This window comes from Carcharodon carcharias, chromosome 31 (assembly GCF_017639515.1).
Source record: "Carcharodon carcharias isolate sCarCar2 chromosome 31, sCarCar2.pri, whole genome shotgun sequence".
NCBI classification, from domain to species: Eukaryota; Metazoa; Chordata; class Chondrichthyes; order Lamniformes; family Lamnidae; genus Carcharodon; species Carcharodon carcharias.
In genome coordinates this window covers 3,189,213-3,261,301 of record NC_054497.1, presented here as the reverse complement: position 1 = coordinate 3,261,301, position 72,089 = coordinate 3,189,213, and the positions used below count along the sequence as shown (strand labels likewise).

The following is a 72,089-nucleotide window of genomic DNA, read 5'->3' as shown; positions in this document are numbered from 1 at the left end:
CATTGAACGGGGAGAAGACTCCTGCCCAAAGAAGTGAGCACGGAGACGAAGACGGCGGAAGAAGAATTCAGCATCGTGCCGAGCCCGAAATTCATTGAGATGAGAGCGTAAGGGTATGAAACTAAGTCCTTTGCTGAGCACTGAACGTTCAGCATCGGAGAGGGGAAGGTCAGGGGGTATAGTGAATACACGGCTGGGGTTGGGATTGGAAGAAAGGGTGGGGACGGAGGGACAGGCAGGGGTGGAGGGTCCTAGATGGGTGTTGGTGTCGATGAGTTGTTGCGTTCCTTAACACTTGAGAGAAAGAGAAAAAGTTTCTTATTGAGGCGTTGGATGAGACGAAGAATAAAATGAAACTGGGGGCATGCGCAGTTTTCAAAAAGGGTGCGGCGGTGCTGCTGGAGGGAGAGGTCGAGTGTGTTCATATGGCGGTGCATGGCACTGAGTGTGGATTTCAGAATGCGACGGGAACAGCAATCCGAGAAACGTTTTATGTCCCGGAGATACCAGTAATCCTGGGTGGATTCGTAACAAGAGGGGTGGAATTTCAGTTGAAATCCACGTGTGGTAAGTCGGAGATGGAGACAGTCACTGAGAAAGGAGATATGGCTGTGAAAGCATGTTTTAGTAAACACCTTGTCAAACACCAGGAGAGAAATGGAAAGCAATGAAGGTGAACAAGGCAAGAGAGAGATTCGAAAATCCTAACGGAGAGTAGCACAAAACTTCTTCAAGGTAGGCATTTCTGAGTTCTGTCGAAGGGTCATGAGGACTCGAAACGTCAACTCTTTTCTTCTCCGCCGATGCTGCCAGACCTGCTGAGTTTTTCCAGGTAATTCTGTTTTTGTTTTGGATTTCCAGCATCCGCAGTTTTTTTGTTTTTATTTCTTGAAGAGCAGTGGCAGTCAATTAAACACAGAGATAAAAACAAAAAACTGCGGATGCTGGAAATCCAAAACAAAAACAGAAATACCTGGAAAAACTCAGCAGGTCTGGCAGCATCTGCGGAGAAGAACAAAGTTGACCCTCCACCCCTGCCTGTCCCTCCGTCCCCACCCCATCTTCCAATCCCAGCCCCTGCCGTGTATTCACTATACCCCCAGACCTTCCCCTCTCCGATGCTGAACGTTCAGTGCTCAGCAAAGGACTTAGTTTCATACCCTTACGCTCTCATCTCAATGAATTTCGGGCTCGGCACGATGCTGAACTCTTCTTCTGCCATCTTCGTCTCCGGGCTCACTTCTTTGGGCAGGAGTCTTCTCCCCATTCAACGGATCCTTTTACCCACCTCCAATATTCTCCCTCCACCTGGACCCCTCCCTCTGGATTCTTACCTTCTCTTGATCTTTTCATTGAGAACTGTCGGCATGACATTACTCATCTCAATTTCTCTGCTCCTCTCACCCATTCTAACCTGTCTCTCTCTGAACTTACTGCACTCCGTTCTCTCAGGTCCAACCCTAACATTGTCATCAAACCTGCTGATAAGGGTGGTGCTTTTGTTGTCTAGGCGCACTGACCTCTACCTCGCGGAGGCTGAGCGTGAACTCGCAGACACTTTCTCCTACCTCTCCCTGGACCATGACCCCACCACTGAACATCAAGCCATTGTTTCCAGGACTGTCACTGACCTCATCTCCTCTGGAGATCTTCCTCCCACAGCTTCCAACCTGATAGTCACCCAACCTTGGACGGCCCGCTTCTACCTCCTACCCAAAATCCACAAACAGAACTGTCCCGGTAGACCGATCGTGTCAGCCTGTTCCTGCTCCACGGAACTCATTTCTCGTTATCTTGACTCCCTTCTCTCTCCCCTTGTCCAGTCCCTTCCCACCTACATCCGTGATTCCTCTGACACCTTATATCACATCAACAATTTCCAGTTCCCAGGCCCCAACCACCTCCTCTTCACCATGGACGTCCCATCCCTCTACACCTCCATCCCCCACCAGGATGGTCTGAGGGCCCTTAGCTTCTTCCTCGAACAGAGGCCCAAACAATCCCCATCCACCACTACTCTCCTCCGTCTGGCTGAACTTGTTCTCACGCTGAACAATTTGTCCTTCAACTCCTCTCACTTCCTCCAAATAAAAGGTGCGGCTATGGGTACCCGCATGGGCCCCAGCTATGCCTGTCTCTTTATGGGGTATGTGGAACATTCCTTGTTGCAGTCCTACACTGGCCCCCTCCCACAACTCTTTCTCTGGTACATCGATGATTACTTCGGTGCTGCTTCATGCTCTTGTCGGGACTTGGAAAAATGTATTAATTTTGCTTCCAATCTCCACCCCTCCCTCAGTTTCACATGGCCCATCTCTGACACTTCCCTTCCCTTCCTTGACCTCTCCGTCTCAATTTCTGTTGATAGACTGTCCACCAATATCCATTACAAGCCTACCGACTCCCACAGCTACCTCGACTACAGCTCCTCACACCCCGCTTCCTGTAAGGACTCCATCCCATTCTCTCAGTTCCTTCACCTCCATCACATCTGTTCTGATGATGCTACCTTCAAAAACAGTTCCTCTGACATGTCCTCCTTCTTCCTTAACCGAGGTTTTCCACCCACGGTAGTTGACAGGGCCCTCAACCATGTCTGGCCCATCTCCCGTGCATCCGCCCTCATGCCTTCTCCTCCCTCCCAGAAACATGATAGGGTCCCCCTTGTCCTCACTTATCACCCCACCAGCCTCCGCATTCAAAGGATCATCCTCCTCCATTTCCGCCAACTCCAGCATGATGCCACCACCAAACACATCTTCCCTTCACCCCCAATGTCGGCATTCCGTAGGGATCGTTCCCTCTGTGATACCCTGGTCCACTCCTCCATCACCCCCTACTCCTCAACCCCCACCTATGGCACCACCCCATGCCCACGCAAAAGATGCAACACCTGCCCCTTCACTTCTTCTCTCCTCACTGTCCAAGGGCCCAAACACTCATTTCAAGTGAAGCAGCATTTCACTTGCATTTCCCCCAACTTAGTCTACTGCATTTGTTGCTCCCAATGTGGTTTCCTCTACATTGGAGAGACCAAATGCAGACTGGGCGACCGCTTTGTAGAACACCTTCGGTCTGTCCGCAAGAATGACCCAGACCTCCCTGTCGCTTGCCATTTTAAAACTCCACCCTGCTCTCCTGTCCACATGTCTGTCCTTGGCCTGCTGCATTGTTCCAGTGATGCTCAACGCAAACTGGAGGAACAGCACCTCATCTTCCGACTAGGCACTTTACAGCCTTCCGGACTGAATATTGAATCCAACAACTTTAGATCTTGAACTCCCTCCCCCATCCCCACCCTCTTTCTGTTTCTTCCCTTCCCTTTTGTTTTTTCCAATAATTTATATAGATTTTTCTTTTCCCATCTATTTCCATTATTTTTAAATCTATACCTTTTATGCCTTTTAGTCTTATTCCACCCCAGCCCCACTAGAGCTGTACCTTGTGTGTCCTGCCATCCATTCTTAATTAGCACATTCGTTTAGATAATATCACCACCTTCAACACTTCTTTGTACTTCTGTCTGTGACATCTTTTGGTTATCTGCTCCTATCACTGCTTGCTGGTCCCAACACCCCCCACTTCTCCTCCCCCCTCCCCCCTTAAACCAGCTTATATTTCACTCCTCTCCAATTTTTACTTAGTTCTGTTGAAGGGTCATGAGGACTCGAAATGTCAACATTGTTCTTCTCCGCTGATGCTGCCAGACCTGCTGAGTTTTTCCAGGTATTTCTGTTTTTGGATTTCCAGCATCCACAGTTTTTTGTTTTTATCTCTGCAGCCACTGTGTGTTGGTGGTGCACGGAGTGAGTGTTGAAGTTGGTGGATGGGGTGCCACTCAACTGGACTGTTTTGCCTTGGATGATGTCAAGCTTATTGAGCGTTGTCAGAGCTGCACTCAAGTGGGGAGTATTCCATCACATTCCTGACTTATGCCTTGTAGATGGCAGACAGGCTTTGGGGAGTCAGGTGGTGAGTTACTCTCCACAGAATTTCCAAATTCTGACCTATTCTTGTAGCCACAGTATTTATATGATGGTCCAGTTCAGTTTCTGGTCCATGGTAACCCCCAGGATGTTGATAGCGATGACAATACTGTTGAATGTTAAGGGGAAATGGTCTGATTCTTTTTTCGTTGGAGATGGTCAGTTTCTGGAAATGGTCATTGCCTGTAATTTGTGTGACAAGAACGTTTCTTACCATTTATCAGCCCAAGCCCGAATATCGTCCAGGTCTTGCTGCATATGGACACAGATTGCTTCAGTATCTTGAGTCATCAATAGTACAAAACATTGTGCATCAGTGAACATCCCCACTTCTAACCATGTGATGAGGAGAAGGTCAGTGATGAAGCAACTGAAGATGTTTGGGTCTAGGACTCTATAGGATGCTGAACATCATTCCACACACTACTGTTCTGGGTTAACATTGTTCTTCAATTAGAACCTGCACTTGCATTGCATTGTTGTTGTTTCATGTTACCATAAGCCTGGAGGTTCCCACTTAAGTCCCATGTTGAGTCTGCAAGAGCTGGGTTGTGCCTAAGGTGGGGAGCAGGCAATCCAGGGAATGGGTTATGAGCCTCAAATAGACTATTTCGCATAACATTATGTTGCATAACGTCATGTTTTCCAGCAACCAATTAGTAACGTTAAGCAAAGACTTCCTGTACCCAGAGGAACTCCTGCAGCAATCGCCTGGGGCTGATATGATTGGTGTCCTCCAACAGCCACAACCATCTCCCTTTGTGCTAGCTCTGACTCCAAAATCAGGACTTAAATTAGGAGCAACAGTTATCTACACTTTCTTGCATTTATATAGCACCTTTAACATAGCAAAACATTCCAAGGCACCTCATGGGAGCATTATCAATCTAAATTATCAATCTAAATTTGACACTGAGCCACCTAAGGAGTTAGGAGGATGGGTGGTTAAAATCTTAAGACAAAGATGTAAGTTTTAAACAGTGTTGAGAGTGTTGGAGAGGCAGAGAGGTTTACGGAGGTAATTCCAAAGCTGAGTCAGAGGTTTTAGGGATTCAAGGCCCACTCCTGAATTTGGGCAATTAACACGATGCATACTTTGATACAGTATTGAGAAAGTGCTACTTTCTGGGAGGTACCACCTTTTTTACAAGGGCCCATATTCTGTGGTACTACTTGAAGGGGACAAGAGCGTTCTCCTTGGAAATCACTCCTCCCTTAACACTACCAAAATTAGATTAACTAGCCTTTTTTTGTTACTGTGGGATTATACTGTGTACAAAATGGGCACAACATTTGTCTACATAATAACAGTAACTACATTTAAGTAATTAATTGGCTGTGAAATGTCTTGGAACATCTTGAAGATTTAACAAGGTACTATAACATGGAAGGTCAAACTTCCTTCAATTTTCCCATTCAGCATCTAATTGTACCTTGGATTCCTTATGCCTTGTTTGGCAGATTAATATAGTAAGGAAATTCTTCCTTTGACTACTTTTTAAATATACAACAAAGTAATCACCCGTGCATCTGCCCTCATGCCTTCTCCTCCCTCCCAGAAACATGATAGGGTCCCCCTTGTCCTCACTTATCACCCCACCAGCCTCCGCATTCAAAGGATCATCCTCCGCCATTTCCAGCATGATGCCACCACCAAACACATCTTCCCTTCACCCCCCTTATCGGCATTCCGTAGGGATCGCTCCCTCCAGGACACCCTGGTCCACTCCTCCATCACCCCGTACTCCTCAACCCCCTCCTATGGCACCACCCCATGCCCACGCAAAAGATGCAACACCTGCCCCTTCACTTCTTCTCTCCTCACCGTCCAAGGACCCAAACACTCCTTTCAAGTGAAGCAGCATTTCACTTGCATTTCCCCCAACTTAGTCTACTGCATTTGTTGCTCCCAATGTGGTCTCCTCTACATTGGAGAGATCAAACGTAAACTGGGCGACCGCTTTGCAGAACACCTGCGGTCTGTCCGCAAGAATGACCCAAACCTCCCTGTCGCTTGCCATTTTAACACTCCACCCTGCTCTCTTGCCCACATGTCTGTCCTTGGCTTTCTGCATTGTTCCAGTGAAGCCCAACGCAAACTGGAGGAACAACACCTCATCTTCTGACTAGGCACTTTACAGCCTTCCGGACTGAATATTGAATTCAACAACTTTAGGTCGTGAGCTCCCTCCCCCATCCCCACCCCCTTTCTGTTTCCCCCTTCCTTTTTTTTCCAATAAATTATATAGATTTTCCTTTTCCCACCTATTTCCATTATTTTAAAAATTTTTAAAAAATCTTTTATGCTCTCCCCACCCCCACTAGAGCTATACCTTGAGTGCCCTATCATCCATTCTTAATTAGCACATTCGTTTAGATAATATCACCAACTTTAATTTTAACATTGTATTATTGTCGTTGACATCTTTTGATGATCTGCTTCTATCACTGCTTGTTTGTCCCTACAACCACACCCCCACTCCACTTCTCTCTCTCTCTCTCCGCCCCCCCCCCCACACACACACACCTTAAACCAGCTTATATTTCAACTCTTTCTTGGACTCGAACTCAAATTCTGTCGAAGGGTCACGAGGACTCGAAACATCAACTCTTTTCTTCTCCGCCGATGCTGCCAGACCTGCTGAGTTTTTCCAGGTAATTCTGTTTTTGTTTTTGTTTTGGATTTCCAGCATCCGCAGTTTTTTTATTTTTATCAACAAAGTAATTATTGGTTTACCACAACTCTGCCATTTAATATTTATAATCGAGTCTTTATTGAGATGTAATCACCTTTTTGGGTTTTTAACCCTTGTCAAAGACTTGGAGCAGCAGAACATGGAAATACATAACTAGGAATTCCCCCTCCCCTTAATGGGTTCATAATCTCTTCATACGGACTCGAAACGTTAACTGTGTTCCTCTCCGCAGATGCTGCCAGACCTGCTGAGTTTTTCCCGATATTTTTATTTTTGTTTTGGGTTTCCAGCATCTGCAGTTTTTTGCTTTTATCATCAGTATAATGCTGAACTGCAAACATTAAGACTACCACCAAGGAGGAGGAATAAAATCAACCAGAGTTCTTCCCTCTATTGCCATGAGACTGGAGAAAGTGGTGTGGTTGGGTCACAGGGTAAAGGCAGAAGCAGGTTCAGTTGTGATGCACCCCACAGGCACCCTGCTCACAATGTGACCACTCAAGTATAGTCAGATGAGATACCTAAAGGCATTTGATGTCTGTAGATTTGTACCCTAGCCTGTAAAGATTTAGAAATCGACGCTGTTTAAGTAGTTACTTTACCTCCGTGCTTTCCATATTGGAATGGCTAGGGTTAAACCTAAAGAACTATTGATGGATCAGGTGAAAAAATTTGGAACTAGCACGTCAGAAGTTAATCACATCAGGAGGTCGTCCGACAAGGAAGTGCTACTACAAAAGCAAAAAAACTGCGGATGTTGGAAATCCAAAACAAAAATAAAAATAAAAATGAAGAGTCATACGGACTCGGAACATTAACTGTGTTCCTCTCTGCAGATGCTGCCAGACCTGCTGAGTTTTTCCAGGTATTTTTATTTTTAAGGAAATACTAATATCTTGATTAGCCAAAACAATGGAAAAGACAAAATGGGTAAATTGATGGCTCCTGATCACATTAACTGTGGGCTGAGTGAGTAAGATGTCTCAGCTTGTTCTGAGAAAGGTTTTGATGATTCAGAGTTCAAGTCACTGAAAGAAAATAAAACAATTTACATTAATATCCTCCTCCTTCAGTGTACCATGTCCGAAGCGGGCATTAGCGATCATGGATAAAAGCAAAAAAAACTGCGGATGCTGGAAATCCAAAACAAAAACAAAAATACCTAGGAAAACTCAGCAGATCTGACAGCATCAGCGGAGACGAACACAGTTAACGTTTTGAGTCTGTATGACTCTTCAACAGAACTAAGGAAAAATAGAAAAGAGGTGAAATATAAGTTGGTTTAAGGAGGGTGAGACAGGTAGAGCTGGAGAGAGGGCCAGTGATAGGTGGAGATAACCAAAAGATGTCATTGACAAAAGGACAAAGAGGTGTTGAAGGTGGTGATATTATCTAAGGAATGTGATAATAGGTGACCTTAAGCGTAGAAAGCAGGATGAGCAAGATAGCCCTAGTTGGGGGTGGAGTGGGGGGAAAGAGATTTAAATAGGCTAAAAGGTAGAGATAAAACAATGGATGGAAATACACTTAAAAATAATGGAAGTGGGTGGGAAAAGAAAAATCTATATAAATTATTGGAAAAAACAAAAAGGAGGGGGAAAATCGGAAAGGGGGTGGGGATGGAGGAGGGAGTTCATGATCTAAAATGGTTGAACTCAATATTCATTCCGGAAGGCTGTAAAGTGCCTAGTTGGAAGATGAGGTGCTGTTCCTCCTGTTTGCGCTGAGCTTCACTGGAACAATGCAGCAGGCCAAGGACAGTCATGTGGGCATGAGAGCAGGGTGGAGTGTTAAAATGGCAAGCGACAGGGAGGTCTGGGTCATGCTTGCGGACAGACCGAAGGTGTTCCGCAAAGTAGCCACCCAGTCTGCGTTTGGTCTCCAGTGTAGAGGAAACCACATTGGGAACAGCGAATGCAATAGCCTAAATTGGGGGAAGTGCAAGTGAAATGCTGCTTCACTTGAAAGGAGTGTTTGGGCCCTTGGACGGTGAGGAGAGGGGAAGTAAAGGGGCAGGTGTTGCACCTTCTGCGGTTGAATGGGAAGGTGCCGTGGGAGGGGGTTGAGGTGTAGAGGGTGATGGAGGAGTGGACCAGGGTGTCCCGGAGGGAACGATCCCTGCGGAATGCCACCGGGGGGGGGGGGGGGGGGTGAAGGGAAGATTTGTTTGGTGGTGGCATCGTGCTGGAGTTGGCGGAAATGGCGGAGGATGATCCTTTGAATGCGGAGGCTGGTGGGGTGATAAGTGAGGACAAGGGGGACCCTATCATGGTTCTGGGAGGGAGAAGGCATGAGGGCAAATGCGCGGGAGATGGGCTGGACACGGTTGAGGGCCCTGTCAATGACCGTGGGTGGAAAACCTCGGTTAAGGAAGAAGGACACATCAGAGGCACTGTTTTTGAAAGTGGCATCATCAGAACAGATGTGATGGAGGCAAAGGAACTGAGAGAATGGGAGAGTCCTTACAGGAGGTGGGGTGTGAGGAGCTGTAGTCGAGGTAGCTGTGGGGGTCGGTAGGCTTGTAATGAATATTGGTGGACAGTCTATCACCAGAAATTGAGACAGAGAGGTCAAGGAAGGGAAGCGTCCGAGATGGACCATGTGAAAATGATGGAGGGGTGGAAATTGGAAGCAAAATTAATAAATTTTACCAGGTTCAGACGAGAGCATGAAGCAGCACCGAAGCAATCATCAATATACCGAAGAGTTGTGGGAGGGGGCCGGAGTAGAACTGCGTGAGTAGGACCCTATATCATATCAACAATTTCCCTGGCCCCAACCACCTTCTCTTCATCATGGACGTCCAATCCCTCTACACCTCCATCCCCCACCAGGATGTTCTGATGGCTCTCGCTTCTTCCTCGAACAGAGGCCAGAACAATCTCCATCCACCAGTACTCTCCATCTGGCTGAACTTGTTCTCTCACTGGACAATTTCTCCTTAAACTCCTCTCACTTCCTCCAAATAAAAGGTGTTGCTATGGGTACCCGCATGGGCCCCAGCTATGCCTGCCTCTTTACGGGGTATGTGAAACATTCCTTGTTCCAGTCCTACTCTAGATAAAAGGAAGAGATAGATAGAAAGGTTTAGGGAGGAAATTCTGGAGTCCAGGGCAGAGACAACTGTAGGCATGGCCGTCAATGGTGGAGCACAATATTTGGGATACGCAGGAAAGTACAGAATTAGAGGCTGGCAGAAATTTTGAAAGGATGGAGGAGATTACAGAGATAGGGCCAAGGACGGATTGAAAACAAGGATGCAAATTTTTATAATTTTAAAATGTTCCAAAAATGCAGACAAAGCAGTATCTAGTGGATGCACTCCAGCACGTGACATTGAGCTGAGAAGAGAGAAGTTATATCCTTGGCCCAAGGACTGAATGGGTTATATGATTCAGATCTCAAGACTCTGGGCCTAGATATTTAAGAGTGTAAAATTGGTCTATGCCAGCAGTACAAAATAGACTGGTGGCAGACTGGCAGCCTGTTATACACAGCATTAATTTTTATTTTCCATTGACTTGGAAAATATTGCCAAGATTTTTAATTTCAAGCCAAATAAAAGAGAGAGACCTGGAAACAGGGGAGGAGGAGGAAAAGACAGAAGGTGGTGGCATAGTGATAATGTCACTAAACTAATAATTCAGAAGCCTAGGCTAATGCTCTGGGGCCATAGGTTCAAATCCCACCAAGGCAGCTGGTGGATTTTAAATTTTACAGGGTCATAAAATTCCACCCTAAGTTATAGTTCCCATGAGAATAGAGGGGATGGCATTGGAAAGAGAAGAGAGAAATGCAAAAACTTGAATTAGAAAGAGAAATGAGAGAACTTGGATTAGAAACGAAGAAGTTAGAAAGAGACAGAATTGGAAAGAGGCTCAGACTATGCAAGACTTTTAGAACCTTAGGGAAGTGATTCTGATGGAAGAATTCAAAAACAATGACCCTTCAGGAATGACATCCCACCCGGAAAAACAAAGTGCTGTATTGCTGGAAAGAGACCAGCGACTCTTGTTGGATGTATTCCAGGTTGCAGGTGGAATGGGGGTTTTATCATAACCTTCCAACTGCCCCTACCCCCACACTCATCATGAATTATCAATTAGAGTAAGAATTAATTTTTTACCTTCCATTGAGACATCGTTCACTCTGAAGTTAATGTGTAAATAAACAAACAAATCAGAGCCCTGTAATACACACAGCACGATTAACTAAAAAGTAAACACAAATCCTTAAAATGAGAAGGTTTAGAGTTCACCCGGCTGACTCCTGGGATGAACAGATTGTCTCATAATGAAAGGTTGAACAGATTGGCTCTATACTCATTGGGGTTTAAGATGTTCTTAAGATGAAACATAGGATTCTAAGGGAGCTTGACAGGCTAGATGGGGAAAGGTTTCCCCTCATAGGGGAATCTAGAAATAGAGGCAGTGTCAAAATAAGAGTTTCCCATTTAAGACAGAGATAAGTAGGAATTTTCTTCTCAGAGGATATTTGGGGCCACACTCAAATCATGCATGATCTTACTGAATAGTGGGTTTGATGGGCCAAATGGCCTACTCCTGCTTATGATAATCAAACAATTCAAGTTCCATTCTCCCCCCCCCCACCCCCCCCCCAATGTACAATACCTCACACAAGGTTGTATGCTGAAAATGTCACATTATCTTCAAGAGACACAGGCTCAGTGAGGCACATTGCTTACTAGTTTTACGTGTGATGTGTTCCTGGGAGGTGTACCAGGAGTAGTAGCGCATTACCTGAAAGTGAATGAATGCAACTTACTCTGCTGAGCTCCATGTGTAGGGCCAGTGACTCTGGTTGGATGTATTCTAGGAAGTTTCAGCACATAACCTTTAACTGCTCCTATACCCACACACACAATTGGTTGGCCAGCATGTCGTGATCAAACTTCCTATCTCTCCAATTTCGCTAGAAGGCTTCAAATTGGGGCCTGTGACGAATGTTCTTGCAAGTCAATTCATCTATCACTACTGCTGCTTTTCTTACTTTACAACTCTTATAATAGTTTGGTAGTACAGAACTTGAGTATTGCTGAAAAAAATGAGGACAGAATGAACATGCCCATATATTGCACATTTTTCAACAATAACTTGAAGGGGGTGGGGGGGGAAGAACAAGTATTCCCTGGTTCATTCTCCATGTCAATGCCTTGACCAGAGTCAACCTGCCTGGTTTGACTTTGAACAAAAACTTGGCAGTTAATTATTCTCTGGTGCATTTTCTGTGACACGTATCAGAGCCCACTTGCCAAACAATCAGCACTCTCCTCTCATGCAGTATAAATTGTTGTTTCCTCTCCTATTGTTATTCTTGCAAACTGACCTGATGAGTGCAAGATGGAAAGCTTTCACACCTTATCTCTTTTTAGCAATACAGAATTTTATGTTCTTCCAGGTGGGACCTTATTCCTGAAAGGACACTATTTTTGAATTCTTCCTTCAGAATCACTTCCCAAGGCCCTTGGTCTTGTTCAACCTTCATTGATCTATGCCACCTTTCAAACAGAATTTCCTTCTCTCTAGCAAAGTCCACATAAGATTGGCCCTGTTCCTTTGTCTGTAGGCCAATTCTCATGCATTGAAAAGAGCAGTCTTTGAGATAGTCATGAGTGCTCTTCTGAAAGAACTGAGTACACCTCCAAAACTTTCCCCATGTAAATACTATAGGAGCATAGCTCAATATTGTTTAGGCCAATTCAGATTCATAACAATTTTTGTGAATGACAAAATACATATCTACTCCCTTCTCACTAAATTTAGGTGACAAGTGAATATTATTTTGTCACAAAAAACTACAAGGAGCTTGCTCTAGGTCAGCCACTCCTTCAAGCTCTTGTACTCTTGAGTCTTTTTCCAACTTCTCCCTTTCTAATCTAAACTCTCATTTCCTCTTCTGATTCAAGTTTATGCATTTCTTTTTTTTTTAAATTTCATCGCCTCTATTTCAAAGCTTGTTTCCATTCATTTTTTTAATTGGCTACTTCTACTTGAGCACTAACATTTCTCCTTTTCCTTAAGCTTCATGTGACAAGCCAACTCTTCATTGATCTCTGCCTTCCTACCTCCCGATTTTTAGCTGACTGCTCCCTGCGCCACCCCCCCCCCCACCCCCCACCAATTGCTCTGCAAAAGCCTTCAAACTCTCTTTTCTTATTGTTTCAAGACAGTCACAAATTCTCTCTTTTCGCAAAGGCCTGAGAATCAAAGGTACTCATGTTGATTTCCACTGAATACGGTGAAAGCAAATGTGAAATCTTGTTTGGTTATATTCTGGACAGTTCAAGTGTACCTACTTTCACAGCTTAATTCAGATTGATCGCAGACAAGCTCCCAATTTTGTTGTGATCCCTATGTAGATCAATAAACCAAAAAGAACAGAATTTACTGAGTAAAGCCAATGAAAGACTAATGGATAAGGTTTCACCTTTTAAACTTTTACTTTATCAAACCAGAATCAACAAGCATGAATTAACAGGTTAATCAGTCAGCAAACTATAAATTACACAACATAAGAGATGAGGCAGCCCACTGTTTCTTTCAAGATTTTGATCTTCCTCAGGTAGAATCCAATTTAGCCACCAATTCTCATTCAACAACAGCTCTCAGAGTTTCATGGGTACAATCTTTAACAAGATGCTGCACTTCTCCAGATCCTTCTCAGCTCTATTCCCTTTGGCCCACCAGAATAACTTTATCCAATCTGTTGGTGCAATGTACAGCTGATTCAAGTCAAAGTAACTGGAACAGCAGCAGCCGCCTCATTTTTGCTAATCCCTGCTCCAGGACCCAGCCTTCCAAGTTCTCCTCCAACCTATCACATTTTCTACTCCTGTGCAAACAGCAAGGTCACATGGACCAGTTTACACACTACACTAGGATCGAGGCTAGGCTACTCTCATCTGTTATCAATTGCAGGTTGAGCTGCTCCTGGTTACACACATCATTCAGTTCACTTGTGTGAAGCCAGTAGTTAGTTAGTTTTTCCTTAGTTCTGTTTAAGAGTCATACGGACTCGAAATGTTAACTGTGTTCCTCTCCGTAGATGCTGTCAGACCTGAGTTTTTCCAGGTAATTCTGTTTTTGTTATGCAGAAAAACTTTATACAAAGAATGATTAGGATTTGAAATGCACTTATAGTTGATATAGATCCAATAGCAGCCTGCAAAAATACTTGGAGAGCAAATTTCAGGGGAGAGGAATGGAGGACGACTAACTGGATTGCTCTTCAAAAGACATGGTGTTTTACTCTATGATTCTAAGTGATTTAACACATTGAAGTTCTAGGATAACCAACAAAATATGCAGAAACCTCATTTCTCAGCTTCAAATAAATATGGTTCACAATTGAAAATATTATTTTCCATGCTAGAGTTAGTTAAAATTCCAGCTGGGTTCTTCAGATAGTTATTTGCGTGGTAACTTTTACTCCAACTGCAAAAATGATAGCAGCGTGACTGCACATAAACAAGGCAGCTGACTGGACTGTGGGAGGCTTTATGCTCTGTGCATGTCCTATTATGCGTGTGTGTATATATAGATATAATTTTTAAAACAGGATGATCCAGATATGAACTGTGCATTGGTCTTAAATTTGAGAAAACACCAGACTCTCACCCCTTCTTTCCTTGACCCTTAAAAGCTCCATGCTTAACCTTCCCCTCCCCCACTACAATCTTAGACCCATTTAAAATCCAAATTTAGCATTAGTAATTGGTACATCCAGATATGCATAGATTTTGCTTTTAACCATGGCAATGTACTGATTTACAGACCCTGGCCACTCTCCTAGGTTTTTAAAATATGTTAGTAACAAGGTACAAAGCTTTACAATTTCAAAGGCAAGCCTGTGTAAGTAACAGGATAAAACAAACACGAGAAGAGTTGAAAGCTAACCTAGGCAGTTTCTGTGGTGGGAAGGAACAGTATTCTAATCATTCCATTTTGTTGCTTGACAGTGGGCAGTCATGAATGAGGGGAAATAAAGGTACTAGATTGTATAATAAATCTTTCCCCACTCCTGATGTACATCTGTTGCCTGTGAAATACTGAGTCTCACATTCCAAACTAAGTATAGCTCTATGCATAGCTTTATTATTAATATCCAAGCCCAATGGTATGGACTTGCGAAGAAGCAGTCAGAGGAATCTACTGACTGCCTGTTCAACACAAACTTATAATCAGTTATTAACTAGTGGGGACATTTTGAAAATAAGGGGTCTCCCATTTAAGATGGAGATGAGAATAATTTTTTTCTGAGGATTGTGAATCTTCGGAACACTCTTCCCCAGAGCACAGTGGAGGCAGGGTCAATGAATATTTTTAAAATAGAGGTAGATGGATTCTTGACTAACAAGGGAGTCAAAGATTATTGGCGGGTAGGGGGAATGTGGAGTTGAGGCCACAATCAGGTCAGCCATGATCTTACAGAACGGCAGAGGGCTTGAGGGACTGAACGGTCTACTCCTGCTCCTAATTCATATGTAACTGTGCCCTTGTTCTATGTTCCCCCATGACAGAAATACCTGCTCAGCATCTAACCTGACAGGTCCACTCAATCTTGTATGTTTCAGTAAGATCACTCCATCATTCTTCTAAACTTCAATGAGAGTAGGCCCAACACACAACCTTCCCCTAAGGCAATTCCTTCATCCCAGGAGTTGGCCTTCTCTGAACTGCTTCCAATGCAAGTATATCCTTCCATAGGTAAGGAGGCCAGAACTGTACAGTCCTCCAAGTGCAGTCTCTCAAATGCCTTGTACAGTAGTAGCAAAACTTCCTTATTTATATACTCCACCCCTCTTGGAATAAAGGCAAACATTCAATTTGCCTTCATAGTTACTTTACTTATATGCTAACTTTGTGATTCATGTACAAGAAAACCCAGGTCACAGTGCACTGCAACATTCTCTCACTAGTTAAATAATATTCTGTTTCTCTATTCTGTCAAAGTTGACAACCTCTCAGTCTCTTATTTCCCCCCCCTCCTCCCCACCCCCCCATAGTATGCTCAAATCTTTGCCCACTTACCTCAGTAAATATCCAAGCTGGCATATGCAGAATAGCAGGGTGTAAAATTGGGTCCAAAATTCACTCATTCACTGCTGGATCAAATTTTAAGATATTAAGGACGGACTTGCCCCCTATTGATTGGGGAAATCTAGGAATAGGGGACAGCTTAAAAATCACTTTCTGGAATGAAGTTAGTAAACACTTCTATAGAAAAGGGTGGCAGAAGCTTGAAACTCTTCAGCAAACAGCAGTTGATGCAAGATCAATTGTTAAATTAGAATGATAGATTTTCCATTAAAAAGGTATTAAGAGATGCGGGCAAAGGTATTGAGTTATGTCACAGATTAGCCATAACCTCATTGAATGGCAGAACAGGCTAAGGGGCTAAATTGCTTACTCCTGTTCCTATCTTTGTCCTCTAATGGCCAAAGCAGAGCAACATTTGGAGGCTTAGGAACAGATGACACAGCTTCACTTCCAGCTGAAATTGGTATATAGAGTCGAGCATGACTGGGGAACCAAGAATGTAGTAGTACAGTAGTATCTGTCTCAACCAAAATTGATTTGGGCTTGTGTCTATTGCTCTCAATTTCTAATTGGAACAATTTGAGGGGAAGGCGCCATGTTGCTTCACCCTTTGCTGCATACTTATTGGCTAGCAGATCTGGTTGGGAAGGGTACATGGTTCACGTAACAGAAGGCTAACCCCTAGTTACCAACAGGGTATAGCTAGATTAGAAGAAAATTTGGATTGGAACTTATCTAATTTGCTCAATCAACTTATTTTAAATAGAGTGCAAGTACTACATCTAACTGAGATTTGGACAAAAAAAATTTAAGTTTTTTTTTAGCAAAATACAAAAGCATGGAGCACAAACAAACTTTCAGCTTGGACTCTACTTTTAGGAAAGGCTGACTGAAGAGGTGGGAAGACTGAAGTTGGTGTCTCGATGAGAAAAGAGAAGGCCGAGCGTTGACTGAATAGGTTTTCAAAATTACGAAGGGGTTTGATAGGGAAGACACACAACGTTTCCCCCACTCCTACAGACATCCAAAACTAGGGATCATAAATATACAGTAGTTACTAATAAATCCAATAAGTAATTCAGGCAAGTGGTCAGACTGTGGAACTTGCTACAACATGGGAGTAATTTAGTCAGACATAGATGCATTTAAAGGAAAACTAGATAACAGAGAGAAAGGAAAAAGGAATATATTGCAGCTGCTGGAAATCTGAAATGAAATGAAAACAACATTGGAAACTCAGCACTTCTGGAGGAAGAAAAAGTTAATGTTTCAGATCGATGACCTTTCAGAGTTCTGACAAAAGGTCATCGACTTGAAACATTAACTGTTTCTCTCCCTCCACAGATGCTGCATGAAATGCTGAATGTTTCCAACATTTTGTTTTCATTTCAGATACGCTGATAGGGTGAGATGAAAGTAGGTGTTAAACAAGGCTCATGTGGAGCATAAACAGCAGTTTAGGTCAAATATTTTGTTTCTGCACAGTAAATTCTATGCAACACAAATCTGCATTGCAAAGTGTGTTTCATCAGGAGACAATGGGAGCACCCTCAGCGCAAATCTAAGTTGGTTTTAAAAAGAGTAAACCCCAAAAATCATACAGCTATTGAAGCAAATGTTACAGATTTGCAGGATTTAGAAATAGTTAGGCAACCTTAAGTTGGGAAGACTTGGAATACCACATGACAGCATACAGAACAGTAAAATCTCTGCCATGTTTTTTTTAATAAACCTTTCAGCAAACCAAGTAGAAAATTGCTACCGCACTCCATTAATTTGTTGCTCTATGTATTGATGGCAATTACATGTTCAAGGAGTGTTGCAGACTCTCTTAACCGGCTTCTGACCATTTCACCTACCTGAACCTACTTTCTAAGCAATCTTAATAGCCCCAGTGCAGAAGCATTGGAATTCTGGCCACCCAATCATTTTACAACATTTACTACCTTTCTACTGTAAGTTTCCTGTTTCATTGCCTCAGGGTTATAAGGATGAGAAGTCCAAGACCCACCCAATATACAACTAAGTCCAAGATCCCAGTTTAGGTTGCATTGCCAGTGCCATTTAAAGCAAGAACCAGTACAAAGTGCAATGGCACTATATGAAAAAAAAAAAGTTTGAGGCTGCTGTACTAGCCCTCTCAGGTAAAAACTCAAAATTCAGTAGTTGTGGGACAGTGCAGGTGTATAATTACTGTTCCATTTGCCTATATAGTCATTGTGCACAATTAATTATTTTCTAGTACAAGTGAAATTTGAGCACCTAAGATATTGCAGTTGAACTTCACATATTTTAACATGAATTACAAGAGGATGGTTGAAAAATAATACCTTAAGCAACAGTGGAGATTAGAAGTCAGACTTCCCCTCACTCCCAGTCATGTAGGTAGAACAAAACCCTAACAGAAACAGTCAAATTGACACTGGACAAAATGCTTCAAACAGAGACCCTTCTGCTTAATGGTTAAAACAAACATGCAATAAACGCAAAGATTTCAGACTCAACTTTTGTAACACATAACCCCAGCATTTTAAGGCTTTTCTAACAGAGCTCATTGTAGACCATCAGATGTTGTTAAACAATGAGACGTTTTAAAATGAAGAGCTCAAAGACTAGCAGGTAAGTCTTTTGTATCTCCTTCTTGATTACATATGAACCCAAGGTTCCAAAAAGATGAGAAACCAATCCAACAGTGTCCAGCTCTGGGGATGTTCAATTAAAACAGTTCCAAACTGAACTATGCAGTTTTATTTTAGGTCAATAGACACGCAAAACTTATATGTAGGAAAGCGATTCCTCACTAACGTAATAAGAAACTGGTAACTGCATAATTTTCATCCTATTCTTTTTAAATTTCTATACAAAAATAGAACAATACACATTCGTTGCATCTGCCACCGCTGGGATTAGAAACTTGGGACAGTGGAGATCAAAACAAGCAAGTCATGTTAGTTTTAAACAGGAAATAGGTGTAATCAATCCAATGCACGACTTCAATTGTGCAGTCTTTGGGAACTGACAGGGAATATGTACACCCCACACTAGAAAATTTCCAACACGATAAAATCTTCCAGTACAGGAACATAGCGTAACAGTTTGGCAGGTTCCATTTGTTTGGAGAACCTAGTTTTATTTATAAAAAAAAACAAAAAAACTGCGGATGCTGGAAATCCAAAACAAAAACAGAATTACCTGGAAAAACTCAGCAGGTCTGGCAGCATCGGCGGAGAAGAAAAGAGTTGACGTTTCGAGTCCTCATGACCCTTCGACAGAAGGGTCATGAGGACTCGAAACGTCAACTCTTTTCTTCTCCGCCGATGCTGCCAGACCTGCTGAGTTTTTCCAGGTAATTCTGTTTTTGTTCTAGTTTTATTTATGGTCAAGGGACTGAATGGGACTCCTGTAGAAGCACAGGATTTTTAAACTTGATAGTGGGTGATAGCCTATATGATTACAATCGTTTTAGCACCAATCAGGCAGATTTAAAAAAACAAAATTTGTTACTTCTGGAAGACTCTCAAATCTATACTTTGATAAAACGCTTCAATTTTAAAGGGAAATAACTTTTACAATAGCAAAGGGGAGTTCAACTCAAGTTGTTAAAGAAAATTACACCAACTACATTATGGATGGTCACTTGGCAGAATAGGTGTTTGCAACCAACAAAGGCCTCAGTCATATTTGTAAAGAGGAGCAAATGACAGACATCAGACATTAAGAGGACACCTGAAGACGGCACCTCAAGAGTTAAAATGCTTCGTGAAGTCTGCTGCATAGCTCACTTGCTGAAATGCACCTTTCCAGAACTTGCCTGCTCCTGAAATGGAGTTTGTTCAAAAACCCAATTGAAATATTAGCTGCCAAGTGTTTGCACGTTGTGCAATGATCCATATATTAACCTTGAATAAAAAAAGGCAGTTTTCCAGGTTAATAAATTCACCAATTCTCCAGCTCTCAAGATGCGACACAAGTTCTGCCAATTTATTTATATTTTCATGGAGGTATCAATTAAGTTTTCTTCCCCATTTGTCTGGAGTTATTTATTCAGTGCATTTAAGGGTGGGTTGCTTGCCTTCTGATGCCCTGGATGAGATGGCACATGGGATGGGGGGGGGGAGGAGGGGGGAACTAAAGGCTCCCACATTTCCTTTGATATTTTCTCCCTTCCTGCAAGGATTAACGGCCTGCCATTTGGCAACATAACTTGGAGCTCACAATTGAGGGCCTGAAAGGTAGGGACGGACGAGAATCAAACCTACAGCCGCACCGCTCGTGCACAATATTGCCTTTTCTTTTATATCCTTCACACTTAGTCTAGAATAACTCATGAATCCACACCTATCATAAAGGGATATACTTACGTCAAAAACATTGAATGGAAAACTAACCGAGTCAGTGCATAAATGTCACTGCAGATTGTTGACATATCACTGCCCAATGGCAATATACAATCCATGAATTTTTAACAAGCATTAGGCCCGAACAGCCAGAACTCTGTTGAGTTGTGGCCCCAAGAGAACTAAATTTGAAAACTCATAGTCAATGGCATAATTAGGCACCAAATATAGCTTTGATCTTTGGTATTCAGTGCTTTTCTTCATTGAAGAGAAAATCTCCATTCAGCTAGAATTCATAATATTGTCATCAGTTATGAAGTGTCTTGCTACAAGTCCTTCATGGTCTAGACAGTGAAAGCTAGGCCAGTAGTTTCAATGGATCTCTCGTCTCTGGTTTTCTAGTCTTCATTGAGGTGTTCCACTGGGACTGAATGATATCAAATCCTCAAGGGCCTTTTGAAGTGGAAGCACACGTCGATCTTCTCCCCCAACCATTGTTTCAAAGGGACTCATACAATTTCCTGTAGATTGCTTAAAAACACAAGAGTTGTTAAATTTGTATACATTTGCATTAGCTGAACAAAGTTAAAAATATCCTGAATTTTCTTTAGGCATCCAATTTAAGGCCTGAAAGCTTTAAAGCAAATCATATCTGCAGTGGAAATCTAACTGTAGGAACAAAGCACATTGAGCAGAAAAAGATTCACCTTCCCACAAAAGTCCAAGATTGAATACAAGGGGTGAAAATTTTGCCTTGTAGAGAGCAAGAACTAAACTGCCTCTCAGCACAATGAGTCACACATACTAATCATATTCCAGGAATAAAACAAACAGTTGAGCAATTTCAGGTAGGAAGGCAGTTTTTCAAAACCATCCTTGGCACCTCCAGGCTAGGGAGGAGGAAAAGGAAAAGCTGTGATCTACACCTCCGATTATAGATCCACCTCCATTTTAAATGCACTCAGGAGAATCCAATGCAAATATAGACTGGTGAGAACCCCAACAACACTTCCCAGGCTAAGGTTTAAAACAGTAACCTGGACAAGTTGCTCAACTACTTTGCACTTGCTTACCACGACTATAGGAAAGAGTCCACAAGCACCATGTATAGGCAGAAAAAAGGGATGGCAACCAATGGGAGGAATATTGAAAGTATGGTAGGGGGCTGGAAACATAGAAGATCATTCAGCCCTCGAGTGGCTTCTGCCATTCAGTTAGAACATGGCTGAACCACATCTTACCTCGATTCACCCACCTTGATTTATTAACTCTTAATTCCCATGACTAATAAAAAAAAAATCTATGCCCCCTTGTTTTTGACACCCTCACCAGAGGAAATCTATACTCAGGGAAATACACATCTAGTCTAACAACCTGTCCCTTAACAGAAGTGGGCCAGAGGTGAAACAGCATGGGATAAGTGATTATGGTGAATATTGCAGAGGTGAGGTGAGCAAAAGACAGTGAATCTTGGCTACGGTCACAAACGAAACTCTGGAAACTGAAGGAGTTCAAGCATGGTACATGGAGGAATGGATAGGCATGGATTGGATTGTGACAATACATTTAAGGGCCTAAAGAGAAAATTATCTATGCACCACCATGAATGAATTACACTACTACAAGATATAGCTTTAAAGGAGGGGGAAGAATTCCAAAAGGATGAAGAACAGCAACAATCCAGGCCACTGACCTGTACTTGATGACTTATTTCAGAGCAGCATTTGCTGAGATCTGAAAGTGAGTCATCTGCCGAATGCCTGGGCAGTGATGAGAAACAGTGGAAAGCAAATCAGCTTAATTACAGCAGTGATCATTTCCTTACCACACTATGGAGAGTAGTTCCTGCAATCAACAGATTATTAACTGAACTGAAGGAAGGAGTTCCTTGTGTGGCTGAAATGGAACTAAGAGCCCGACCTAAGAAAGGACAAAATAAACAAGAATGAGGAGCGATATGAAGCAGAAAGATAAACATATTGAAAGTCCTGACTCCTAGTGGGCACAGATAAAATATGTCCTTGACAGCAACAGTACTGACTACTGGATGAATGGCATTTTCTTGCCATTACTTAAGAAAATGGGTGTTTTTGCTCATCTACTCTTGGTATTTAACTTATCACACTGAGGGGCCACCTGGAGAGACTATGAAATTGTACATTGGACAGTAGCTCTGTTTCGTATGAAATAAAATTACTATGGCAAGTATGTCATTAGTCTTCACTCTAGTTTTTTTTTTTAAAAGAAAATTAAGCACCAACATCTCTTTGGCCATCCATCTTGGTTGATTCTCCATCATCACTACCGTACCCCCGCCCACTGCAATACTTGGTTGAACACAGCAAACAACTGAGACAATCAGAACTGGCTACATGTCACTGCGCCTGACAGTGCAGAAGAGCTGAATTAAAGCTGAGACAATTTGATCTGACAAGTTCACTGAAGCACTGCAGGTTAATGAACTTCTTGGTTGCTAAGGAGTTGAGTCCAGAAAAAAATTCAACCTTATAATACATATAAAGATATTTGTTACAACAGAAGTTACTGCAGAATTGCATCAGGACCCAAGTAGCATTCAATTACTGATGTCATAAAAATGTGAACAGTTTAGTGTGTGTATTTTAAACAAAACCACAGATAAATAAAGGTCACAAAAGATAGTTTCAATCATCACTACAGGAGTCCCTCAGGGCACTGTCTAAGTCCAACCATCTTTCAACTGCTTCAATGATCTTCTCTCCATCATATAAGGTCAGGAGCAGGGATATTTGCTGATGATTTCATGTTCAGTATTGTAGCTCCTCAAACTGAAGCAGTATGTGCCATCATGCAGCAAGACTTGGAAACATTCATGCTTGGACTGATAAGTAAAAAGTAACATCCATGCCAGGCAATGACCATCTCCAAAGAGAGAATCTAACCATCTTCTCTTGACATTCAACAGCATTACCGCTGCTGAATCAACCATCAGGAACACCCTTGGTGTTACCATTGACCAATTCATAACTGGACCAGCCATATAAATACTGCAGTTACAAGAGAAGATCAGACGCTGGGAATTCTGCGCAAGTCAGGAACGTGGTGGAATACTCTCCACTTACCTGATTAGTGCAGTGCCAACAATCAAGAAGCTCAACAACATCCAGGACAAAGCAGCTTTTTAATAAACAACCCATCCACCACCTTAAAACATTCACTTCTTCCACAATGGCTGCAGTATGCACCATCTACAAGATGCAGCACAGCAATTTGCCAAGCTTCTTTGAACAGAACCTTCCAGATGTGTGACCTCTACCACCTAGAAGAACAAGGGCAATGGGCTCAGGGAACACCACCACCTGCAAGTTCCCCTCCAAGCCACACACCATCCTGACCGTGGAAATACACCTTTGTTCCTTCACTGTCACTAGGTCAAGGATCCAGGACACACTTAGTAGTGGGCACACCAACACCACAGACTGCAGTGGTGCAAGGTAGCAACTCACCACCACCTTCAAGGGCAATTAGGGATAGATAGGCAACAAATGATGGCCTTACTAGCAATGCTTGCATCTTATGAACGAATGGAAAAAAAAACCTGGTATTTCAGCCTGCTCCAGGACATCTTCAGTTAATTGCTTACTGAGAATGAGCTGAAGGCAGTCAGATCTGGTCTGGTCAGAGCCAATTGATCACGGGACAAATGCTGCATTTGGATCCAAATGGCACAACTGTTTTATCTGAATCATATAGTTTCTTCTCTGAAGATACACCTGGGCCTGCCAAGGTCAAATAAGACTACACGTGCTCCTTTTTGCTTAATTAAACACTGATTGAGTTCAGGCGATAAGCATACTTACTAGAGTGAGGAACGAAGGCATCAGACCAGGGAGGTGCAAAGGTTCAACCAATCCGAGCCCATGGAGCTGGCCATTACCGGCCTTCAGGAAAAGCAAGCTATGGTTTTCTCTAAAAAGGGCAGGTGTGGATGTAGACTGGCTCAGGATTGGCCTTAGCTGTGGCACTGCACCACTTGCAGTCAGAAGAGACCCAGTCTAGATCCTAACTGGCAGAATGGTCACTTAGTGCCTGACAGCACCCATGAATCTACAGCCACAAAGTCAGTCAGTTCTTTGAGTACGGTAAAATGTTTGGAGAGGGGAAGCAAGCATGACATCCACTGCCAAGCAGAATCATGAAGACTGGTTTATCAGAATGTATTTATGCTGTCAGACACCAAAAAAGAACTCAATGGAACCAACACTTTCAAGTCTCATCAATATTCTTCAAAAGCTGCAAAATAAAATTTTTATACCATTTTTCTGGTCCTAGCTCACAGATTCCCAACCCACTGAGCTGAACAATTTGAAGCCTTCACCACTGGGTTGCTAATGGTGTTTTTAAACCAAATATTCAGTCACCATCTCCAATGCAGGGGAATGAAACTCCACCCTCCCCTCTGTACTCATCACCTGTTGTATCAGATACATGAATCTCAAATTAAGCCTGAAATGTTAAACCTCAGCAGATACAAGGAAATCCACCAAATATTTCATCCCACCAATTCTAGCCTGGATTCAAATCTGATGCAGGGTTCATTTGTTCATATTTTCACCAACTAGCCCAGTGCCTTCAATATACATCTGAATTAGAACTTGGCATTAGATGAACAAAGTATTCTTCATAAGCTGATTTAAAAAATCTAGTGAATATGCTGTGGCTTCTGCATAGACTAAAAGCACAGTTGCAATAGTCAGCTGCAAACCTGTGTACACATGAAATTACTGATCTAAACAGGTAACTGTAGGAACTGCAGATCAGGATAGTTGCAAATTTCAGGCTAACAGGATGTCCAATTCTCACTTTCTAATAAGTTGTTCTGAACACCTGCAGTATAATGGTCATGCATTAGACACAGGGCTTCTTAGTGTTCAAATTAGTTTCTCAGCCACCCGAACTGCACTTTTATCATTCTAATCTTTTCTGTTTGACACACCAATTCGGTGTTTGATAGAACAGAACTTGAGTATTGATGAGAAAGAGACATGTCTAAGCTTTTCACTTTGCACTCATCAGGACACTTTGCAAGAATGCCAATATAAAGGGAAAACAACAATTTATAGTGTATTGAAGAGTGCTGATTGGTTAGCTAATTGCTGTTGTCTGCCTGTCTTTGCAGACAAAAAGAACATGTATACACATTACGCCTGTTTCAGCTAAACAAAATAAGTGATAGCCATTCACTGACTCATTCCTCAGGGCGATGCCTTGACCAATCAGGGTCAAGCTGCCTGGTTTAAACTTCAAACAATGCTCGGCAGTTAACTGTCAATCACTATCATGGGTGTATTCTCCATGGTAACATCACTAGCCAACCAATCAGAACTCTCTTCACAAAGTATACATTGTTGTTTTCCCCTTATATTGGTATTCTAGCGAAGCATCCTGATGAGTGCAAGACGAAAAGCTTTTTTTCAGCAATACACACCAATTCCCAGCTTGAGGAGCATGCAACAATTTCATTTACCTGAACTATTAGTTTGTTGAAGCATTTCCTCTTGTGGAGTTGGACGAGCACCAGTTGGTGAAGGTTGCTCACTCACTGGACTCTTCATTTCCACATCTTCAAATTCCAATGGAGATGACGACAGTTCCGATTTCCTAACATCACGTGTAGAATTTCTTTTGGTGCACATGGATTTGGCATCATACCCATTATCATGAAATGGAGACTGTGGTGTCTCTGGCAAGTCACAGCTCCTGGGCTGGAGATACTTTGCAAAGTCAGGTGAAGCATTCACCTAGGGCACATAAGAGAAAAGTCTTAGAAAAGCTGCTGAATTTCCCTCAAGTATCATCCTCTCCCAGATAGCAGACAGCCTCAAAACCAAATCAATATTACCAAGACCAGACCTTGGCAACTAAGGCTGGATGAAGTGGTTTCATCTCAGCTCAATTTCTGAAGAGGGAAAATAACTCCACCTATCCAAGGCAAAACAGTTCAAGCATCGGCTCTTTAAACTTCCCTAGATTAGGCCCATCCTTGCTCAGCAAGATATAAAAGAAGAGCATTCACCAATTGTTCAGTGTCCATACTCTAAAGTTCCCCATTCTCAACCAATTCCCCATTCTTCCTTTTCAAGTAATTATCAAGCCATGTTTCTACCTCAATAGCCACCTGTGACAAACCATTCCATGTTCTGGTATGACTATTTCCATTTGGCAAAAGGCTGGTTGTTTATGCTCCATATCCTCTATCTATAGGCAACCCTTGCCAAGAGTGATTGAGTAACTTCCTTCCAGCCCTCTTCCAATATCAAATTTCCAAGTGGTACAGCGTGGATTCTGAGCACAGCCACTCATAATACAGTTGACAATCTCTTGGCACTAGATTAGAATAGAAAACATTTTAAAAATGCTAGTTAAGAAATAAATCACCAACTATTTCATCTTACCTCTTCAGGGCTCATTCCAGAACAGACAGCCTCTTGTGCAGTGCTAGGCAGAGAAAATGCTCATTAGAAATCACAAAGGAAAGAGTCATATATTGAATAACTAGCTACGCAGCACGTTTGCTCCATTGGCAGACATCACTTCCTTCTAATTTTCAAATGTTCTTCAAACTGCTCAGTGCTCCCGATTGCAGAAAAGTTGAACTATTCATGAACTACATACACGAATCTGCATCCTGCCACTGTGTAGCACAGGATTTAACAAAACAAGTGCTTTAGTACAGACACAAGATGATCTCACCCAAAAATCAAAACGTTAAAATTTTAACTAGACCTGGAATAAATGTAATAACTACAGCTTAACAGATCAATTTGCCATGCTTAAAAAAACTGAAAATGCCCAGTGGAGATACAAGCTACAAAAATGCATCCGTCATCCAATAGCATAAAGAAGAGGAGGTCCTCTGATAACTAGATATAAGCAATTAAGTTGTTCAGGGACTAAAATATTCCTTTGCTACCAGTTCCTGGTTCCAGAGAGAATAAAGCTATACTCCTATAGCTGTTGCTTGGAACAAGAAAAGCCTCCAAGTTATTCATTCATTCCAATTGATGTGCACATAAAAGAGTAAGAATATAACAGCTGGTTCACTGTTTTATTCCCACCACAAAACAACAGCATTGGCCCCAGCTTTGTGCACTCTAATAGATGGATCCAGAATATTCCATGCAAAAGCCATTTAGCCCAATTAGTTTAAAAGGAAGATCATCTGCACAAGTGCTTTAAAAAAAATCTATCCAGGAGACACCTTCAGGTCAAAGAAAATAAACAACTGTTATCCAGAGTTGTTCAGATAACAACCAACCCATGTGTATTCCTGGATGCCTCCATTCATTTGAACAGAAGTTGATTTTTCAGACTGGCCAAGAGGGGAACCCAAAGTTGTTTTTGGTCTGGCTTCTACTGTTGGCCACCAGGAAGTGGCGGCATTTTAAATGAAGAATGGGTCACAGCGCAGATTAAAATGACCAAACAAAGCAACTTCCTGACTGCAAATGATTTTAAATTTTAGGAATGCCAATTTAAAAGTTAAGAACACCACATTACCTACGCAACTAAACACACTAACTTCCAATCTGACAGACAAGATCAAGAGAAGGTAAGTTAATACTATGGCCCAGCACTGTTTTCAGAGACCAACAGGACTCCAGAGACCCAGAAAATAGAAGCCAGTATAAGTATTCATCTTTAGTTTTTCATATATAGAAACAAAATACAGTGAGGTAAGCTAGACTCACCTCTGTCCAGCCTTGGAATTGTTAGAGCTTTTCATTGTTAGAGGTGATTCAGTCTCTGGCAAGATTTCTGAAGCCTTTCTTTCTGAAGTCTGTTGATTTGGCCCATTACCTATACAGGGCATGGGAGAGGTAGGGGCAGTGTTGCACACACCTTTCGTAGGGAGGTACTGTTCTTTCGGTTGCTGTCCTGATGCCAGATGGATCATAGAAGTGTTGGGAGATGCTGTACAAACATTAGTTAAAATGAGTTTATTTGCGATCTCAAAGTCAGTCACTTCAAATCTCTACGCATCAAACAACTTGCATTCAAGCCTAAATTTTGTTGCAAATTTGCTACTTGGAATATACTGAAAGCACAAGTACTATCATTTGTTTTGGTATGGAGGCTCCAGAACTGCTAGATCAGTGTTGAGATTTACCTGGTCTGCATTGGACACAATTCCAGAGTCCCGCAGCATTGGAATTCCTGATCCTATTACAATTAAGGAACATTTTTAAACACTGGAGGATGTCGGTATCAACCAGTTCATTTGAGAGTGTGTTTAAAGCATGTCAGAGCTAGATAGGACAGGAAGGGAATGATTAGAACCAGATTTAGTTGCAATTGCTGTGCACAGATTTGACTCAATTTTCAACCAACTGTTGATTTGATGTGCCTATTTGGTATATGTTCCCAAAGTTATAAATTGATAGTTTACAAACACCAATTTTTCCATGTCATCTTATTTATCTGGTTTATTTCCTTCAACATTGGTTTCATCTCTATGCTTGTGATAATTTGGCTATTCCTTGGCATGAATGTCTTAGTGTAGTGGTTGTGACAGGACAAGTGCACTAATAATCCAGAGAACAAGTTTGAATTCCATCATGGCAATCTGAGAATTTGAATTCAGTTAAACTTTCTAATGCCCTTGAAGAAAATCTGTAATCCATATCTGGTCCATATGCCACTCCAGTCCCACGCCAACATATTTAATCTAGCAGGTCACTCAATCGCATTAATCACTACTGTGGCAGTTTAAGAGTACAGCCCATTAATACCTTCTCAGGACAACTAAGGTTGGGCAATAAATGCTGGTTTTGCCAGCAACAGCCACACCCCAGGAATTAATTATTTTTTTAAATTGCCACGTGAACACATTAATTTGTCTTATTTTTCTGTGGAATTACCACTGAATAGAAAAACAGCAAGGACAAAGGTAGCAATAATTTAATTTACTTAAGAGGGGCATTGAAGAAAAGAGACATGTTGAAGCTTTTAGTCTTGCGTTCTTCAGGACACTTTGCAAGAATACCAAAATAGGGGAAGACAGTTTCTCTACACATCTATTAAACACAAGGTTGTGCCATTCCCTGACTTATTCCTCAGCACAATGCCTCGACCAGTGTCAAGCTGCCTGGTTTAAATTTCAAACAATGCTTGGCAGTTAACTGTCAGTCACCATCACTGCTGCATTCTCCATGGCATTGCCTCTACCAATCAGCACTCTCTTCACGTACAGTATAAATAAACCTATCCCCCCTAGATTGGCATTTTTAACGAAGTGTCCTGAAGAATACAAGATGAAAAACTTCAATACATCTTTTCTCAGCAATACTCAAGCTCTGTACTACCAAACTATTTATAAGACAGACATGCTGTCAAATAAAATAACTCATTCACACCTCAATGTTGTGATTTTAAAACCACCCCTGCTAACTCTGCTTTTATGAACTACAAAAAAACACAAACGCTGGGTATAGCTGCAGCATAGCCAAGCTTGTGCCCCACTAGAGTTTAACTCGTTGGGAGAGAAATTCAGTTTACGATAACACACATGACACCCAGAACGCTTCCAAACCTCACTAATCTGTTGCATGTAACCTGGACGTCATATTGGATGTTACCATTGCCCAGGATCCATGGAAAATTCAAACACAGAAGGCCATTGAACCCTTCTTGTTCATGCCAGCCCAAGGACACCCAGGTGCCCTTTCTAATCCCACCTTCCTGAACCTGGCCCATAGCCCTGCAGCTTACAGCACTTAAGGTGCAGATCCAGGTACTTTTTAAAAAGAGTTTAGAGTTTCTGCCACTACCACCAACTTGGGTAGCGAATTCCAGACATCCACTACCCTCTGCGTAAAAAAGTTCTTCATATCCCCCTTACACCTTCTGCCACTTATCTTGAATCTATGTCCCCTGGTTCTAGAATTCTCCACCAAGGGAAACAATTTTATCCTGTCCACTATCTATTCCCCTTAATTTTGTACACCTCAATCAAGTCACCTCTCAGCCTTCTTTGTTCTAAGGAAAATAACCCCAACCTATCCAATCTCTCCTCGTAGCTATATTTTTCTAACCCTGGCAACATTCTTGTAAACCTCCTCTGCACTCTCTCCAGAGGTATTACGTCCTTCCTGTAATGTGGTGGCCAGAACTGCACACAATACTCCAGTTGTGGCCTCACCAGTGTTTTATACAATTCCAACATTATATCCTTACTTTTATATTCTATACCTCTGCCAATGAAGGACAGCATTCCATATGCCTTCTTTACAACCTTGTCTACTTGAACTGCTGCCTTCAGGGACCTGTGTATTCATACACCAAGATCTCTCACTTCATCTACCCCTCTTAGTATATTCCCATTTATTGTTTAATCCCTGTAACTGTTTGACCTCCCTAAATGCATGACCTCACACTTCTCTATGTTAAAATCCATCTGCCACTTTACCACTCACTCCACCAACCCATCGATATCGTTTGAGATTATGGCTATTCTCTAAACGATCCACTACTCGGCCAATCTTTGTCTCATCTGCAAATTTTCCAATTGTGCCCCCACGCTCACGTCCAAATCATTAATATATAACACAAACAGCAAGGGTCCCAACACAGCCCTGTGGAACACCACTTGAGACAACTTTCCATTTGCAAGGGCATCCATCGACCATTACCCTTTGTTTCCTGTTACAAAGCCAACCGTTAATCCAGTTTGCCACATTACCCTGAATCCCATGGGCTTTTACTTTCCTGACCAATCTGATCCTACTCCTGGGATCCCAAACCCCTGCCACACTAATTTAAATATTTCCCAACAGAACTAGCAAAAGCCTCCACAAGGACAATGGTCCCAGCTCTGCCTGGGTGTAGCCCGTCCTGTTTGTACGGGTCCCACCTTCCCCAGAACCGGTCCCAGTGCCTCAAGAATCTGAATCCCTCCTGGCTACACCATCTCTCCAGCCACATGTTCATTTGGTCTATCCTCATATTCCTACTCTCGCTAGTATGTGGAACTGGGAGTAAACCTGAGATTACTACATTTGAGGTCCTGCATTTTAATTTATCGCCTAACTTCCTGTACAGAGCTTGCAGGTCCTCATCCCTCAGTTTACCTATGTCATTGGTACCAATGTGTATCACAACCACTGGCTGCTTACCTTCTCTCCTCAGAACGTCCTGCAGCCACCCCGTGACATCCTGGACCCTGGCACCAAGGAGGCAACATACCATCCTTGCTTCACGTTTATGACCACAGAAGCACCTGTCTTGTGCCCCTAACTATTGAATCCCCTATCACTATAGCCCTGCCACTTGTTTTCCTCCCACCTCTCTGAGCAGCAAAGCCACCCATGGTGCCGTGAACTTGGCTGTTGCTGCTTTCCCGAGAGGCCACCACCACGAACAGTATCCAAAGTGGTATATCTGTTAGGGGGATAACCACAGGGGACTCCTGCACTATCTTCCTGAGTCTTTTACTGTTCCTGATGGTCACCCTTTCTGCCTGTGTAATCTTCACTTGCGGTGTGACCACCTCGTTAAACGTGTTATCCATGACTTGCTCAGCATCGCGGATGCTCCACAATGAGTCCACCTGCAGTTCCAGCTTCGAAATCCAGTTAGCTAGAAGCTGCATTTGGATACACCTTCCACACACATGGTCACCATGGATGCTGGAAGCGTCCCTCATTTCCCACATCCTGCAGGAGGAGCATACCATGGGTCTGAGCTCTCCTGCCATAACATCCCTCTCGATTAAGCTAGTTACTCCCTTAAAAAATACACTAGCTCGGGGCCTTATTTATGTAAGCTAGGAACCTTGTTTCTTGACTAATTATACTTGTACAGTACTACTCTATACTTTTTTTTAAAGCTCCTACCTCAATATTGAGCAACGAATTATTTTAACAGATTGAAAAAAAAAATCAACTCTTGGAAACAGGCATTAGGCTCACTAAATATCCAAATCAGACCCCACAATGCATGCAGAATCCAAAATGAATGTTTCAGATGCAAATAGACAGGGTTTATACCATGGCTGTTCCACCTAGTTATATCAGACTGAGAGCTGCTCAAGGTCCTAAAAACAAGTAACTCAAAGATGTAAAGGCCCAGTGCTGAAGTTTTATTTTTCTAGGCTCAGGAGAGGCAGCCTCCTCTGACTGGTGAGGTGGAATAAGGGGCCTGGCAGCATTTAAGCAAGACCAAAACTGAACTTTGCTCAGCTCTTAGAAGCCATCAAATTTCTCTGATCTTGACATTCTGTATCATGGTCTATAAACAAGGCTGTTTTGACAGTGCTTTTTTTTTTTAAGTAGGGAACTTGCAGCCACCTAAACTGGTTTTTGTGGAACAAATCTTACCAGTAAAGCATTTTGCAGGACTCTCCACTCTGAAGAACCCTGCGTCAAACACAATAACATCCTTTTGAGTTTCTTTACTACTGGAGCCTGCCATTTCTTGTTTCAGCTTGGCTTTCATAGATGCCTTCAAAGCAGCAAGACTGCTCTTCGGTGCAACTGGAGTTTTGCTGGCTTTAATAACAAGGCCCTCTGTGGATTTTGGGATGGCAACCTTTTTCTAAAAAGAGAAGAATAAAGTAATCAAATTTAGACAAAGCACACGATCAAATCCACAACAGATTTGGTACACTTGCTGTTAGGGGTTTATATTGCCATCTTAACCCTACCCAAATTCAGGGTTACACAATAAGATAGAAATTAAAAGCTACAAAGCAAAAACTTAAGGGTTTGTACATCCATTACAGGAGTAAAAGACTTGGGAGTTACATTTGATCAACTCCTTTCTATTGTCTGACTGGCTGACTCCTCCAACTCAGTTCTAGCCTTAACAGGACTCATGCACACAGCATTTCTTTTAGTGGCTACTTCACCTTCCCACAGTAACCTAACAGTTAGGGTACTTGGCAGGGAGGTTTATATTTTTATAACGTATAAAATAAATATATATATTTGAGCACATCGATGCATGGAGAAGTGTGTAAACAGCTTATATAAGTGGCTTCTAAAGGAAAAGGATGAATTTACTGCTTCATCAGACCAGTCACTAATGGGTCCTGGTCCAATGATCAGGATGCTGGTTTTTGGTAGATAGAAACTGTAAGAAACTTGCATTACCATTACTACCTTTTGTCAATGCCCATTTATTCTTAAAGTTGACCAGTACTCACTGACTAGCAATATTCTTATTTTTGCCAGTTTAACAACACTGTAGAATAAACACCAAGTAGCATCTGTGCTGGAGGGAGTGGCTAATTCCTAATCTCTTGCCCCTTACCTTAACCACTTTTTTGGGTAATGATAGCAACTCATTCTGCTCCTCCCAGTTATTCTCTTGAAGCTTCTTCAAATGCTCAAATTTTTTGTTTACATCTTCAACCTGGAAGAGGAACAGTCAGAACCAACATATTAGGAGGAAAAAAATAAGCAGGCAGAAATCCCCATTTAAAAAAAAAGTCTCTTTTCCAGGAAGTTGGGAAAGAAGAAAACCTCCTTTCTCCATTTATATTTCAAACTGGGAAAGAGACAATATTGGGATATTGTTTTCTAGCAGCACCTTTTCATGTTTATACAGAGAATCCTTCCTCTCCATGCAGTTTTGGTTTCAAGCTCATGTTTGTCAATGTGTCAGTTGATACAATTGTTGCAGCTAATGGATTAAAAATTGAGGTTTCACTAGTCACTCTATAGTAGCTACCTGGTCTTGTATAACTTTTTTTTTGCATAAATTGACAAGGAGGAGATTACAAACTTCTTCCATCACTACAACTTACTGAAACCTCAAAGCAGGTATTTCTGGCCAACCTCTTGCACGAGCCTCATTTCCTGCTATTGTTCACCACTTACTAGAAGAGCCCTGGTTGATCCCCAGGCTGTGCTGAGCTAGTGGATAGCCTGGTGCAGCCACTGCCTCAGGGAGGGGAAATGGGAAGTCACCACAGTTGCTGCTTCTGATGACTAATGTGTGTGTGTGCCCACATGAATAATGGGAAAAGGATTTTGCCTGATCCCTTATCCTCAACTCAAATTAAAATTTCTTGCTGCTCATCAATGTTGATTCGTCTTACTCAGGAGCCATTTGAGGGTGAGCAGTGCACATAAAATTGTATTCCAAGTCAGTCAGTCTCTTCAGGAGACTATTGCAAAAATGAGTGAAGGGTGGAGCTAGTGCTCACCAACTGGTTTAAAAAAAACTCAAGTTTATGCCATCTACTGTTCAGCCAGAATGCTTGAAGGGGAAAATATGTGACTGGTGCTCAAAGAAAACCTTTAGTCAATACCTGGAAGTAGACCATGTCCCAGAATCCTTCCAGATCTGTGCAGGTTACTTCCTTTTCACTCGTCTTGAACTCACAGTTGTCGACAAGACCATTAAACTGTTTGAATCGCTCAGCCACCAGAAGGCGTGCTTGCCCCACAGTTGTGCGAACTAAGTCCTTAACTAGACAAAAATATAATTTGAAACAAAGCAGTTTTTTTTGGAGATGATAGTTTTAGTTGGATAAGTTGCGTAAAAGGCAAGATTGTTAGAAAAATTACTTAAAAAAAATTCTGTTTGTAAAATAAGTTCAGGAAAACCTACTGTAGTAAACCATAGAACAGCCCAAGTCAGCATTCAACAGGAAATGACAGTAGGGATCCCAGCAAAAAAGGTCAATAGGATCAAAACCCTCCAATGTCTGGAGTCTTTCCTGAGACAAAAGGAAGATGGTTGCACCTGCTAGTGTTGCTCATGCACTGACTTTGTAATGAGAGAAAAAGAGGCAAAAAGATCGGCTTTAATGAGAATGTGGAACATTCTTGTATTTTTATTACTAAAAACCTTCAAAGCCCATTCCTTCTCTGACAACAGGAGAGATTGGTCCTTGCTAGATTTTCTTTGCATCAATGTTTCTATTCAGAAATCGTCAAAAATTCCCTTTTGGCTAGGATTGACCATTTGGTGCAGATTAACCAATAGAATTCAATTATGCTGATTGCTGAATTACTAAATTTAATTGACATCCTACTACAAACTGTGACAACAGACTTCCAAATGGCATAGTTGCATATTGAATACTCAGCTCATGTCCTGACTGGAAGTTCACATACTTCACAGAAGGTTTACAAAAGACAAGTTCATCTAATAGCGCTGTCACTTGGAATGCAATTTTAAGAATACCATTTAAGAATACTTTAGCCTTTTATGGATAGTTTCAAGCTTCATTTCAAATACCAGTCAGTAGCACATCTCTCAGTGCCACCTAGTGGAAGCAAAGGAGGGAAAAAGTATTCATTGCCGTAAACCTGATCTCAAGGCCAAGAACACAAACATTGAAATTTAATGGGTATCAAATAAGTGCCTGAAAAGAATGTGATGCAAGCAGCTTGTTTTTGTGTATCAAATTAATTTTATCGAAATATGTAAAGTTCACTTTCCCTACTCTCTCCTCCCATCTGGACTGCAATGCAATTTTTTTGGTTATATGTTATTTCCAATACCAGGGTACAGAAACAAGCCAAGCTAAACAGTCAGATCTGAACAAACATGTTTAATCACTTCTGCCTAGCAAAAAAAAAGGAATGTTCATTGAAGTGTACACAAATGATAAGTATTTAGATGTCATTTTTAACGTGCTTAAATCAGTAACTGTCATTCTCACTAATGTATTGACCCAGCGAGAAATGTAATTTAGGAAGTGGAAAAAAGTCAGACTAATGAAATATTAAACAGGTATACTATAGAGCATATTTTGTGAAGTGAAATTGAAACCAGAATCATTTTTTAAAATTACAGTATTAAAAGGATCCAAGACCAGCTTGTGCAAATTACTTTTCGACAGTGGGATTTATTGGTAAAGTTCATCTTACCGCCATCTGGAATCTCTGCAGTATTAGCCCACCCTTCCCACTGCTGGCAAAGCCCAGACAAACTCTCAGTCTCTGACATGACAATTCCTCTGTAAAAGAACACATTCACATTAAAACTATCCATCCCAGGTACCCAAGCTAGTTCTGGTTTAGCATGGTGCCCATTACAATGTGACAGTATTTGTTTATCACAATTTCAGTCAGTCAACAAGATGATATTGTCATATATACAAGAACGGATCCATTTTTTAGTCTAAGCAGCCCTCTTTTCTAAAAAGCTGCTAACCATGCTTACCATTGCCCACGCAAATGCACTTCTCAACACAGATCACTGGAGGGCCATCAAGAGTGGTCAATTTATCTCCTGTATCACTTGCATTGAGACATGTTGCAGCAGCCCTATTGTAATCCAGTTCAGCTAACTCAGCACCGACTGGAACACTCAGGTTTATAGCTGTTACATTCTAACTTTACCAACAGATCCATCAGATAGCTAACAAAATGTTAAGAAAAACTTCATTCATTGCTATTTGCTGAATTTATTGCATTCGTATATCTATTAGCAACCAATAAGGCTCCATAAAATGCTCCATTAAGCCAGACATTTAGTTTTCAGATAATATTAAGGGATTTACATTTTACTACAATGCCACCAGGTACACAGGGCTTTCATAGTTGATGTCACTGCAGAAAATAAAAACTTTTAACAAGTCTGTTCACAGCTGATGGCAACAGAGACTCATTTTCTCCTTCCCAGATCTTTAGATCTACTAATATTTAAGCTTTTTTTTAAAAGTACATTTGCAACAACAACAAATGCAACAATAACAGCCTTGAGCTAGTATACAAGGCAGCAGGCCAAATCAGCAATTATTCACTGGCTTGTGTGCAGAACTTTTCAAAGAAAGAGGAAAACTTCAAAATATCCTTGAAGCCAATCTGTGACTCTGCTCTCTCATGTCTAATACAGGTAACTAATTTGGAAAATAAAAGCCTTATGTTTTGGACATACATTGAAGAATAGGTGTTATTTTCTGAATCACCATCCTCCAACTGCCCTATAGAAAAATGCAGACATAAATGCACGACAGATTCAGAGACCACTCTCCAAAAATCTGGATGAATAAAAGAAGCCTTAAAAATATAAAAAAAATAAATCCAGTCAGACCACCAAATTTACAAAAGGAGATCTTGGCTTGGTTTTCAAAGCGTTTAGGACGTTCATTCTTTTCCACATTGACGTCTCCTGACTGACATTAGAAGGGCATGAAGTTAATCTTAGAAAATTGATTTGACAAGTTGACATGATGCATCTAATCCAAGCTGTATTTCAATGCTATGAGTACTGTTACTGCATACTAATATCAATTTTGTGGCTAACCTGAAATAAGCAACATCGTGCACTGGTCCATTGATATCAGCTGTAGAGCTTGCTAAAGAATCTTGGGGTTTGTTAGACACTGGTACTTCTTCAATCACTAAGGGAAGAGGGGAAAAAGGCAGATTTAAAATTACTCAAATATCAAGTGGAACACAGGCTTTGGGGGGGAATGTCAAATAAACAAACCCAAAGGCAAATTAAATGATCAAAAACTTGTGGTAAAAGGCAAATAAGCACAATTTTTAAAAAATGGTTTTAGTTTAAAATCAATAATTCAACTAATTCAGAAGACAAAGTTCTAGTGGTTAATGCAAATGAAAGGCCAGTTTTTAAGTCTCTTGGGTAATAAAACTCAAATTTAATTGCAGTGTCGCATTCAGTTTTTGGTTAGTTCCATCATGTTGAAAGAATGTTGTAAGAGATTTTACAACATGTATGACAGGAGCACAAGGATTATAGCACCATAGAATGAATTATTTACCTGTCTAGGCCCATCGGAACTGTTGCTTACCAGTACTAACAGTGTCTTCACTTTTTGCTTCAGGGAGACTCTCAGGTTCAATTTCTGGTGCAAACTTACTTCTCCTAGTTCTGGTTCGCGAATTCATTGTAGTAGAAGAAACAACATTACCTTTCCTGGATAGAGGGAAAGAGAAATCGAATTTAGTGTTTCTTTTGGCAGGATCAGGGCAAAGTATGAAAATTTTAGATATGAAACCTAACTAAATTGGTAAAGAAAAAGTCTCCTAAGTGAATCAGGTATCAGATAAAATAATGACATTACTATGGATAACTAGTAAAGAACAAGGCAGACTGCATGGGAATATCAATCACCCATACCGAATTTAATTATGTTAAAAGGACGTTTATGCAGGAAGAAAAGGGCATTAAGGCTTAGGGAGGGCAGCAAAAGTAAATGGATCGGAGATAACTAACAAAATGGTACAGCTGGGTGGATGGTAATGGAACAAAGGACAGGAGCTTACAATTCATGGCAAACATTACAAGTCTTAATGGGGTTAATCTTTTTTCCATAACACTTTAAGAAAGACCCCTCCACAAAAAATAAGCAAAACAAAAGTTAACTGCACACCATTTCTCACAGGTACCCACAGCAAAGCCCCATTAACAGATGCTACATTGATGAAAGCACTTGGTGAAAAAGTGCTACCACACAATTGACAAATGAAAACCACAAGGAACTACTAATTGTGTGGTAATGAAATCATTGCTCAGCTCTTCTCCCCATACAACAAGTCTCATCAAGCTGATCAATCACAGTAAAAATATTATAAAAGTCCAGAAGGAATTGTGGGGCAATTTTAATTCCATTTTCCCCCTCTTCTGGAGGTATCAACTCCTCACTGGGTTAGTTCTACAAGCATTCTCCAGTACTTCACTTAAATGGCTAGCAGTCACATGCGAGTGCAATCCTCGGGGTGGCGTGGAGGGAGCAGGTTGGTAAAGGACCTTTGTCTTACGGATGTATAGTGTAAAGCCCATGCTCTCGCACACCTCAGTGAAGGTGTTGACGATGGCTTGGAGCTCGGCCTCCAAGTCTGCGTAGACACAAGCATCATTCAACTGCATACTGTAGTTCAATGACAGAGGATGGGGCAACCTTGGATCTGGCTTGTAGGCGGCAGAGGTTGAACAGGTTCCTGCTTGTTCTGTAGATTAGCTCCACTCCAGCGGGGAGCTTGCTGAGGGAGAAATGGAGCATTGCAGCAAGGAAGAAAGATCGAGAAGAGTGTCGGTGTGACGGCACAGCCTTGCTTGACCCTGGTCCAAACATGGATTGTGTCTGTGGTGGAACCGTTGGTCAGGATCACTGTTTGCAGGTCATCATAGAGCAAGCAGAGGATGGTGACAAACTTCTGGGGCAGCCAAAAAGGGGGAGGATGCTTCATAATCCTTCATAGTTGACAATGTCAAAGGCTTTTGTGAGGTCAAAGGTGGCCACGTACAAGGGTTGCTGTTGTCCCCTGCATTTATCTTGCAGTTAACGCAGTGAAGATCGTGTCCATTGTACCCCTTAGTGGGCAGAATCCACATCAAGACTCTGGGGAGCTCTTCAGCCACAGGGAGAATCCTCTATAGTTACCACAGCCAGACTTGTCACCTTTCTCGAAGATTACAGAATCTCCAAGATCTCCTAACATGCTCTCCTCGTACCAGATAAGGGAGAGGCCACATATTTGCGCCAACAGTGCTTCTGCACTGTGCTTTAGCAGGGATTCCATCTATTCCTGATGCCTTGTTGCTTTTTAGGTGGTGAATGTCCTTTTCTACCTCATGCTGGGTTAGGGTTGTGCTGAGATGGTGGCAGGTAGCATGCTGCGGGATGGAGTTGAGGACACTAGCGCTGAAGACAGAGTCTCTGTTATGATCTTTGAAGTGCTCCTTCCAGCAGCCGCTGATTGCCTCTGTCCTTGATGAACATCTCTCCGTTCTTGGGCAGCAGTGGAGTGGGTCCTTGGCCTGTAGGTGGTCTTGACTGCGCTAAAGAAACCTCGCATGTCATGTTGTCAACCATCTGTTGGATCTCCTATGCTTTCTCCACCCAGCTGTTCTTTAGGTCATGGATTTTTTTGCAGGTTCTCAGCCTTTAGCCATCTGTAGAACTGTTAATTTGTTCTCGAGTTGGGTTGCTAGTTATGTCAAGACCATGTACTATGCAGTATGTCAGGATCAGGGTACTGTTGGTGTTGGCTTTCCCTACCCCATCTCTCCCCAGAGATCTGTGTCCTTCCCAACTCTGGCGTTGAAGTCGCCAAGGGGGATCAGCTTATCGCCCGGTGGGACTCAGGCCAATGCTCGTTCCAGGATGGAGTAAAATTCCTCTTTGAGCTCATCTATAGCATCCAGTGTTGGGGCATACACGCTAAAGACTGTCGCGCATTGCCCCTGGGGTAGGGTGAGCCAAAGGTTATGAGGTGCTCTTTTATCCCATAGGGATGTCTTTGAGACTTGTTTTTAATGGCGAAGCCAAAACTGTGGAGGCGGTGCTCTTCTACTGGTTTACCTTTCCAGAAGTCCATTTGATAACAGGGTGCACACACACCTGTACCTGATTTGCTTCTGCAAACATGTGCAGTTCCAGCACAGGAGACTGGATGTCAATCAGGAATTGCCAAAACCACAGCCAAATTTCCTATGTCTTATCCAAATGGGCTGAGGCCAAATAATCCCAACTGCTGACCTAACTGCAATCAGTTAATTTGGCACAGATGACTGAACCGTGGCCCTTTGCCAGTATGACTTCACTACTCCGACCAGCCTTGACATACAGAAGATAGAAAAGGAAAACAAGCAGCCAAGGTTCTTTCTCCTGATTGCTAGCCAGCATACCCTAGTGGGAGGACGTGTGAATGTTGTGCAACAGTATGGAATAGGCCAAATATTGGTTAAGCTGGTAATAATGATTTTGAAGTTTGGCAAGGGTGTGCAGAGTAGGTTTGCTAAGTATGCTGCATAAGGGCCATCAGCATTCAGTAGAAAACGGGCATAATTCTTACCTTTGTAAGAGGAAGAAAAGTCAGGGAACGGTAAATGGGTGCACAAAAACCCCCCACAGGTTAGAAACAAACATTTGCACAAAGTAATAACTTACGATGTGTGTTCAACAGGACTCCAAGAACAAGGTGCGAAGAAATGATTTACACTTCGGGGGCTGAGTGGGGGAAATTTGAATTGGGGCAATCCGGCCACAGGTGCAAAGACATAGTTTTCAGGTGCAAAGGAGACTCTCTTGCCCACACGCCCAGCACCCAGTACTGGTGGCATTTGATGCCCATCGTCACTCTCAGTTGGAGGAGTTGGCTCCTCACAACTTGGTGGTTGATCTTTTTTGCCAATGGCTTCCATTTCTTGCTCTTCACAAGGAGCAGGTTCTGGTTCATCAAGAGCAACCTGCAAAGCAGTTTTGATTAAAAAACATTGAAATGTTTAATTTCACTTTTAACTGGCTCTAACTAAACTAACTTAGGTGAGATGCAAGGTTACAGCAATACATTTCAGTCATCTGCTGCATTCCTAACGTTACAATAGTTTTATGACGAGTTGCCAAGGGACAGCTTAATTCCATTTCCCACATTTAACCAAACATGAACGATATAAGGCCAGTTCATCCATCTGCAACATAAGCAAATTCCAACAGAGCTACTATGGTGCTGCACACATCAAGTCAGAGATTAGTAAGGAATCAATTTAACAAGGAGGGGAATTTTAAAATTATTCAGTCAGTTGTGTGTGTGTAATTTGACTGTCCTTTTAAAACCACACCTATACAAGAACATTTTTGTAGCCAAGCTAACTTCAGAAACCAAATTTTCACATTTGAAAATGTAATGATAATGCACCAGCTGCATTGTTAAAACATTACATCCAGTGTGCACTTAGGTCACACAATTTTCTGCAAACTTTGATTCAATTAGCCTGAATTTCCAGCAAATGACAACTACAAAATATAGACAAGACCACATAACGGGAAAACAGGCAGATAAATTTCCAATGAAAATGTACAAGGAGGTTGGACAGAAACAATAATGAAGATTGAATTGTCAGCATCAAAAAGGCTTTTGGGCGCCACTTGTTCTCACTACGCTGAGGACATGTGACTGAAAACAATGATTTCATGTGTTTTGTCAGGCTTCAATTTGGAGACTCATGGCTCTGATAAGGCTGAGGCTGGAGCACATGGAATGGTAGATTTGATCAAGCCCATCAGCTAGAAGAAAGCCCTAACAATGCAGTTGGAAGCATTTGCAAGTGCCCAAGTTATAGACTAAGCAGCCTGTGGGGAAAAAAACACTTTCACAAGAACAGTATGCGCTTCCGGTCTCCCATAATACCAAAATTTAACATTTTCATCTCCTGTTCCAAACCCTTCATGGCCTCAGCCTTCCCCGCCTCCAGCACTAGAAGAACTCTACATTCCTCCAACTCTGACTTCTTTCCCTTAAAATGATACCTCTAGCTATACAGACCAAAACCTCTTGCATTCTAAATCTAAACATTTCCATCTCCTTTGTAAAACCCACATTTGACCACACTTGGTCACCTCTCCCAATATCTCCTCTGGTGGCTCTGCCTCCGCTTTTGTCTATGTTTCAGTGAAGTCCCTCAAGACATTTTTCAACAATAACAGGTGCTGTAACTGGCTGTCATTAACGTAGTGTAATGAGTACCGTATCATGGAGCTCAAATTTAAAAAAGAATTAGAGCATCAGCAAATTACATAACAATCCAGGAACTTATAAGGTTTATCCTTCACCGACCCAGCAATATAGGCTTCCTTGGCCTTTTGTTATCAGGAATTGATATCTTTATTTACAGCGTTCAATAACTTAATGTTAAAGGTATTTTTGTATAAAATATGAAAACCCAAAGCGTAACTTTTGAATTGAAGTAGCTTGATCCAAAGGGCTACTCATTTATACAACTGCAGTTCTTACACGTTTAGACAGCTGTGAAGTGAGAGGGGTACGAGATTTGCCTGCTTACAATATGTAGGAAAACACTTGTTTCAGATGCACTGAATTCTTGATTGTAATGTGCATCCCACTCCTAACAACTCAATGCAAGCTATGCCAAGGATGATTTGTGAACAGAGTATGCAGCAAACAGGCATTAGAGTTCTAAATATGTAGAGTAATCAGGTTTACAATCTGTTTTGCAAAGTTTATTGTACTATATGCTGGACCAGCAAACTGGCAACCTTAATGCATGGCAGGACCATTTCCCCAATATTGCAGAATGCCTCCCCTTGAGAGAATACCCAGAGCTCTCACAAACAATTAGAATTGCTGAAGGAAGAAATAACCAAGGGGGGGCACTCCATCCAGGATAAAGAGACAACATTCACCTTTACAGAATGGCCTAAGGCACACCAAATTGTACACTTCTACTTTTTAAAAAGGAATGCTGTGTTCCACAATGCCTTATAAAAGTGCATTGGTTGGCCTACCCCGTGCAGAAGAGGTGGTGGTTCACTAGTACAAAAAATAGAAGTAAACCATACGTCTCTCAAGCCAGTTCCATCATTAAATACAATCATGGTTGATCTTTGACCTCAACTCCACTTTCCCATCTGCGCAACACATCCCCCAATTCCCTGAGACACCAAAAATCCGTGTCTCACAGCCTTAAATATACTCAATGATGAAGCAACACAACCCTCTGGAACAGAGAATTCCAAAGGTTCACAACCCTTTAAGTGAAGACGTTTCTCCAAAGTCATAAACGAGCAACACCTTATAAGACTGTGTTCACATGTTCTAAGTTCCCCATCCATGGAAACAAGCTGAGTGGCTAGCCTGTAATCCCTTTAGAATCCTGTATTTTTCATGGGATCACCTCAATTCTTCTGAACTTCAGAGAAAATAGGCTCAATTTATTCAAGCTTCTCGTTGTAGGACAACCCTCTCAAACCAGGAACCAATGTAGCAAAACTTTACAGTGTCACCTCCAATACAAGTATATCCTTCCTCAAATATGGAGACCATAACTGCACACCGTAAACCCAGCCATGGTGTCACAATACAACTGTGGTAAAACTTTATTCTTGTACTCCAATCTTCTTGCAATAAAGGCCAACATGCCATTTGCCTTCTAACTGTTTGCTGTTGCTGCATAATGTTCTTTGTAAGAGTGCACCCAGAGTCACTGAATTTGCATAAACTTAATTGATTTATTTTCCCCATGGGATGGCAGGCACATCATGCTCCTGTAAGACATTTGTAATAAGTAAGAGAAATTTGTATGGTGAAATACACAGGATCAGCATAATTACAGTAAGTTAAAAACTCCATTTTATATGGGCAAACAGAAAAGAAAAATACTATTCAAGAGTTTGATCGTGAAGGAATTGCAAGTCCAATGAAATATATGATCACCCTCACCAGTTTGCAGTTAGATTTCTCCCCTGATTTTCCTGGTTTCTTTGCTTTGTTAGTTGTTTGAGGCTTAGTGACTAAACAAAAGATAAACTTAAATTAGTCTCAAAGCAGCAAGAATTCTAATTATTGCCAACCATATTCAAACTCGTCAACAGGGAATCAGTTTCAATGAGTTCTTGACACCGATATCAGTGCTTTAATCAGCAACTAGATGTACAAATAGCAGTCAGGCTGTGATTTCCACTTGTTGCTTCTGAGCACAAGTGGAACAGAGTATGAAGGGCTGTCCTTCCAGTGGACAGTATGTCCAATGAAACCAGACACATTTTCCCCAAGAGCAGATTCCAACCAGACAAACACTGCAATTTTACGCAAAAACACCATTTTTGTGAATGGGTTCTACTGGAAGTCTGAAGCTCATTGTCCAATCGTTTATAGGTAACCATCAGTCAGCTCTTGACCTCAGTGGCTTGGAGGAGGATTTTTAAAATTGAGTAGCTTTTCTTAACAAAAGGCACCGTAATAATCATATATAACTTCTTCCTACAATAAAATGGTCAAAAATCTTCAACATATGGCACTGAAGATTGAATGAAATTGCAAAAAGACCATAGTTATTTCTTCTCAACTTTTGTCCATGAAAAAATCTAATTCATTATGCATATTTAGAACTTTCATGGGTTGCACACTGTTTTGAAGTGGGTATTTAACAGGAAAGCAAATGTAGTAGCTAAATTTCAGGCAGAACTCTGTCTCACCATTATTACTAGTTAGTCTGATCTAGTTTAGAAAGAGCTGTGTCCATCTTTTCCTAGCATTGTTTACTGGTGTGTTACAGCCAATTATAAAACAGCTCCAGATCCAGTTATCACAATGTAGCTTGAATAATGAAGAAGCTTGTAACTAACGCATTGTGTAAGCACAGGGAGCTACACTGGCCATTTACTGAAGCAAAAGGACTTTAGACGATAAAGACAAAAATAGGGCTATTTGTATTTGAGCCAATGACATTTACTAGTTTGTAGGCTACTCAATTGCAGAAGGCATCCCAGTAAAAACTATTCTGGCCAATAGTGATGCTGGATAGTACCAGGATTCCAGAACAGATTTTTCCCTTCTGCCAACTTGGGGCTAGCAAGAGTGAACTTATACAGGCTATGAATCAGATCCCAGCTTTCCAGTTCAATTGCTCAGACTTAACCAGCTGAGCAAATGTGTGCCATAGCTTACTCAAGCTGAACTTACCATGGACAGGTTTAAGAGCTTTTGGTGCAGTTTTTGGTTCAGCCTGACTCCTTGCCTGTGATGGTTTGACGGATGAAGCTTGGACATCTAGATTTTTTTTTTGAGAATTAAAGATAATTAGCCATTGTAATAACAGCAACGGTAAATTCACACATTTCAATTTAAAAGATGGAAAGTCAATAAGCTATAAACTGGAAATTAAATATACCTTCATTGAAAAAGTAATTTGAAAATTACCTAGTTTGCATTAAAATTCATCACCACACAAAAAAATGTTGCACAAAATACCAGGAGTGTGTTTGAATGGAGATAAGGACACTAAGGCAAGGAACAGAACTTAGGATAATATTTTAATGTGTACTTCAGAAATCAAAATGGGTCACACTGGATTACAATTTAAATTATTTATATAAAAATGCTGCAGTTCCCAGTTTACTTGAAAGTAATAAATTAAAAAATTCTGATTCTACTAAACATTAAAGTTCGACTAGGGGCTTTTAAAAAAGCTTTTAAGAGCTCTGCTGTATTATTTATAAACCCAGTACCCTGCTAGGTTTCAGGCACATAAATCAAGCCTGCTTTAAATCTGTGGTCTGTTGCTATTTATTGACATCATTTGACGAGCTACAGTTCTGTTTCTTTTAAAAAAAGAGAAACCATCAAGGCTGGAGATGATAGGTATATTTAACACATTCCAGCTCTATCAGGTAGTTTTTCAAGATACTGTTCAAATTTTAACTGATCTAATCAATTTGTTCCAAAATCTACTTTAGTAAACTATTCCATATTCTGAATAACCTCCTGGATAATGAAACCTTCCCCTTCAACCCACATTAATCTTCAAAGCGTAGAATAATACGCTACTCAATCTATTGTACCTGTATGGTTATTTAAAAGACCAATCAAATTAATCACACCACCCTCTGCTCTTTCCTCATTCCCCTGCAAATGTTTCCATTTCAAGTTTGAGGATCTCTCAAAACTTCCCTTAACATTGTTTAAAGGAGAACAACTCCAGTTTCTGCATACAACTGGTGTCCCTCAAGCGTGGTGCCATTCTAGTTAAATCATTTCTGCACCCTCAAGGTCTCAACATCCTTCATAAAATGTGGTGCCCAGAAACAAACACTCCAGCTGAAGCTTTCTGGCTTATTCAAGTCTTCTGGATCTGAGGTTGCTACCCATTCAAATATTGCAGAATTGTCCTCTGCAAAACTTGTGTTGAAAACCTCACCACCACCACCTGCCCCTGAACCTACAGGCCTGTTCTCTTGCTGTATCCTCATGTTATCTCTCTAGCCCATGCATATTTTAGTAGGCCCTGTTTACTGTTTTCCAATCTAGCTTAATCCTTCCTGTAACACATTTTAGAAATGTGCACAATGCTTAATAATAGATCGAAACAAGTAATCCTGCTATGCTATACAGTCCGATATCCTATCCCTTTTGAACAGCAGCCAGACACTAGCTTAAGGGACCTTACCTATCATAACTCCGCAATTGCTTTTCCGATCTATTTGGTCGACCCCTTTCCAATGACAGCCTAAATATTCCAACTAGTGGTGGTCATAACAAATCCCATATGACTCAGATGTTTTGCTTATTTGAATCTTATTCAAAGATCCAGCAGCAATGGCCTTGGAACATCCATATTGCTTCTGCTCCTAAACTGTCATTCCCTCATTAACATTGAACTACATAATTCACTCTTTCACCCATGTCCACAATGGCAAATCTTAGCACTTTTCTGAAATTGGTGACACTGAATACATCATTCCCACCCACCCTTCTGTTATGCTTACAACTTATCTCTACTGCCATAAATTTAAATTTTTGTGCTAGTTTTTAGACAGCCATTTTAGTTTTTCTCTTAACATTGATCTGCACTTTCCATTCCAGTTGATAATCTTTAGTATCAGAATGTTTTTAATTTACTCTTAATAGCTTTCATTACTTTGTCATCCATTGAGGCACTGCGGGGTGGGCTCCTTCAAGCAGCTTCTTCACACCAAGCAGCTGTACAAGAAAATTACTACTGATTCCTTCACTTACAATTTCAACTCAGGTCTAAGTACTTTGCCTGATCAATGCAGCCTTTTACTTTTTGCAGGGGAACAAAGATTAGGTAGTGTCTCAAAGTCACCATCTTTGCGAGTTACATTTCGTTTGTCATTTCCATACAAATTTGAGAATGCAAAAAAAGTCGATAACGTTGATTTAAGTTGCACTGCAGGATATAGTTTTCTTCCAGGCACAAAGTAAAAGATCACCATTTGGAGGTTAGTCAGTTAGATTAACCTTAATAGATTTTCTATCAGTTCATGCTCAAATAGGTTTGATAGGTTGCATTTAAACATTTAAACAGTTCTGTAGAACACATTTGGGATACTTAAATTTCAAAGTAACAATCAGGTTTTCAAGATTGGTTTGTTAAAAGGCTGAAACTGGGTTAGAAGTCTACAATAAAACAAATGTCTGACCTCCAGATAGAGTGCTCACACAAGTAATAACAGTTAACTGACAACAGCACTTTGTGGTTTTGCAAGATTAGGGATGCCAAGCAATTAACAAATGATTCATCTCCCTTCTACATTTTAATCTCAGTGAATCTGTTTTAGCTGGCTCTGATTTTGCCAATTTCAGATATGCAAAGCTGCAATTTTGCAAAGCCATGTTCTGAATCCAAGGACACCTGAAAAATGTCTAATGCCATTTTGGAACAGGCCATCTCAACAGGCACCTTGCAAATCTTAATAAGGGACCTAATGCCTGTTTAAGGACTATTTTTGGAAATCCATCAGTGCTGAGCATGCTCAGCTCAGGTTTTCCTGTTCCAAGTGTGGCCTAACCAGGGATCCTTAAAAAGCGATCAGAGGCTATCAAAAAACAAAGTCCAAGCTTTTTTAATATAATACTAATCAGCATTTCATACAGGTCTTACATGTAATACAGGATGAGGTCCATACCAATAACAAAATATGAATTTGCTGGATTATGTACATCATAGACAGGGAAGCTTCAGTAAGGGGGCAAGATGTCACCACCCATGAGCTAAGGTTGCCACCTGAAGTGTCTGTTCATCACCCAAGGCGACAAGGTGATTCAATTCCAGTCATTGAAAACAATTAACATGAGATCAGGATACCATCTTTGCTTAGTTTCTTGGTATTTTTTTCCAAATTTTGATTCTAAATACAATTCCCAATAATAAACTAAGATCAGAATCATTTCAAGTTCCAACTATTTGACAAAATAAAACAGAAACCAGACAGGCATATGCAGTTTAAGCTATGACAGGCCAAATTAATTTCTGCACGGTTGATCATTTCTTTTCTCATTTGGCATTGCCTCCCCATTCATCGCCACCATGGGTTTATTTACTTAAAAAGGTGGCAGTCAAGATCCCAAAGGCCGAGCAATCTACCATTAACCCCAATTCAGGAAGTTTCCAGGTTCAATTGCTGATGTTTGATGGACTGACTGATCTTGACCGATTCAGTGGAATAATGCGGTAGCCAAGAATCAATACATTCAAGGGTCAGTTTGATGCAACACCGCAGGAATGAGGATAGTCATATACCCCAGTGTATAATCCCACACTTCCTATTTTAAAAATCACTAGGCCCATTACAGTCCAGTGCTCAAAAGTCAGTGCATGGAATCCCCTTAAACCGAGGGAGGGGTCCCCGAGAGTTGCTGTGACAATTCCAGGCCGAGTTCCTATCTCTCAAGCAGAGAGCCTTGTGCACTCTGAGCAACAGCTGGCCCAGTACAGACCCTTAGCCCAAGCCTGGCCTAGTAAGGACCCTCACCCCAATCCCACCCACAGCTTGCAGACTATCACCAAATGCTGCATTTTACACACTATGAATCGACAGGAGCAGGAACAGGCTACTTGGCCCCTCATGCCAGCTTTGTCATTCAATAAGGACATGACTGATCGGATTGTGGCCCTAACTTCATTTTCCTGCCTGTCCCCCATAATCCTTGGTTTTCTTGTCAATCAAAAATCTGTCTAACTTGGCCTTGAATACATTCAATGACCCGACCTCCGTTACTCTGGGGAAGAAAATTCCAGACTAACGACCCTCAAAGAAAAATTCATCCTGATCTCAGTCTTAAATGGGAAACCTCTTATTTTAAGACTGTGCCCCCTAATTCTAGGTTCCCCAAGGTGAAACAGCCTCTTAGCACCAACCTTGTCTAGCCCCCTCAGGATCTGATAAGTTTCAATAAGATCAACTCTTACCCTTCTAAACTCCAAAGAACATGGGTCTAACCTGCTCAACCTTTCCTCAAGACAAACCCCTCATTCCAGGAATCAGCCGAGTGAGCCTTCTCTGAACTGCTTCCAATGCAAATATATCCCTCTAAGGTGATCAAAACTACACAGTACTGCAGATATGGTTTACCAATACCCTGTACAATTGAAGCAAGACTTTGCTACTTTTATACTCCATCCCTTGCAATAACTGGCCAACATTCCATTTACCTTCCTAATTAGTTGCTGTACATAAATACTGACTTTGGTGATTCATATACAAGGACACCTAGATCTCCCTGTACTGCAGCATTCCGTATTCTCTCTCCATTTAGGTATTCTGCTTTTCTATCCTTCCTGGCAAAATGGACCACCTTTTATTTTCCCCACATAATACTCCATCTGCCAAAATTTTACTCACTTATCTAAATCCCTTTGCATCCTCACAACTTTCTTTCCTACCTTTGTATAATCAGCAAATCTGACTACAAGTCTGAACCTTCATTCAAGTCATTAATAAAGATCATAAATAGTCAAGGTCCGAGCACTGATCCCTGCAGCACTCCACTAGTCAGTTTGCCAACCTGGCCACTCTGACTCGGAATACATATCACCGTTCTTTCACTGCCGCTAGGTCAAAATCCTGGAACTCCCTAACAGCACTGTGGATGTACCTACACCATATGGACTGCAGCAGTTCAATAGGGCAGCTCACCACCAGCCCCTCAAGGTCAATAAATGCTGGCCTAGTCAGGGACACCAACATCCCAAGAATAAAAAAATCTGAAAATGACCCATTTATTTTGACTGTTTCCTGTTGGTTAGCCAATGCTCTATCCATGTTGAACTATCACCCCCAACACCTTGTGTAGTAATCTTTTGTGTGGCACCATATCGAATGCCTGTTGGAAAACCAACAGTACATCTACTGGCTTCTCTGTATCCACCAAGCTCATTACTTCCTTAAAGTAGTCTAATAAAGTTGTCAAACACTATTTACCTTTCACAAAACCATGTTGATTCCATGCTTTTCTAAATGCTCTGCCACTACCTCCTTAATAACAGATTGCAGCATTTTCCCCAATGACAGGCGCTAGGCTAACTGGCTAATATAGTTTCCTCTTTTGTCTCCCTCCTTTCTTGAAGAGGTGGTGTTACATTTTCAGTTTTCCAATCTCCTGGGACCTTTCCAGAAACTAGGGAATTTTGGAAGATTACAACCAATACATCCATTACATCTGCAGCCACTTTTAATACCCTAGAATGCAGGCCATCAGGTCCTGGGAACATGTCAGCCTTAAGTTCCTTGCCCATTACTTTTTCTCCAGTGATAATGATAGTTCCTCCCTTTTTACCTCTTGATTTTCTACTATTCTTGGGGCATTTTGGGTCTTCTACTGTGAAACAGAAACAAAATACTTGTTCAAAGCCTCTTATTTTCTTCCCCATTAATGCCTCAGTTACATCCACTAAGGGGCCAATGCTCCCTTTCCTTTCTATATACTAGGAAAAGCTTTTACTATCTGTTTCTCTATTTCTTGCTAGTTATCTCTCATACTCCAATTTCACCCTCTAAGTCATCCTTGGCTGGTTTCTAAAACTTTCCCAATCTTCTGGGCTATCACTAATCTTTGCAGGATTTGCACATCTCTTTCAATTTTATACTTCCTTAACTTCCTCCATTAGCCACAGACGGTGCATCTTTCTTGTAGAGTCTCTCAATGGAATATATCTCTGTTGAGTTGTGAAATATCTCCTTAAATGTTTGCCACTGCTTCTCTATCACCTTCCCTTTTAACCTATTTACCCAATCCACTTCAGTCAACTCTCTTCATACCCTTCTAATTGACTTTATTCAAGTTTAAAACACTGGTTCTGGACCCACATTTCTCACTCAAATGGAATGCGAAATTCTAACATGCTATGATCACTCTTGCCTAGAGGATCCTTTACCATGAGATAATTAATCCTATTTCATTACACAGTACCAGTTCTAAAATAGCCTGTTCCCTGGTTGGTCACAGAATGTATTGTTTTAAGAAACTGTCCCAAATACACTCTACGAACTCATCCTCCAGGCTATCATTGTCAATTGATGTGAAGATTAAAGTCACTTACGAATATTGCAGTACATTTCTTGCAATTATTTCTGGTCATATATTCTGTCCTACTGTTTAGCTACTGTTGATATTCCCTAAACTACTCCCACCGTTCATGTTGATTCTTTTTCTATAGAAATTAAACCTCAAGCTACATTCAGACTGTGAACCAACCAAGATACCTTTAAGGACAGAAAGTTTCACGTACCACACCCCCCACAAGCCCCCTCTTCTCCATAGCCTGAGGTTGCAGAGTGAAAGCAAACACACACTCATCCCCACCCCTGGGATGGTATTTTAAATAACTGGAGTTCTTTTAAATCCCTCCCTTGCTCAATACTGCAGAGCTGTGGGCCCAGGGGTATGGACCTTCTGTTAGCTGCTACTGTGAAGACAGTCAGTAGATATGGCTCTCTGGGCCTGCTCCTAGCCTCGTAGGTGGTGGGGATTTTCCAGGCTAACTCTCTCCTTCCCAGCTTCAGTCATGTTGGAAGTGGCTGTGGCTGATGAGCTGTTGGAGGTCCTGCTCCTGGCCCCGACTTGGTTTAGGGCATCTCTTGCCTGCTCTTTTTACTTATTCAGCTTTTTGTCTTCAACATCACAGAGGATGTTGAATGGGGTCAGATTGGTCAGTGATTATTAGGTCGAAGTGATGGATGATGGTGCAGCTGAAAGTCTCCTGCTGTCACTGGCCAGGATAACTGCTCCTTAACCTCCAAACACTGGTTTTCCCCCTCCTGTCCTTGCTGCTCCTCCAATCATAGATTCTGTCTCTGGAGGATTAGCAAAAGGGGTCAGTAAGGGACCTGTGATTGGAGGAGCTGGTGCAGCCAGTGTGGAAAAGACATAAGATGCGACTGGAGGAACAGCTCCCCACATATTCTGTCTCCCCCATACTCACTGCTCCTCCAATCACAACTATAGATTAGTTTCTCACTCTCTCTGATGCTTGCGCTTTCAATTGCTCAGCCATGTTTGAACTACAGAGGTGGTGAGGGTCAGAGACATATTTAGAATGGCGGAATTTCAGAATCCAAATGTTGGAAATCCACCAAATGCGGAAATTTCTCACCCGATTAAAGCAAATGGAACATCATAATATAAGTAATGTACTTGGCTTACAATGCTGCCACCAGGTACTAAACTGCATCAGCTCAATCTATGCTAGTAAGAAAGCAAACAATGTTAAGTGCTTCAATGTCACTGGATTTCTGCAGCACTTCATACAGAACATGTTGTGAAGGGACAGGCAATTGCATCAGAAACTGCTAATATATTCTCACTTGAATCCAGATTCCAGAGCCCAGTGTACATAAGGTAGCTCCCTACATTTGTGCTATTAAACTTGTGTACTGTACCCTCCCATTAAATTCAAGCCCTATACTTCCATGTTTCCAAGATGAAACATTTTAACGAGTTCTGAGCTTTTGGGATCCTCTTGAATTTGCAGAACAGCCATGGCAGTCCAGTTTATACATTCACCCAACCATTGTATTAAAAAGTAGTTTAGTGTAAACTTTATTTATCTTTCTTCATTGGAGCTTGTATCTGTAAAACCTTGTTGGATTGAGCCCAAAATTCTGTAGAACACATTTAATTTATCTAGATTCCCAACAACCCTGAATACTTAAAAATCTCAAGAGCATTCTTCCCAAAAATCTCTCTTTGGATGCTAAATCTTTCTCCCTCCAAAAATGAAGAGTAAAACATCTCCAAGCTGTTACCATGTTGTTATGAAATAAAGTTACCCCTTTTCTCCCTTGCAGCTGGCACTTTCGGTCCCGCAGTTTGAATGGTTTGCTGCTGACTCCTTGTTCCAGTGGCCACCGTAGAACCTCCTCTATTAGATGTCGTCATGTTACCTTTGACAGGGCCCGCCTGCAACATATATAGTAAGCAAATTCAAACTTGGTACCTCATTGCAATCACAAACTTACAGCTAACAAAACACTCACCTTCATGAGTGAGCAATTCATTGTTCCTCAAACATGTTATTTACTGAAAAATAATTCATAATATGGAGATGCATTGGAAACAAAATTTTTGTAATTAGCCAGGGAATTTCTAACTAAACCATAATATATTACCAGCACAATTACTCGATACTACAGCCCTGCCTTTTGAAGTAATTACCTTTGCAGCAGCTGTGAATCTGGGTGCACTGGGTGCCTTTGTCACAAGCAGCTCTTGTTTCTTAGACATTGATCTTGTCACTCTCAAATCATAAGATGAAGGCACTAAACCCTAGAAGAAAAAAAATTACAGCTTACACACATTTTTTGGTTCAGTAGCAATATGTTATGGCTATTAAATAACCTTGGATAAACAAGTCACAAGGTGCAAAATAAATGTTCACTAAGCTGACTTTTCCATGAATTTAACCATAATGCTTGCTCCCTCACTTGGAACTCAATAACTATAATACTATGATAAAAGCAAAATACTGCAATGCTGGATATTTGAAACAAAAACAGAAAATGCTGGAAAAACTCAGGTCTAGCAGCATCTGTGGAGAGAGCCTGTATGACCGCTCTGAAGAATGGACTTGAAACGTTAACTGCTTCTCTCTCTCCATTGATGCTGCTAGACCTGAGTTTTTCCAGCATTGTGTTTTTTTATTTGTGAACTATGATTCTCTAACTGTCAATATCCACTAGGCCTGCAATCTGCACACCACGACAGGTCCGCACAACATTAATGTTCCAGGGTGTTGCATCTCAGTCCGGTAGGTCTGAAGAGGTCTACGTGGTCACATGTAGGTTAAGTTATTTTCTCTTAGAACTATTTACAAATTTATAGTAAAGGGTACAAGCCAGGAGATGTCTCCATTCTTGCTGGGACACATAGTTCTGTCCAACAATAGACTAACCCTGGGTGTGGGTCATGTGCTCCCTTACATCACTGTGGGCAATACTGTACTCAGTCCCACATTAACCCTATACGCCAGACCTTTATACCACACCTCCGCCCAACTCCAAACATGTCTTTATCCAATGCATTAAGTGATTACCTTATGCCTTACAATATTATTACTATAAAGTATCACACACTTACATAGTCATTACTACATTCTCACTACCCTATTGCCCCTTTTCAAGTCCTTGAATTCAAAGATTCTGGCAGTCTAGAGGCCTTATAATCCTTCTATGTCTCGTTCACACTACTGTCGGAGGAGTGGTAAGGTCTGTCGTTGCTGGTTCTTTCTGTAGGTTTGGAGGTTGTTCTGGCACCTGGGTATGTTTTCATCCTTTCCTTTTGCATCGACCTACACTTGGTCAGTTTGGTTGTTGCACTGGTCAGTGGTTGCTACACTAACTTGTTTCTTACAGGGTGGACGAGCATTGTGCTCGTCTCCTCATTCGCACCTCGCCCCCCCCATTTCCCGGTATGTGGGCCGTTGCGACGTGTGGAAGTTTACATTTCAAAAATGGCACCCTTGTTCCCACTTGTTTCACAATTTAACACAAATTTTGAGTACTTTCTTTTCCAGTGGTTTTTTGAGCTTATTTCTTTTTATTCAGCACAACAACTGCTCTGGTAAGTTGAGTTGCCTTATATGAGAGCTCTACAGAGAACTCAAACTAAGTTTGATGACTTCACCTGGGCATTCAATTCTGTTCAGAATCTTTCTTCCATGGCCAACTGCTCCATTGACTCTTTCACTCATTAGATTGTCAATTGCTTCGCAGAATTTCTATCTGCTTTCAAAGCCTGGATTTGCTCTTCCATATTGCATTATCTCAACCTTCACGTTGTTCAGATTGGACCAAAGTAGTTGATTAGTTTTGGCTGTTAATTCATGCTTTCAAGCAACTGTTCTGATGCATCAGCCATTCTCTCCTGTTCCAGGCAGGTTCCAGGTTTTGCATGATGCTTATTCAAGACTGATGCGTGAAGTTCATCAAGTTTTAATTTAAGATCTTTGTTGAATTTGCTTCTACAAGTTTGTCATTTAAGCATTTCAAGTCCTCTTTCACCTCCTGTAAGAGACATCCCAGGTGTTCTCATCAGCTCTCATTTTTCCTTTACAAACTCATCTTTCATATGTGAAAGTTGGTTCTCTACACTATTTCAGCTGTGCATAATTCCTCTGTATATTCCTTCAAGCTCACGTTTCTGTAATTGCACTTCTGCCAATTGTTTGAGACTCTTAACGCTCGAGAAGTTCTACTTAATTTTGTTGGGAAAGAGGGAGTTTAAGAATCTAGAATAGCAAAAGTAAGTTTATTTGTGGGTGTTAAACATTAAAGCTAAAGCTCATTCCTAAGTTTGATTTGTATTCCTATATCTGTGCGTTAAAATGTCAAGTTGCGTTTTATTTTCACTTTAAAAAGGTCCTTCCATTTCTAATGAGCTTATGACTGGAAGAGAAGTTAAACAAACCCAAGAGTAGAAAAACTGGGCTATTGCCTAGCGACAGGGGTCCAGGGAGGCAGGTCCATCCCATAGCCACACAATTAGAAATAGCAGTTTTTGGGTTCAATTTTGAAGATAGCTGCAGGCAAAAGCAGCTGAGAAGGGGCAGATAGTCAGTCCCAAGCTAAAGTTGGTTGAAAGTGGCTGCCAGGGAGAGACTGGAGCAAAAGGGCCAGAAAGCAAGTTCCAAGCTAAAGAAGAAAGCCCCAAATCCAGAGGAGTGGGAAGTCCCAAGCAGACCTTATAATCAAAGGAAAGACAGAAACCTGGAAACTATCCTGTTAAGTGAAGTTACGAGTGAGAGGCAGAGAAAGGCTCCAAGCTGCAGGAAGCAGAATTAAAGCGACATAAAAGGTTGTGAGAAGTCAGAAGGTCCAAAGAGACAAAAAGAAAGATCTGTAACTCTTTGGTATGGGCATATGAAGCAGTGGTACTGTTGACACCTGGTCTGAGTGTGTGTGTGCATGGAAGAAAGCTTGAACATGTGACGGCCCAGAGGAGAGGAACATCAGAAGGCGTGCTCGAAACCCTGGAGGTGAACCTTTGTGGAAGGCATCTGAGAGAAAGCATCGGTTTGGGAGATGATTCAAAGGAGAGTTCTTGGAAAGTGGAGATTGGAAACCCTCGTGTGAAAGATGGAGTTCAGTGAGACTGGTTGACTCATGGTGTAACAAGTGTCTGGGGGTGGGGTGGGGGTGGCAGTTGAGGAGAGATCCATAGCATCTGTCTAGGGTGGGATCTGTCACTTGGTTTCAGACCACAGGTTGGCCATTGGTTTACATGGACTGTACTTATTGTGAACATTAGAGTATAAGATAGCTTTTGTAACTTGTGTTGTCCTTACAAATCTGTATATATCTGTAAAGGTATTGTTGTGGGTGAAGGAGTATGGTAACATTAGTTCATCTTTTCTTATTGAATAAATGTTTTACTCTGTTAAAAGCTCATTGGCTGACTCTGTTCAGTAGCCCCTCTCCATATAGCTAACCAAACAATTAAAAGTTAGGATCTATTAAGCTGTGTTCCACCCGGGGATCAGGCGTGTCCAGTAGTAACATCAGCAAGGGATCATAGGATTCATCTTTGTATATATATCTTTGGAAACGTTATGTTTTCAAGTTATTTTTCCAAACGTCCACCCATTTTCTTCAGCTCTCTAGTCTCTTGGACCTCTTCGCTTTCCCCTGGAATATAGAATATTCCTGAATCTTCTCTGCCAGCTGGTTCTTCAGTTCTCTCAAAACCGCAACTCGAGTGCATTTTCTGCCTGCTGTATTTCTGGTTGGGTTTTCCCAACAATGGATTCAAAGTTATTTCCTTTTGATATCTTTGTGACATCCGAAATTTTTTCATTCAGATCTTGAACAGTTTGGTTCATTATGTTATCATGCGTTTTCAAAAATATATACTCAGCTCAAATCTTGAGCCATAACTTTCGAGCTCTCCAGCTCAATTTGGGGGTATCCCCCTCAGAAGTTCCCAGGTAAGGGTTTGCATGGCAATTGCCCAGATGTGAAAACTTCCTCTGGAAGCATCTCTGGGAACCATCCGAAAATGCGATTTTAATTGCAAAGTTAGGATGGTTCTGCCGTGACTACACGAATAGTTACCCAGAAAAAGAATTAAAACCTATAACTTCTGGGTAATTATTGTCAGACCGACACCCACGGGAAAACCCCCGTTGACCTGACCCAACACCACCGGCATCTTCCTCATCCAAATCCTATCCACGTACCTTCTCCCTGGCTTGTCAATTTCACCAGGCCCTTTAAATTTACCTGTTTTCCGACAGCTCGTGCTGCAACAAAAAAAAAAAGGGGCCATGGCCTCCTCGAATCTGCTAGTGCTGCACTTCACTGGGGGTTGTGATGAGTCTTTTGATGCAGGCCCCAAGCAACTCTGGCGATCGGAAGCGTTAGCGTAATTTTCATGAGCAGATAAGTATGCATTTATTTCTTCCAATTCCTGTAGGCCATTTCTTTCACTAGTTGGAAATTACAACCCCGTGTTTCAAATCTCCCAATTCAGCTTTGATGTGAACATTTTCCAACCTTACTTCATTATCTTTTCACAGGGTGTGTGTATTTTGGACTTCATCAGATAGCTTTTCTAAATTCACAGCCAGCTGCTTGCTCCACACTGTCACCTACTGTGCAGTTCAGGTATGTTTTTGGGGGTTCCAAAAAGATATTTATGCAACTTCCAGAAAGCTCATTGGCTCTCTGGTGCTCTCATATGGTTTGCTTGGGTAGTGTCTTTTTTCCCTTTGTAGATTTACTGGGGGTTTTCTGTCCATCTTTTAAATCTTTGCTCACTGCATAACTTGAAGATTAAAATATTCGTTGAATATTTCCTCGAAGATGGTTGAGGGTTCAATCAATGCCTTGCATTAGGATTACTTCCTCTACAAGTTCACCAAACCAATATAAAAGTATTAATCTGAACCTTTTCTGACTTCATCTTAGATCTGATGTACTCCAGTAGTTTAGAAATTCCCTTCTCAATAAATGCCAAAAATTTCAGTTAGGTTTGGCCCTTGGGCAAGTCCAAATTGTTCTGGATGTGTTGAATCCATGGTCAAAAAATTTATGAGTAGGTTCAGCTTTAATTTCAGGATGGTGTCACCGATCACTTGGGGACAAAGGGATTTCCCAAGCTTGCAGGTTTTGAAGGGATCCACTAGAATGGCAATCATTCTCAGCTTGAAAGTTTTTAAAAACAAATGGCTGCCTCAATCAACTGCCTGTTGAGTTCTCTTGCTCAGCATCTTACTTTAAAATTGCAAATTTAATCCTGGATTTTGCTTTCTCTCAGCTGAGTTTAGAAGTCATGAATCTCCCAGATTATTTAATTATTTTTTCCGTTTCGAAGTGAACTCGGGGCTTAGGTATTAGCGACATGTTTTTTCAAATTGCACTTCTGACGTTGAATTGATTTCCCAGGACTTACTGTAGGTTGGAGTTTTAAAGGGTTTAGCAGTGTGCTCTGGGATTTGATGAAGGAAACACAATGTGGTCTTCGGCTGCAGTAAGGAATTTTAAATCAGTCCCTTCAGCTTCCAAGCCTTTTTTTGTTCCTGACGATTTTTCTCTGTGCCACTGCTTCTGGAGTGTTTCAGTTCAGACTGCTTTGCTGAATTTTTCTGCCTTCCAGCAATTTTGTTTTTCTCTGCGTTTTCTGTGAAGTTTTGAGTTTTTCCAAAGCTGTAGGGTGTTGCTTACAGCTCGCTAGGTCCAAAGAAGTCTTCATAGTCATACGTCGGTCAATACAGTCTTTATTGACTCAAAACTATTTACAAATATACAGTAGAGGTTACAAAGCTAGGAGCTGTCTCCATGCTTGCTGGCACACACGGCTCCGTCCAACACTTAAATGGCCCCTAGCTGCAAGTCATACTCTTACATCACTGTACTCAGTCCCACATTAACCCTATATTTGCCAGGCCCTTATACTACAATTAACACCGACTGGCTCAGATTTTAAAAATTAGTATATACAAGTTGCACCATATAAAATTAATATACGCTCAAGATCTCCGAATCAAACTTCACTAACCACTAGAGTGTGTGCACAGTATCAGAGAGGCTATCACCTCACAACTCATGTGCGCCACAGCGGTGGTTGGAGCTCTGAAACAGCATTGGTCTCAAATTCTCTTTTCACCACCATCTGCCTTGTTCCATCTCCAAATGCTACGTCAAAAAAGAGTTTGATGCCAAGTTTACCAAACAGACCCATGAGTCTGTGACAGCCTTTCCTGCAATGAAACTAATTCCACTCCTCTTTCCCTCTGACATGTACTTCCAATGTGACCCCATTTTACCATTTGAAAATTGCCAGACCCCAGACACCAACCAAAACAAAATAATAAAACACAGTAACATTCGGTATATAATTATTAAAATTCAGGTATTATAAATCAACATAAAATACATATAGACATGAAAATCCATGTTTTGAAGTAATTTGTAAAATTATATGTCCCAATGCAGGTTTCAGCCAAGCTCTCCATATTCCCTGGTGACAGAGGATTCCAACCACCCCCCCCACAAACCGTAAAACGGCCCTTTCCCCCCGCAACGTTATTGATTTAGTGGCTGGTGCCTGTGAAACCGCACGACCTCCCGGTTTTTCCCACACTCAGTCAATAACTTGCACCAAGTCAGCGCACAGACACCCCAGGCCTACTCCGTACTCACCCCTAGAAGTGCTAAAGTGGTATCGATCCAGTGGGTCCAGGGCTGTCCTGCTAGGGTCTCTTTCTCCCTCAGGAGTCGGGAGCAGGCTGGGGGAAAGCTTGTGACTGAAAATACTGCTCCTGCCCCAGTTTGGGAGCTGCTGCTCTAACACCATCTTTCTCAACTTCAAATGGTTATTTCTCTTCCCTTCAAAAACTATTACCGCTGCTTCTACTCCCTACAGCGAAGCTTTCCATCCCCTAACACAACAGAACCTTACAGCAATTCAGCCCAGCAAGTCTATGAACAAAAGAACAAAAAGGGGCAAGAGTAGCCCGTTCTTCAATCAGCATAATTTAAAAACCACTTTCTTCTTATTCACTACTTCTGCAGTGAAGATGTCTCAAGTCTTTTCTCACAACTAGAGTTCCTAATCGCCAACAGTAGAGATTCACCAGGAAGATGGCTGCTCTCAGGCTCTAACCTCCTTTCCATAACAGGCTGTTGCACAAAGTCTTATGACCTAACCACTGCATTGTGCAAACGTATAGCCTCTGTGACCATCTCCAGCTGGTTCTTCACCAGTCTTGAACTTTTTGTTTAATTTCAACAAATGGAGATTATATCATGCAGAATTGTTATAAACACCGTACCTTAGCTTTTGGCTTCACTGTATTTTGTGGCTGAAAGGGAACCACATCCGGCCTGTAAATCCCAACTTTGAAGATTTGCTTGGGCTTCTCACGCTCTGCCTTCAGTTTCCGCAGTAGCTTTTCCTCCTTATAACGCTGCAACATCTCCAAACGTCCTAGCTGTGGTGGTGCTGCTGTCCTCAAAGACTCTGATAAGATCAAGTTCAACGGACATTAATTAAAGGAAATAGTTTCAGCATATTACCATATCCCAATTGACAGGACACACTCCAGCTATGTAGTAACCAAACACACTAGGGATGCACAGGAGTAGCAAAGGCAACAGACAAGACTTGTGTTCAGAACCTCCCCTGATGTTCACGCTGAGGCCAAATCATTATACGCAAAAAAAGTCACAGGCACCAAGAGGCAATACTTGAAAGGCTTCGATGGGGCGCAAAGTTTACAAGTTAACCTCATCTAACCATTGCCCACCACCCACAGATATGGTTCGGAGGGACTGGGGCATGCGTTAAAAACTGGAATGAACAAGTGCCTATGGTGCAAAGAAAATTGGGCATGTGGGAGCAATGGTCCCTCTCCGTTGTGGGTAAGAACCTGGTCATCAGGTGTGAGGCACTCTCGCTGTTGCAGGTCTGGCCCATTCCACACTCCTGCATGATGACGATCACCCGAGACATCTTTCTTTATCTGGAGGTTGAAAATGGATGGTGTCCGCAGGGACGCGATGCACAAGCCTCTAGATGGGGGACAGGACATGCGCAACATCGTCCTCATCTTGAAGTTCAGCTTTGTGTGCGGCTGCATCAAGCTGTACGCAGACCCTCGGCACGCAAACACCAAGTGTCACTGTGCTGAGGTGCTACCTATCCCTGGTGTTGCGAAGGGTGGGTCTGACCACGCTGCCGCGGAACGCTCCAAGTAGTTGGACCGTACTGTACCACCTGTCCCTCGTTGAAAAATTTATGCAGAGCAACACTTTTGACCACAAGTCCATCAGGCAGTGGTCGGCACGTAACATCTTAGAGGCCCTGCAGGAAAAGGAGACGGTGGATCCTGTCGGATGGTTCCTCGAGCAGACTATCAAAGTCATTTGGCAGACTGCCTCATCGTCAGAAATTTCCAACAAGCACCAAGATGTAGGATGAGACCGCTGTTCACCTCCTTGTGGATTGGGCCTTTGCAAAGAAGGTCTGGAGAGAGATGCAGTGACACAGGACTCTGTGCTCTACGGGTTGTTCTCAGGGACACACACCAAGACAAACATCAATTGCAGCTGGAGGATCATCAACTCAGTGAAAGACGTTCTTTGGTCTGCCCGAAATCTGTTGGCCTTCCAGTGCAAAGAGTTGTCCCCAACCAAGTGTTGCAGACTGATACATTCCAAGGACCAGGACTATGTGCTGAGGGACGCACTAAAGCTTGGGGCAGCCGCTGCAAAGGCGCAATGGGGAAAGGTCGCCATAGTAGACTGAAGGGCCACGAATTGTATAGACCCCTCGGGCTGTACGGCTCACAATGAATGTAGGCAGTGAATACTAATTGCATTATAATTGTATTGAAGCACCTCAGAGTGCAACATGATGTTGCTGATAACTCCAGTACCACATGGAAATGACTGTAATATTCATTGATTGTATTGAAGCACCTCGTGATCCCATGTGTAAAAGTTGAATCTGATTGCACCTTTTGTGATGGACATTTAGAAATGTTTTGTAATGTTCTTCCAAATATTTTATAAAAAGTATTTTTTAAAAAAAAACATTCCCCTTTCCTCCTCCTCCCCCCTTCCCTCCTCCCTCCCCGCCTCCCCCCTTCCCTCCCTCCCCCCTCCTCCCCTTCCTCCCTCCCCCCTCCTCCCTCCCCCTTCCCTCCTCCCCTTCCTCCCTCCCCCTTCCCTCCTCCCCTTCCTCCCTCCCCCTTCCCTCCTCCCTCCCCCCCTTCCTCCCTCCCCCTTCCCTCCTCCCCTTCCTCCCTCCCCCTTCCCTCCTCCCCTTCCTCCCTCCCCCTTCCCTCCTCCCCTTCCTCCCTCCTCCCCTCCCCCTTCCCTCTTCCTCCCTCCCCCCTCCCTTCCCTTCCCCCTTCCTCCCCTCCCCCCCTTCCCTCCTCCCCCTTCCCTTCCCCCTTCCTCCCCTCCCCCCCTTCCCTCCTCCCCTCCCCCTTCCCTTCCCCCTTCCTCCCCTCCCCTTCCCTTCCCCTTCCTCCCCTCCCCCCTTCCCTCCTCCCCTCCCCCTTCCCTTCCCCCTTCCTCCCTCCCCCCCTTCCCTCCTCCCCTCCCCCTTCCCTTCCCCCTTCCTCCCCTCCCCCTTCCCTTCCCCCTTCCTCCCTCCCCCCCTTCCCTCCTCCCCTCCCCCTTCCCTTCCCCCTTCCTCCCCTCCCCCCTTCCCTCCTCCCCTCCCCCTTCCCTTCCCCCTTCCTCCCTCCCTCCTCCCCTTCCTCCCTCCCCCCCTTCCCTCCTCCCCTTCCATCTCCCCTTCCCTCCTCCCGTTCCCTCCCCTCCCCTCTCCCCCCCGCTGCGTTGGGCCCAGTCACTCACTGGGGTGCCCGGGATCCGCGGCCTCTCCGTGCTGCTCGCCGCCGGCGGCGGGTCCCAGGCTCAGGGGCGGCGCCTCGAGGCGGCGGCTCTTCCTCAGCTGCCGGTCCCGGTTCTCCTTCTGCGAGCGGGAGCGGCTCCGGGCCTGTTTCACCCGCAGCGCCTCCACACTCAAGCCCGCCGTGGCCTTGTAGCGCTCGCTGAAGCGGCTGGCTCCGGCCTCCATGGCCGCGGAGTGATCAGGAATGAAAAGCTGACACTTCAACCGCCGCCGCTCCAGAAACTTCCAGCCGAGAGCGTTCAACGTTCAAAATAATCCGCCTGACTGCTGATTGGACCAGCGGCCGTATTTAGATATTCATTAGTTCGCCCTTTTGATTGGTTGAACCCGAACGCAGCACCGCCCACTCGGTTTGAAACCCCATTATGATTGGTTAACTAGACGCCAGGGCGTTAAGGAACGTCCACGCGACGTCCAATCGTCTCCCCCCCCCCCCCACCCCACCCCACCCCCCCCCCCCCCCCCCCCCCCCACCATTGGCGAATCGGACGCCAGAAACGTACGACGCCACGTCCAATCGTATCCCGCCCCTCACCGAACGTCAATTCCCATTGGTGCATTTGAAGCAGGTGACGTGCGAAGGAGAAAACTTTAAAACGCGCGCGCGATGGCCGTCTCCCAAACGCTCATGAAACGGCGGCTCTGATTGGTTGAGCCCAAGGCGGTAGATTTGAAGCGAAGACTGGGCGCCATGTCCCCTTGGCACCACCGGAAATGAGAGCCTGGGATACGCACGAGACCAGCCTTATGATTTGCACCTTTTCCTTTCTCTTAAATGAGACTTTATGTTTGAATTATTATTCCTGGCCCTTACATTTGGACACTTGCTCTCCTCTTGTTTGAGACTGGGCCAAGGCGGGCCAGTGGCAGTTTGTCCAGTTGGACGAAGCGGGTTTTCAGCTGGTCTGTCAGCCTCCTGCAGGGTGACCAACTGCCCCAGGTCTGAAGGGGTCGCCCCTCATTTTGACTGTCCCGCACTTAAAACAGAATACTGCGGAGGCTCCATGGACACCCGAAATAAAAACATAAAGAAGAGCTCGGCAGAATCTGTGGAGAGAGAGAGAGAGTTAACGTTTCGAGTCCACTGTGACTCTTCTTCAGAGCTGGGACAGATGTAGAGTCATACTGGACCCAACGCTAACCCTTAAGGGTTTCACGTCTCTTGTCCCGTACTTCCAGGACAGCCTGTGGGAGGCTGAGCCTGGGAGTCTCAGGTGTGCGTTTTGAGCGGGACTGCCAATCTGCGAGTTGACCAGCCAGGGAGATGATGAGGTTTTTGACTCCTCAAGATAAATTGCTTTAATCTGCTCCTTTCTCCCGCACTTACCATCACAAGAAACCCCCCCCCCCCCCCCCCACCCCACGCCACTTCTCTCACAAACTTCCCCCTCCCACTCTTTATGGTCAACAGCAACACCACCCCATTACCCCTCTCCACTCAAATGGTCACCAGCACCTCCCACCTAGTCCCACGGTCAAAGTGTTTCTTATTTATTTTCGTAAGAGTTGGTCACCCTGGTTGTTTAGGAAATCTCCTCTGCTCTTCTTCAAATGATATGATGGGAACTTTTACATTTACCTCAGAGAGCAGATGATGGCGTTGGTTTAAAGCCCGCCTGAAAGACAGCACCTCTGACAATGCAGTACTCTCTCAGTATTGTATTGATGTGTCAACCTGCATTATGCACTCAAACCTCCAGCGTGAGGCTGGAACACACAACGCTTCTGAAATCGGGATGAACGTGCCACTATTGAGCAAAGGCTGATACCAAATTCGCCTCAGGGTGGCTTGAGCAATATCTCTCCACCAATCTAATATCACTGAAAGAAGCTTGATTGACCAGTCATCTCATTATAGGTTGAGGGCTCTTGCTGCTGCATTTTGCAAGATTAAAAGATCCTTACTGGTGAGGAAGGTCATTCAGCCATCTTCGTTCATTCATCAAGAACACTTCATTACTGCACCTAGTTATTTCTTAGATGATTGCATGGTTTCTCACTTCCACCACAGCGCTGGCAGTCCATTCCAATAGCCTGGACTGTAAGCATTGCTTTTCCTCTCTGAGCCACATTGCGCTCTTGGCAGTTGCCTGACAATCCTATCGGGGATAATCAATATTGAGCAGGTCTGCAACAAATTACAGGAGGATATTAATAAACTTACAAAATGGGCAAATAATTGGCAAATAAAGTTCAACACAGATAATTGTGAAGTAGCACATTTTGGTAGGAAGAACAGGGGGTCACTTATTACTTGGAAGGTGCAAGTCTAGGTGGAGCAGAGGAACAAAGGGACCTCAGAGTACAAATACATCAATCACTAAATGTTGCCCAACAGCTTAGGACTGAAAAGTAGGCAAGCTATGCTAAACTTGTATTGAGCCTTGGAGAGACCACACTTAGAATTCTGCATGCATTTTTGGTTGCTGTATTATGAAAAAAGGATATAGAGGCACTGGAGAGCATGCAGAGAAGATTTCAAAGGATGATACCAGAAATGCGTGGGTATCAGGGAAGGATTGACAGGCTGGGTCTCCTCTCTCCTCAAATAAGAAAGTGCAAGGGTGACTTAATAGAGGATTTTAAAATCATGAAAGGTTTTGATTGAAACAGGGAGAATTTTCTTGTGGGGAAGAGCATAAATAAAGGCCATCAATATAAGATAGTCACCAAGATGCCCATAAGGAATTCAGAAGAAACTTCTTCACCCAGGCAGCTGTGAGAATGTGGAACTCACTACCACACAGCATGGTTAAAGTAAATAGTATAGATGTATTTAAGGGGAAGCTAAGCAAGCATATGAGGGAGAAGGGAATAGATGGATACCACTATAGATTTAGATGGGAGAAGGATTAAATGGAGATTGAACACCAGCATGCACTGGTTGGGCTGATGGCCTGTTTCTGTGCCCTATATCCTATGTAATCCTAACCTACTGGAAGGGCACTATGCCTGTGACAGGAGCAGTACATTACATTGGCGGGTTCCTGGCAAGACCTGCACCTTGGCCAACCCTTCTGCTGGAATGAGATTTAGAAGTAGTCTAGTTGCAGGTGTGAGGAATCTGTAGCTGTACAATTGGCTCTGGGGCATCTGACTGCTTTTGAACAGCAGTGGTAAAGTCCCCTATATCTCTGTAACCTTCTTCTGCACTACAACCCTCTGGGATCTATGTGCTCTAATTCTGCCCTTTTAAGCAGCTCCACCCTTGGCAGCTGTGCCTTCAGCTGCCTCAGGTTCCGAAAGTTTCTCCTTGAACCTCTATGCCTCTCAACCTTGCTTTCATTCTTTAAGACGTCCCTTAAAACCTCGCTCTTTGACCAAACTTTTGGCCATTTGCCTACAATCTTGTCTGGTGACAAATCTTGTTTGATAACGCTTCTGTGAAGCATCTTGGGGTGTTTTACTACATGAAGACGCTGTATGAATATAAGTTGTTGAAGGTAATATGGGGCAGGAGAGGGTTTGGGGATGAAGGTGCAAATTTTTATCTTCAGGGTTGTTCTGTCTCGAAGTACCTTTGAACTAATCCTACCGAACTCCTTGCATACCCTGGAAAAACTCAGCAGGTCTGGCAGCATCGGTGGAGAAGAAAAGAGTTGACGTTTCGAGTCTTCATGACCCTTCCACAGAACTGAGTGAGTATAAGGAGAGGGGTGAAATATAAGCTGGTTTAAGGTGGGGGGGTTGTGGAAGAAAAGTTGGGGGGGTGGTGTGGTTGTAGGGACAAGCAAGCAGTGCTATCCCCCCCACCCCTTAAACCAGCTTATATTGGAAGGGTCATGAAGACTCGAAACGTCTTTTCTTCTCCGCCAATGCTGCCAGACCTGCTGAGTTTTTCCAGGTAATTCTGTTTTTGTTTTGGATTTCCAGCATCCGCAGTTTTTTGTTTTTATCCTTGCATACCCTCCTCCCCATGGGGCAGGAGTGCCCTGGCGCAGATGCCACTGCCCGATTTGTGGGGGTGCCCTGTGATTTGAGCACCACATGGGAAAACTCAGAAGAAGGAGGTGTCATCTGCATTGCCAAGCTTAGCCTACAGTTACTCCAAGCAAAGACCCAGATTCAGAGATTTTAGGGAATTTAGGGAACCCCTGGAAATCCAAAAAGCACCATATAAATGCAAGTTCTATCCTTCATGTGTTTGGATGTGAAGACTGGAGGTCACTATATTTGTCATACAGCAGATGGTGCCATTGCCTTTCTTGTGAGAAAGAGAACCCAAATCTTAAAAGCGGAAGTTTTCTATCATTGTTTTTGATACAGTGAAGTTCATTTTTTTTAAAACCATCTCCCATTTTACCTCAGATTTCATTTCTGAGTCTTTCTAACACCCAGGCTGCAGTAGTGTCAACACTTAGGATCATTAAGGCTAGTCTGAATACGGATAGGTAACGGAGAAACATTATTATCCCCAATTCGTGGTTCCTTCAGTTCTGCTAAAGCAACACCCTGTTAGGGTTTTGCTGATTGCAGGGGCCAATAGCTCTAATACAATGGTTGGGGATGGCAATAAGCTGCAGGCTGGACGGTGTGGATCTCTGAGAATAGTTACACAAGAGGTAGGGTTGGCAGCAAAATGAGCAGTCTTGTTCTTGGAGCATAAATTTTGGCGTTATGGAACAAAATGCTTGAACATTCTTTAAAACATAAAGCCGTGGGAGGAATTGTACTGGTTACTATCTGTAATGATATTGGAAACACAATCAAAGAGAATACATATGGCGATGGAAGCCATTTTTTAGCACCAAAAATCTGTGTTGTTTCTTTCATATAGGTAGACTTTTTTCCCCCAGAAAATAGCATTTTGGGATGCAATGCATGAGAAATTAGAACATGACGTGTGGTAAATACTTGTGAAGAACAGGTAACTTTGGACCAACGGTTCTCAAAGTGCTGCACCACTGGAAGTTTTCCTCATTTCATGTCTGGGTCTGTTGTGCACTCAATGTTAGAGATTGATTGCTATGATTGGTAAACAATTCAAAAATCATTGCATCATGTGACTGCCAGGATAGTAGAAAACGAACTAGTTAGACTTTTATCATCTAGCAATTCCTATGTCCCTAAATGGCAACTTAAATGGACTATAACATAACGTGCCTTTCTGTCCATATGGATTTGATTCAGTTCCATGTGAATGCCTCTTAATTAACCTCAAATATGCAGGGAGTGGGGAACTGCACATCCCACAGCCCTTCACTTTCCATCCATTATTGATGTGGGCTGGAAACAAGGAACATGGGCCTGACTCGTCTGGTCGGTGGGTGGAGGAGGGCCCCGCTTGCCGACACGTTAAGTGATGCGCGGTGAATTCGGGTGTGCGACCCGACCGACATCACGGGTCATTCCGACCTTCAGTTTGGCGGGTGCGGGCCGGAGTCAGCTGTGCGCCCACCAAATTATCAAAGGCCTATTAAGGCCATTTAAATAGTAATTGAAAGAATTAACAGGGCTGCCCGTTCAACCTTAAAGTTGGCTGTGGGGGGGGGGTGGTGGGGTGGGGGGGTGGGGGGCAGACGAAGAGCCCAGGCGGCCTTCACATTTTTCATGGAACCTCATCCACAGGTGGGATGAGGTTTCATGAAGTGTTTATAAATGTAGTACAAATGTTCAATAAAATTCATTGACATGTCCCAGCTCATGTGACACTGTCACATGAGGGGACATGTCTGAATGTTTCTTTTTCCCTTTATTTCAATTTTTCATAAGCAAAGTAATCTCCCGAGGCAGCTCCGTGCCTCGGGGAGATTTCTGCTCTCTTTTACGTGCAGGCCCTGACTCTCCCTCCTCCCTCTGCCCGCACAGGGAGCGCTGAGCGCTGAGCGCTTCCAGGTGCGCGTCATGCTGGGCGGACCTTAATTGGCCCGCCCACGTAAAATGGCAATGCGCAGCCAATAGTGGGCAGCGATCAGCCTGCCCCCTTCCACCCAGCCAGCCCAACGGGGAGAAACTTCTCCCCATGAAGTTGAAGCCCAAGATCAGCCATGATCATCTTGAATGATGGCACAGGCTCAATGGGCCTTGTGGTCTACTCCTGCTCCTATTTCTTGTGTTCAACATCGTGGAGTTGGCATGAGCTTGGAGCATTGTAATGGAAAGTGTTTCCCTCACCTTTCCACTTCCACTGCCAACCCCTGCCAGGAGCAAGTTCGGGCTGAAGGTCACATCTTTTTCATCTTGCTGCCCTTCTGTAGAACGGGCTTTCAAGATGTGGATAAACTAAGGAAATGGGATTGTTGTCCACTGTCTAGAGAAGATGAAGGGAGATATCAGTTCAAAATTCTGAAAGGTTTGGGTAGATTATATAAGGAGAAACTGTGAATGATGGTCTCCCCAGAGGGAGACAGTAGCGGTAATGTCACTGGGCTAATAATCCAACAGCCCGGGCTAATCCTTTGAGGATGTGGGTTTAAATTCCACCATGACAGTTGATGGGATTTAAATTCAATTAAAAATTTGGAATATAAAGCTAGTCTCAGTAATGGTGACCATGAAACTATCTTTGATTGTTTTAAAACCCATCTGGTTCACTAATATCCTTTAGAGAAGGAAACTTGCCATCCTTATCTGATCTGCTTTACATGTGACTCCAGACCCACAGCAACGTGGTTGACTCTTAACTGCTCTCTGCAATGGCCGAACAAGCCTCTCAGTTTGGGGGCAATTAGGGATGGGCAACAAATGCTGGCCTTGTCAGCGATGTCCACGTGCCATGAAAGAATAAAGAGAAAATAAGCAGATTGTTATAAGGAGTGATCTAATAGAAGCGTTCAAAACTCTGAAGGGTTTTGAAGGTGTAAATATGGAGAAACTCTTTCCTTTGGCAGCAGGTTGGTAACTAGAAGAAATAGATTTAAGATGCGTGGCAAAAGAGCCAGAAGAGAGATGAGGGGAATAACTTTTACGCAGTGACTTGTTATGGTCTGAAATGCATTGCCTGAAAGGGTTGTGGAAGCAGATTCAATAGTAACTCCCAAAGAAGGGAAATGGTTGAAGGAGGGGTGAATATCTTGCAGGGCAATGGGGAAAGAACAGGTCGGATGGGCTGAATGGCTTCCTTCTGTGCTAAAAGATGCTATGATTCTTCCATCCACAACTGTCAACATTTTCATTCCTTTAGATGGACTGTTGTGGCTGTTTTACATTCATGCAACTATTAGGAGTAACAGTAGCATTATGACCTAGGGAAAAGAGAAAAGCTCTCTAATGATTCGCACACTCTCACTCATACTAATTCATCCAGAACTTAAATTGCCTCCACGGCCAGAGATAAGAGATTTTGAATTTGATTTGAATACGAGGAGAGATGGTTTTTTTTTTGTGTTCAGCATGTTAGAATTTACAGATTGGATTGTATACACTCTGAATGCTCTTCCATTTAACCCTTTCCCAGGAAACTTTGACTCATTTCCATGAGATGCAGGTTTAACACTGCCTCCTTTGTGCAAGCGGTTCATTTTCCTGTCAAGTAAAATCCTCTTCAGCTGCTTTAAGAACTTTGTTAAGGTTTTGCCGAAGTCCATCCAAAAATGTTTGATATTCCTTTTCAGTCAGTTCACCACTTCTTTTAAGTCCTTTTGGCTTTTCTTTCTCCCATTCAGTTTGAGCTTTGCCCCATTCTTTTCGAACAGGAGCAACTGCTTTACAATTTTGAATGTTTAATTTACATTCTAGGACACAAAATCCTTCCTTGCAGCTCTTTGGTGTCAGTTTTGGCTATAGCTGTGGTATTCTTTTCCAGAGCCCTCCTTTCCTTTGTTTCGCCCTTGGCTTCGTGGAGAGCTGCTATCTGCTTTGTCACCCCTTGGCCATGATTTCCCTGTATTTTTAATTCAGACAGCTTCAGTTCATTTCCAGTTGCCATTAGCTCTGTTTCCAGTCTGAAGCTCCAATGTCTTGTTTAAATCAGCAGACTGAGTTTCTGATCCTTTGGACACATCATCTGCCGAAGCATTAATTTTCACAGCAGGTTTACAGGGAGCTATTGATTCTTTTAAGTCACTCGATTTCATCTGGTACAACTTCAGTTTCAACAGGCACAACCATCTCTGCCTTTTTAGCCTCTACTTTGATACAGGAACTTGTGACTAGTGAAATGACACTGTGGGTAAATGTATCACCTTGTGTGGTTGCTGTGTCTGATCCTTGAAGTAGAGAAAGAATTATCCATCAAGGCTTCTGCTCTTATTCCAGTAACTCTGGCTGGTGTACGCGGGTGGGGTTTGGGTGGATGCAGTACAGTACTAGGCTGGGTTTAGACATCCTATTGAAGCCTCTGTACAGCCTTCCATATGAAGCATGAACTCTTGGGTGAGCTTAGTGGAGTTCCTACAATGTAGGCTCAATGATATTGGGCTGGAAGGCAGAAAAATTGATGAATGTGGTGGCATAGTGGTATTGTCATTGGACTGGTAATCCA

General features: G+C 42.6%; 1 protein-coding gene across 1 annotated transcript; it reads right to left on the bottom strand.

The window, feature by feature from the left end:
• Positions 1-19,090: 19,090 nt before the first annotated feature.
• On the bottom strand, positions 19,091-63,867 carry dlgap5 (discs, large (Drosophila) homolog-associated protein 5). The gene is made up of 18 exons (XM_041177519.1): positions 63,610-63,867; positions 61,074-61,261; positions 53,960-54,070; positions 53,575-53,704; positions 45,467-45,553; positions 44,225-44,295; positions 40,936-41,234; positions 37,834-37,958; positions 37,323-37,419; positions 35,942-36,030; positions 34,372-34,532; positions 33,369-33,470; positions 32,435-32,651; positions 27,809-28,031; positions 26,513-26,555; positions 25,585-25,858; positions 21,904-21,998; positions 19,091-20,609 (listed from the first exon to the last, which is right to left on the bottom strand). The coding sequence occupies exons 1-18, from the start codon at positions 63,830-63,832 to the stop codon at positions 20,484-20,486; spliced, it is 2,661 nt and encodes an 886-aa protein (XP_041033453.1). The 5' UTR covers positions 63,833-63,867; the 3' UTR covers positions 19,091-20,483.
• Positions 63,868-72,089: the final 8,222 nt, after the last annotated feature.

Coding starts and splice junctions, on each gene's coding strand:
- dlgap5 (XM_041177519.1), bottom strand. CDS start 63,832: ATGGAGGCCGGAGCCAGCCGCTTCAGCGAGCGCTACAAGGCCACGGCG. Junction 53,705..53,959: donor GATTCACAGCTGCTGCAAAG/GTAATTACTTCA, acceptor TATATGTTGCAG/GCGGGCCCTGTCAAAGGTAA. Junction 20,610..21,903: donor GAACTACTCTCCATAGTGTG/GTAAGGAAATGA, acceptor TGTGTTTTTAAG/CAATCTACAGGAAATTGTAT.